Source organism: Lynx rufus, unplaced genomic scaffold (assembly GCF_022079265.1).
Source record: "Lynx rufus isolate CCGP_SWC_20201006 ecotype Redwood Valley unplaced genomic scaffold, mLynRuf1.p SCAF_1, whole genome shotgun sequence".
Taxonomy (NCBI): domain Eukaryota; kingdom Metazoa; phylum Chordata; class Mammalia; order Carnivora; family Felidae; genus Lynx; species Lynx rufus.
The window spans coordinates 88,052,028-88,122,864 of NW_025814823.1; the positions used below are offsets into that span (position 1 = coordinate 88,052,028).

At 54.1% G+C, this 70,837-nt stretch overlaps 1 protein-coding gene across 1 annotated transcript; it reads right to left on the reverse strand.

Moving 5' to 3' along the window:
• Positions 1-6,234: 6,234 nt before the first annotated feature.
• WNT3A (Wnt family member 3A) lies at positions 6,235-47,256 on the reverse strand. The gene is made up of 4 exons (XM_047090932.1): positions 47,186-47,256; positions 32,706-32,947; positions 13,244-13,509; positions 6,235-6,714 (listed from the first exon to the last, which is right to left on the reverse strand). The coding sequence occupies exons 1-4, from the start codon at positions 47,254-47,256 to the stop codon at positions 6,235-6,237; spliced, it is 1,059 nt and encodes a 352-aa protein (XP_046946888.1).
• Between the last annotated feature and the right edge of the window lie 23,581 nt (positions 47,257-70,837).

A 70,837-nucleotide genomic window follows, 5' to 3' on the forward strand; every position in this document is an offset into this window, starting at 1 on the left:
CCAGACTGGGCCCCAGGACAGGGCTGTGTCTGCCAGACCCCACAGCAGGGCTGTGTCCCCCAGACCAGACCCCAGGGCAGAGTCATGATCCCCAGACCAGAGTCATGATCCCCAGACCAGACCCAGAACAGAGCCGTGTTCCCCAGATGAGACCCCAGGGCAAGGCCACGTCCCCCAGACGAGGCCCCAGAGCAGGGCTGTGTCTCCTGGACTGGGCCCCGGGGCAGGGTTGTGTCCCCCAGACGGGACCCTGGGGCAGAATCATGATCCCCAGACTAGATCCCAGGGCAGGGCTGTGTCCCCCAGACCCCAGAATAGGGCCATGTGCCCCAGACCAGACCCTAGGGCAAGACCATGTCCTGCCAGACTGGACCCCAGGGCAGGGCCATGTCCCCCAGACTAGACCACAGGGCAGGGCAGCATCCCCCAGATGAGACCCCAGGGCAGGGCTGTGTGCCCAGACCAGACTGCAGGGCAGGGCCGTGTCCCCCAGACCAGACCCCGCGGCAGAGTCATGATCCCCAGACAGGATCCCAGGGCTGTGTCCCCCAAACCCCAGGGCAGGACTGTGTGCCCCAGACCAGACCACAGGGCAGGGGCAAAGACCTGGCCAGGGGGTCCTTGGAGCCCATTCAGCCCAGGCTGCGATGCAGGGCAGGGGGTCACACCATGCAGGGCCTGGGGACAGGGTGTGTGTGTGTAAGGGGGGTGGGCTCAGCACTCGGTGCCAGGCTGGGGGACCCAGAGCTGGCCCTGCACCTGCTGCCCTGGGGGTCCCAGCACTGGGAGGTTCTGGTTCAGCACAGGATGGGGAGGTGGCTTGAGGAAACTGGGAGTCTGGGAGTCTGGGGGAGGGAGAGCTGGTGGGGGCTCAGAGGAGGGGGCTGGCCACACCCCTTCCAGGACTTCAAAGCTGCTGGCCTGGGAGTGTGAGATTTGCAGGGGGCTGAGCCAAGGGGGGCCTGGTGGGGTGAGGCCCCACCACCTCCGGGCCTTTAATATGGTTATTCCTCTCCTGTCTCAACTACCTGCGAACAGGCCCACCCGGCCCATTTCCTGCCCTCTCCAGGGCTTCGGGAGGGGCTGTCAACTCCCTGGAGAGGGGGAGAGGCAGAAAGGCCGAGAGGCCAGGCCTGGTTGCCCGGCTCTGCCCTCCTGAGTGGGGGTCAGGGCAGGGCTGGGGGGGGCTGGGCCAGGCTTCAGACAGGGCTCTGGATGGAATATCCCACACCCGCAAAAGCCAGGAGCAGAGAGGCCCTGGGGAGACCCCTCATCCCACTTCCTCTTGCACTGGAGGGAAACTGAGGCCAGCTAGCAGAGTTGAGGGTTTTGCCTCCTCATTCACTCAGGCTCTTCTTCCCCACCCCCCTCACCCAAACACCAGGCCTGCTCTGCGGCCCCTTGGGGCAGGGTCAGCCCATCCTGGCCCCCTTCTGGTGGGGTTCTCCTCTCTCTGCCCTGAAGCCAGGGAGAGCTGAGACCATCTCCACAGTGGTCTTGCTCCCAGGCCTACAAGGGGGCCTCACACTCAGCACCCAGAGGCCAGAGCCTGCCCAGGTCCCTGATATGCTGTGTGTTCTCAGGTCAGCACCTGGCCCTCTATGGGTCCCTGGGGGACAGAGCCTGGTCTGGTCGACCCTGAGGGTGGCCCTGCCCCTGCATTCTCCCTTGTGACCTTGTGGCCATGCCCACGCATTGCCCCCCACCCCACCCGCCTCTCCAACCCTTTCATCTATGGAGCCCCCAGCACCTGGTACCCAGCAGGTGCCAATTAGGGCGGCTCCTGCCTGGGCCCTGACTCAGAGGTGCTGTGTGGCCACGCTGTCTGTGTGTGGTGGATGGAGCCCAAGGGTGGCTGGAGTAGGGCACCTGTCACCCCCTACCTCCAGGGCCTGACACTGTGCTGAGTGTCTGATCCAGCTTTATAGCCCAGGATGGCCTTTGGGCTGCGTTCAGACTCCCCTGCTCTGGACTCACCCTGTGGAGGAGGCTGGCTGCCTATGCTCCTGCCTCGGCCTGGGCCCTGTGCACTTAATCACCGGCTCCTTCATATTAGAGCATCGGCCTGCAGCCCACCTGGCCCAGGGGACCCCCCGGGGCCCCAGCTGGGGATCCCCAGTGGTCAGCTGCAGCCCTGGAGCAGGGGCAACCCAGCCTGCAGTACACCTGGTGGCAGCACAGCCAGCAAGAGGCCATGGCCTTGGGGTGGGACATGGGAGTGAGGTGTGGCGGGAGGACTACTGGGAGTTCAGGGCAGGGTCTGTGTCCTGCCCCACTGCCCCACCTGGCCCCATAGGTTCTGTCCTACAGGATAAGGCCATGACTCCCCACCCCCAGCATATCTCTAATGGCCCTCCCTCTAATCCTACAGGGCTCTGTTGGATTGCATATTCCTGCCTGCCCTGGGTCTGTGAATCCCTGTCCAGAATCCTCTTCCTGCCCTGGGTCTGCATCCCCTTGTCCGAGATCCCCTTCCTGCCCTGTGTCTGTACCTTCCTGTGTCTGTACCCCTGCCTGCCCTGGGTCAGCACCCCCTTGTCCAGGACCCCTTCCTGCCCTGGGTCTGTACCTTCCTGTCTGGGATCCCCTGCCTGCCCTGGGTCTACACCCCCTTGTCTGGGACCGCCTTCCTGCCCTTGATCTGCACCCCCACCTTGTCCAGGATCCCCTGCCTTCCCTGGGTCTGCACATCCCTGTCCAGGGCCCTTGTCCAGCCAGATGTGGCCTTTCTGCAGAGAACGGCTCTTCGCCCCTGTGCCCTCAGGGATGCCCTGGGGCCCAGACACTCCAGATACTGAGCTGGCGGGCACAGGGCTTCTCTCCGTCTGCCCTGGTGAGGCCTCCTCCAGCCTGCCCCAGCCCCCTGCCTTCCAGCAAATGGCCCCTGCAGGGTGGCTGTGCTGGGCCTGACCTCTAAGAGGGTGGGGGCTGGGTCTTCAGCTCTTAGCTTCCTATCATCTCTCTCCCATCCCTCACCCATCCCAGCCTGTGCCCCCACCCCTGACCCCTCTGCTTTTTCCCTCCCTGTGCATTGGTCTGGCACGGCACACAAATGGGGCACAGTAGGGCAGAGACAGGAAGAGGGATCCTGCACCTGGCTTGGAGAGGTGAATGTGTGGCCTTGGGAAAGCCCCGGCCCCCACTGCTGTTCAACCCTGCAGACCCCACATACCCCGAGTAGAGTGGACGTGGGTGGGCAATAGCCACGGAGAGACCAAGTGGGACTCTGTCCAAAAGGATGCTTCGCTTACCCTGGGGCTCTCCCTGCCTGGCCTGAAAGGAGGTAGGGGGCCCCAAAGGCAGGGTCACCCCATCCTCATCCCCAGGTCTTGAGCATGGTGCTGGGACGCAGCCCACCATACACTTAGAAGCTGCTGACCCCTGCCAAGCCTTGCACACTTGAGCTATGTCCTGCCACAGAGGGGAGGCCAGGCACCCAGGGTCAGCTCTGGCCCCTGGCCTGACATGGACATGAACAGGTGGGGGCCCCTGGGGGATCAGGGCCTCGTGCAGTGGCTCTCTGACAGCATGAGATGTTCCTCGTGGCCTCCAGGCTGGATTCCAGCCAGGTGAGCTGTGGTGTCTAAGTTGGCCTTGGCCAGAGGCAGGAGAGGCCAGGCCCAAGAGAGCACCCTGATTTTCAGGCTCTGTCTCAGCTGGCGAGCCTTGAATTGAGGTGGTCTTTCTTGCCTCCCAGCCAGGCCAGGCTGCTGGAAAACCCAGTGACTGGGCTATGATGGGGACCTCCAGGAATGTTCACTGAGTGAAGCGTACTGTGGATATTTGGGGACATGTGGGGCTTACAGTTGACCTGGGGGAAGACCCACGGCACCACTGATTTGTGTGAGGTCTTCCCGCTGCACTGCACATCCCCGGAGGCAGGCAGGCCTTCCCCACCCCTCTGCACCCCTTCTGTCTGTCTGCAGTCTGCCCTGCCCCAGGACTCAGGGCTGCCTCTTTTCCTTGGTGGCCATCCCTCTTCCTTGTCCTGGACTTCCATCCTGTGGAGGCCACAGCAGAGGCCCCAGGGGTCCCTGAGGCATGCTCCTCTGTCATGGCCTTCAGACATCTCCCCTCCCAGAGGACCACCGCCAATCCAGCCCCTGTGCCTCGCCAACCCATTGCCAAAAATCCAGTACAATCCAGGCTCATTTAGTTCTTCTTCTTTTTTTTTGTTTGTTTTTTACTTTCCCCATGGTTCGAAACTCACAAGCTATGACTAAAATAGTTTCTTTCATAGAAAGAAAAGGAAACCGACAACAACAACAACACATCTGTTTGTCTAGCTCCAGTGTATGGTGGATATAGCAGCATCGGAAATAAAATTAAAATCAAAAATGCACAATTCAAGGCAGAGGGAGGTTGTGTCCCTAGAGGTGTGCCGGGCACCTTGCCTGGGTGCGGGCCCTCAGGGCCAGGGGCTGGGGCACATTTCACAGTGGCAGAGGCTGGGTGGGGACAGGTCTCCTGGTGGGAGGTCCCTGTGGGCAGTGGCCAAGGGTCCATCAGCCTCTGGTTCCCAGGCAGGGCAGATGAGTCAGGGGGAGGCTCCAGAACAATGGCCAGTGGCAGCCAGGTCAGGCACACAGCAGCAGGAGCTGGGGTCAGTCCTGGCCACAGTGGTGGGGGGGGGGGCAAGGGGAGGGAAGACCACCCTTCTGGGGGCTGTGGGTCCTTTGCCTGCAGCATGGGTGTGGACCCATCCTCCTCAAAACTCCCAAACAATGCAGCCCAAATCCAAGTGAGCATCTGAGGCAGGGTATGGAGTCTGGCAGGGCAGGGCCTGGACAGCAGCAGAGATGAGTTGCTGGGGCAGTCTGGCCCCCTTCCTGCCTTCCTCTTACAAGGGCAGTGGACCAGGGAGGTGCAGGGAGGTCCAGAAGTTCAGAGGGAGACAGGGTGGGGCTGGAAGTTTCCAGTTCCAGCTTTGCTCCTCTCCGGTGGATGTGAGATGTGAGGACAGGGAGGACGGTGGGCCAGGCAGTCTGCATAGTAGAGGTCCCAGCTCATCAGGTCTGACTGCAGCCTGGGTTCCTGGGAAGATGGCCCGGGGGCGGTCTGAGGCAGGAGCACATAGCAGCCAGAGCACAGCTAGGCCTCGGGGGCCAGGCCCCTCTGCTACAGGACTCCTTGTCTTTTCCCCAGTTCTTGGGGCTCAACAGGGTGAGCGTCTTCCCGGTAGGTTGCTGGTTGCGAGCTGTGGCAGATGCCAGGGTGAGGGAGGGGTGTCACAAGACCTCCAGTCGCCTGAATTGTTGCAGAGCACCAGACTTGGAGGGTGGACTCCAGGGCCCATAGGAAGGGATGGGAGGGCCGGATGCCACCCCACGGGGTCCCCGCGGCTAGTTCTGCCCTGAGAAGCTGCTCCTCTCTCGGGCGAGGTGTAGCGGAGGTACAGGTAGGCCGGTGGGGAGGAGGGGGGCAGCACGGGAGCCCCGCCCCCAGAGATGACCCTTCCCCACCCGGTAGCTCCACCCACGGACCCCGCCCTTCCAGGGGTAGCTCCACCCCGCCCCGTCCCCATCCAGGAAGCCCGCACCTGTGTAGGAGAACCCCACTCCACTCAGGAACATCACCCTTGCCCTACCACAGGTTACCCTGATCCCATCCAGGGGAGTCCTAGTCCTGGGGCCCCGCCTCCCGAGAGAAGCCCCGCCCCATCGAAGGAAGAAACCAGAACCAGTCGAAGGACCCCGCCCCTATCCAGGGATCCCTATTTCCGCCCTAGAAGGGAGGAGCCCACCCCCATCCAGGAGCCCCACTCGGAGGCCCGCCCCCAGAGAGGAGCCCTGCCCCATTCAGGGAGAAAATCTGCACTTGTAGGGTGGCCCAGTCCCCTCCCAGGGAGCCTAATTTCCGCCCTACTAGGGACGGGGCGGGGAAGGTCCGGCACCCATCCACGAGCCCTAGTTGGGAGCCCTGCCCTATCCAGATTGGAGCCCCGCCCCCGCCCTATCAGGGAAGAAGCCCGCCTCCATTCAGAACTCTCAGTTGGGGGCCCACCCCTATCCAGGCAGGAGTCCTCCCGATTTAGGAGCCCAATCCCCACCCCCAACACCCTATCCAGGGAGGAGACCGCCCCCAGAGAGGAGCCCGCCCCCGACCTATCCGGGGAGGAGTCCTCCCCCATCCGGGACTCCCAGGTGGGAGCCCCGCCCCCAGACAGGAGCCCCGCCCCCGCCCTATCCAGGGAGCTGCCCGCCCCCTGCAGGAGCCGCACGCGGGGCGGGCGCGCTACTTGCAGGTGTGCACGTCGTAGACACGCGAGCACTCCTGGCAGCTCACATAGCAACACCAGTGGAAGACGCAGTGGCACTTCTCGCGGCGCCGCTCGGTGCGCGCGTTGTGGCCGCGGCCGCAGCACAGCAGGTCGCAGCCGTCGATGCCGTGCGAGCTCACGTTGCAGGTGCGGTCGCGGGTACCGAATGAGCCGGTCTCGGGGTTGGGTTCGCAGAAGTTGGGCGAGGCCTCGTAGTAGACTAGGTCGCGGTCCGTGGGCACCTTGAAGTAGGTGTAGCGCGGCCGCAGGGTCTCCACCCACCCGCGCGACTCGCGGTGCTTCTCCACCACCATCTCCGAGGCGCTGTCGTACTTGTCTTTGAGGAAGTCGCCAATGGCGCGGAAGTCGGGCTGCGACCACCAGCAGGTCTTCACCTCGCAGCTGCCCGACAGCCCGTGACACTTGCACTTGAGGTGCATGTGGCTGGCGATGGCCTGCAGGAGCGCGCCAATGAGGGGCATCAGGGCCCGCCCAGTGCAGCTAGTATGTGCGGGGGGAGGGGGGCTCTCCCCCCCTTCCCCGGGGCTGTGCTCTTGGCCTGTGGTCCCCCCGCCCCATGTTCTCCTGGCAAACTCAGTGCAACCTGTCTGTTCCATAAAGTCCCCTCTCCATGCGTCACCAGTGCCACCTCTTGAGCCAATGCCTCCCCTGGCCGACCCAAGATCACCGGAGGGCACCTCCGGTGCCTGACAGCTTCACCTCTCTCCTTGGCTGTGTCTTATGACTGGGGGAGGGAGGGAGGGAAGGGACGGAGAGTAATGATCAGGTTCAGGCATGCAGGAGGGAGGACATTAATTCTGACCTGGAGAACCCAAAACCGCAGCCCAGAGGACGTGTACATGGCCTGGTGGCAAAGCTGGGGGCTGAACTGAGCGCGGATAATGGGGGTGGCTTGAGCAGAGCCCCTTCAGGGCCCAGAAAACTGGATTTATGGGGCTGTAAGGGAATAGGAAGAGGAGGGAGGTAGTGCAGGGGGACAAGGCTGGGGGATCTTGGGGTCTTGAGGAATGTGTTTCTTTCCTTCTCTCTTTTTATTTTTATTAAAAAATTTTTAAGTGTATTTATTTATTTTGAGAGACAGAGAGAACGAACAGGGGAGGGGCAGAGAGAGGGAGAGAGAGATCCCAAGCTGGCTCCACATTGTCAGTGTACAGCCCCATGTGGGGCTCGAACTCACCAACCATGAGATTATGACCTGAGCCAAAACCAAGAGTCGCTTACTTAACCGACTGAGCCACCCAGGTGCCCCTGTTTCCTTCTCTCTTTGAGGGAAGGGATGGGATTGGGGGTGAAGGGGCCTGTGACTTAATCCGAACTAAGGTTGCACTGCCCACTGTGGTGGGCACCTGCCACCTGTGAGCCCTTGAGATGTGGCCAGTCCACAGTGTGGTGTGCTGTATGTACAAACCAGATGCTGGCTTGCACAGAGTCCCCAGGCTTCATGCAAGAAAAGTACATAAAATATCCCCTTCACTATTTTAATATTGATTGTGACCATTATGGCACTGATAACACGTTGGTTGATATACTGGCCTTAATAAAATTTCATGGTAAAACTAATGCCACTTGCTTCCTCTTTAAATGTGGCTACTAGAAAATGCATAAGTATGTGTGTGAGTCCCATCATACTCCTGTTGGACAGTGTAAGGTGGGCTCTGTGTCCGTACGTGAGTCCTGTTATACTCCTGTTGGACAGTGTAGGGTGGGCTCTGTGTCCATACACAAGTCCCATTATACTCCTGCTGGACAGTGTAAGGTGGGCTCTGTGTCTGTACATGAGTCCCGTTATATTCCTGTTGGGCAGTGTAAGGTGAGCTCTGTGTCCAGATGCTGCCTGCACCCCGTCCCCCTCACCTACACTTCCCTCTCATACTGGCCCTTTCTGGGGGTATCTATAATGACTGCATCCCTCCTCTCAGTTAATTTCTGTCTCATCTCCATTTTCTTCTTTTCTCCAGAGACCTCTTCAGTCTCTTTAATTTTACTTTTGTCAAAGTTATACATGCATATACTTTAAAGAGACCAAGAGTTCCTGAGACTTGCTCCCATGACCATGCACACACAGCACCTGACTGACCGGCCAAGGCAACAACTTGTGCATCTTGCATCTCTAATAGAATGTTTGCTTGCTACTCCTTGAGTTTGGGGGGTTCGGCAATGTCTCCCCTCTCACCATGGAGGGTGGGAAGTCAGCTCTTTATCATCAACCCAAACATGCCAATGCACATCTCCCCAGCCCTCTCCACCCCAAAAAACTAAAGCAGAATCCAGTTACATGGATATCGAGTGCTGATGCTATTGGAACTGTGTTCAATGTCATACCCAGCTGAGCCCTGTTATAGGGCATGATTACTTTTTCTTTCCTACAAAACTTTCTTGTTGCTGTTTTTAATGTACTTATCACGGATTCAGACTCAGACTTTCCCCAAACTGTGTAAATATTCTCTTCAAGATGTTCAAACATATCATGTATTCTAAGATTTCAGCTTCTCGGAGACATCTCTTTGAGAGACCTTCTGGTAAATTTTGTGAAATGTGCATGTCTGAAAACACAGTTTTTCTACTTGAAAAGTTGACAGGATGGTTTAGCTGGGTATAAAACTCTTGGTTTACAATATTATTTCCCTTCCGAACTCTGAAAGCAGCACTCCATTTTTATTCCAGCTTCCATTGTTGTCCTTGGAAATTCCGATGCCATTTTGATTCCCAATCCTTTGCATGAAACCCAAGGCTTGGAGGGCTTCTCTGTCATGGGCTGTGAACTTCATAACGCTAGGTCTTGGTATGGGTCTCCTCTTTCAACATTTATTTATTTATTTTTTGGGGGGGGGACAGAGAGAGACAGAGCATGAACGGGGGAGGGGCAGAGAGAGAGGGAGACACAGAATCGGAAACAGGCTCCAGGCTCCGAGCCATCAGCCCAGAGCCTGACGCAGGGCTCGAACTCACGGACCGCGAGATCGTGACCTGGCTGAAGTCGGCCGCTTAACCGACTGCGCCACCCAGGCGCCCCTGGGTCTCCTCTTTCATATGCCAGTCACTTATTTGGGCTGTTTGGTCTGAAACTTGTGATCTTCAGTCCTGGGAACCTTCCTGCCTTCTTTGCTGATTTCTTCTTCATGTTCACCATTGACTGTCTCTGACAGAACCTCCATATTCTCCATTCTTTCCTATTTTCCATCTCTTTGTTATTTTCCTCTACTTTATAGAAGGGTGTCTCAAGTATCTGCCAACCTTTCTGCTGGGAGATTTGTTTCTGCTATCCTACTTTCAATTTCTAGTGGCATTTTTTCCTTCTCTGAATATTCTTTTAATTTAACATCCTGTTCCAATTTTATGGGACAGTATTTTATATCTCTGGGTATAGTGGTTTTTTTTTAACTCTTTTCTTCCTTTTTTAAAACAGTATTTATTTATTAGGAGAAAGAGAGAGAGAGAGTGCAAGTGAGGGAGGGGCAGAGAGAGAGGGAGAGAGAGAATGCCAAGCAGGCTCCATGTTCAGTGTAGAGGCTGACTCAGGGCTCAATCCCACAACATGATCCTGAGATCATGACCTGAGCCAAAATCAAGAGTCAGACACTTAACCGACTGAGCCACCCAGGTGTCCCTAAAATTGTTTCAATTTTTTTTTAAATTTTTAAAATATAAAAACAGGGAGGGGGACAAAACATAAGAGACTCTTAAATATGGAGAATAAATAGAGGGTTACTTGAGGGGTTGTGGGGGGGGGATGGGCTAAATGGGTAAGGGGCATTAAGGAATCTACTCCTGAAATCACTGTTGCACTATATGCTAACTAACTTGGATGTAAATTAAAAAAAATAAGTTAAATAGAAAATATATAATCTTCTCACCCAACATGGAGCTCGGACTCATGACCCTGAGATCAAGAGTTGCATGCTTTACCGACTGAGCCAGCCAGGTGCCTGAAATAGTGGTAGTTTTGAAGTTTTCATCTCTCTTTACAATGTCTCTTTCCCATAAGTTTTGTTTTTGTTTGTTTTGGTCTTTAACTTTGTGGTTACAGGAGGCCTTCCTCAGATGTCCTGTGATCCTTGGATGTCTGCTCATATTTAAAAGCAGGATACCAGGGGCCCCTAGGTGGCTTAGTTGGTTAAGCACCTGATTTGGCTCAAGTCATGATCACAGCTTGTGTGTTCAAGCCCCGTGTTGGGCTCTGTGCTGACAGCTCAGAGCCTGGAGCCTGCTTTGGATTTTTTATCTCCCTCTTTCTCTGCCCTCCCCCACTCATGCTCTGTCTCTCTCTTTCTCAAAAATAAATAGACATTGAAAAATAAAATAAATAAAAGCAGGACACTAAACATCTTGTTGGAAGCTCATGTGCTTGGTGGAGACTTGTCAGCATGGGCCCTCACTACAGTGTGACCTGGCTGTGACCATGGGGGAGTCCCAGGTAGGTATCTTTAAGTCTCCTCTTGGGTTGGTCCAATTCCCAGGGGAGAATCTTCGACTCCTGTCTGGAGGGTCAAGCTTCACTGTGGCATATGGAGACTAGGAAGAGAAATGCATGTGTAGATGGGGACTACTTTCACTTGGGAAACCAGGCTGTGCTTGGTGTCCCTCAGTCCAGACACACTGTGCTTTTCCCTTTTCAGAGACTACATACCCAGACTTCTGCCATTGTAAAGGACGGGTGTTTCCTGGATGTAAGGAGATGTACAGAAAACCTGGTGGGTTCCGAATTGCTTTTAAAATAGATGATCAATCCATTTCCTGTTTTTAGACCCAGTATTTGTCTATACTTTTCAAGACATCTGTTACTAGTAGTTCCTGGGTTGGCTGTCAGAGTTCTCCTCTACTGGTTTAGGATTCTGCTTTCTCCTAAGACCCAGTTATTCATGGATCTGCTTCTCAGTTTGCAAACTCTGGCTGCCATTTTTAGGTACTGCTTTCCACGTTTTCAGGAGTTATCATGAATTTATATGTTATGGCATTCATTTGTTATCATTTTAGTGGGGTTCTGGGAGGTCGCAGAGGGAAATGCTTATGTTCACTTTGTTGTCTTTCACTGGGATTTCTCATACATCTTTCAGTTCTACAATTGCGATGTGATTGTTTCCTAAATATATTCTATGCTTTTTATAGTTTCCAGTTCTCTGCTGAAACATTCAGACTCGCATTTTGGCTTTGTAAACATAAATAAGCATGTATATTTTTTCACAATCTGTGTCTCGTAATTGTAGTATCTGGAGTCCCTGTGGACTCATTTCTGTGATTTTTGCTGATGATCACTCATTCTGTCACCAGCTCATGTGATAGGTTATCTTTGATTATGTGCTGGACACTGTGGTTGAAAAATTATTTGTAGTAACATTTTTTAAACATTGAATAAGGTTATCATCCTCCAAAGAGGATTTGTCTGCCTTTTTCCAGGTGCATGGGAAAACCAGCAATTTGGAATCACCATAATTTGTTTTCAGATCTTGGGATTTTTCTAGCCTGCACATGTGTACAAGGGCTGGGCTACTTCTGGTTTTCCTTTAGTCCTCAGGATCCCAGGCTAAACTGAGGAGTGATGTCCTAGAGATAGCACCCTTGATGAGCCCCTTTGGGGCTCAGTCGATTAAGTGTCTGAGTCTTGATCTTGGGTCAGGTCATGATCTCATGGTTTCTGGGATTGAGCCCCATGTTGGGCTCTGCGCTGACAGCATGGAGCCTGCTTGGGATTCTATCTCTCCCTCTCCTTCTGCCCCTCCCCCACACACTCTGTCTCTTTCTCTCAAAGAAAATAAACTTAAAAAAAAAAAGAAAGAAAAAAGAAATCTTTGCCTACTCCAAGATCACAGAGATGTTCTTTCATGTTTTCTTCCTAACATTTTTGTTTCATTTTGTTTTACCTTTTGCATTTGGGTTTGTAATTGGCTTTCTATATGGTGCGAAGTAGGAGTCAGGTTAATTTTTTCCACCATATCGTTATCCAATTCACTGAGCACCATTTATTGAAAAGAGACTATTTTTTTGTCTGCACTGGACTCATTGTCCTTGGGATAAGTCAGGGGACTGTATACTGGTGGGCTTCCTATGCTTTTAACAGGGCACTTTCACATCTAACGGTGTGCTTTGTGCCCAACACGAAGATGAGTCACTCATCTTGTTTTCTGTTGCTGGCAGGTGAAGCCGCTGGTTCCAAGGCCAGCACCATCTTTGTGCTGATCAATCTGCTGGAGCCCTCCAGGTCCCCACATGGATCCCCTCACATAGGTGGTCAGTCCTTTGGGCCCAGTCCTTTCGAACAGGGCTTACAGAGCCCTTCACGGCTTGGTCCCTGTTTCTCTGTCCCTCCTCTGCTTTCCGTGTTCTGTTCTTCCAGACAACCTCACTTGCAGTCCTGTCCTACACTGTAGGCTGCCTGAGGCTCTCCTGGCCTCCCCCCAACCTAGATAACTGCTGGTTACTTTGCACATCTCCTCTCAATGCTACTGCCAGCAGGAGGCTTTTTCTGAGATGCCAGCCTGGAGTGTGGCCCCTCTGCAGTGCCTGAGTCACCTTGAGAATGTGCATTTCCTTATCACAGAACTTCCCCACGCTGTGCTGTAGTGGCCTCGCTATCTTTCTCCCTGGACTTGTGGGCATTCCTGCAGGGCAGACCCTTATCCCCCCTGCCTTCCAGTGGCCTTAACTGCACCGGGCTGTTTCAGATGGCCTTGCCACCCCAGTCAGCCCTCCCACAATACTCCCAACAAACCACACCCTGCAGGGAACCAGGTCACACATCCTGCCCAGAAAGCTTCTATTTCTCTGGGGCCTCAGGAATGTGGCCAGAGGGGTTTCCCAGTGCATCCCCCAGACCCCACAGGCCCATGGTAGGATGCCTCCCCACTCTACCCCCAGGATGCACTGGGCCTGGATGGATGACCCCCTGTGCACCCCAGAGTGTGCAGGGTCATGGTCACAGCCACTACCCCATGCTCCCCCAGGACGAGCCAGGAGCTGTCAACATACCTGGCGTCCAGCCTCATTGTTGTGGCGGTTCATTGCAGAGCGGGCATCTGGCCGGTTCTCCCGTGCGTCTGCAAACTCCCGAGACACCATGCCACCGAACTCGATGTCCTCGCTGCAGCCGCCCCACTTCCAGCCCTCACCTGGGGAGCCCTGGTGGCGGCTGCTGCAGCCACAGATGGTGGCGGAGCCCTCAGCACAGGAGCGCGTCACAGCAAAGGCCACGCCGGCAGAGGCAATGGCATGCACAAAGGCGGACTCCCGGGTGGCTGTGGAGAGAGGCAACAGGGTGGGCAGGACCTGGCAGGGCTGGGGTGGTGAAGCCGAGCCCTGGGCATCGCCGCCCCTTTCAGGGCAGGGCTCTGGGCACCTGGGGTGGACATGGGTGCTGGAGGCCAGGCAGGGCTGCAGGGGAGAGGGGTGCCCTGTGCATAGGACCCAAGGAGGAGGGTGGGTATTGGGAAAAAGTACTTGGAGGGCCTACGGGCCCCAGGAGAGATGCTGGACATCACTCCCCGCGAAGAGCCACAGGGACCCCTGTAATATGAAGGTCAGATCAGAGCCAGTGCTGGAGAGGATGTGCAGAATCTGAGCCCTGTGCACTGCTGGGGAACTTGGTGCTGCATCTAGGAAAGCAGTTTGATGGCTTCTTGCAACCCTATGCGTACCAGGTGACCAGGCCACTCAGCTGGGTATTCACCCCTTGAGGAAATGAGGTGGTCACAGAGACCAGGGAGCAAACATCATGGCTACTTTATTTGTAATAGCCTCAACCTGGAAGCTTCCAAATGTCCATCAACAGGTGAATGGACAGAAAACTGTGGCACCAAATCAGTAAGTCCGGGGACATGATGCACCACACGGTGACTTGTCAGCAATACCGTGTTGTGTGCTTGAAACTTGCTAAGAGGTCTTACATGTTCCGGTCACAAGAGAAACAACTGTAACCAGGCTGTGCATGATGCGTAGTCACCAGACAATCATTTCGGTGATCGTTTTGCAGTATATACACGTGCATGTGGGGGTGGGCCCAACCTGGCCTTCCATGCCGGGCATGGGGCGTGTGCCCTGCTGTGTCCCCGCATTCATCCTGGGCAGCAGGCCTGGACGGTGCTGGGGCTCCCAATGGCTCCTGTCACGGTCACGGGGATGCTTCTGCCTCCTGACCCACATCAGTGCCCAGGGGACTTTGGTCCTGGGAGGGGGTTGGGCAGGGAGGCTTCACCCTGGGAGGGGGATGGGCAGATGGGGGGCTTTGTCCTGGGAGGGGGATGGGCAGGGGGGCTTTTGTCCCAGGAGCGGGATGGGTGGGGGGACTTTACCCTGGGAGGGGGATGGGCGGGGGGGGGGACTTTGGTCCTGGGAGGGGGATGGTGGGGGCTTCACCCTGGGGAACCAGCAGAGGCTGTAGGCTACCCCTCACTCTTCCTCAGGCTTGCCTGCCCCAAAGCCCAGGCAGGTGGAGGCAGGGGAGCAGTGAGGGTTCCAGCCAGGAGCATGCACACACTGAGACTCACTCAGCACCCAGCACACTTGTCACTGAAAATCCCACATTTATTCATCTGGCACTGCCCCCCCTTCCCTGTGAGTCCAGCTTTCAGCATCAGCCAGCTGCACCATCAGAGGCTCCTGGTTGGAACCTGCACTCCCAGCCTGCAGCTTCCCCCATCCACATGCATGTGCCACATGTGTTGCACACACACACACACACACACACACAAGCACCTGCACACGCATGCACAGCCATGCAGGCAAACACACATGCACATACGTATGCACACACGGGCTGTGCCTGGTCCCTTTGGAGTTCCTGGCCTTATGTCCTTGCTTCACCTGCACACGGGCCTCCCCCACACTCAGCCCTCGTCCTTCCCTCAGGCTATTTCCACTGCTCCTCTGGTCACGTGCACCTGCCCTGTCCCTTTTCTGCTCTTCAGGGTACGGGCCTTGCAGTCCCGGTGCGGTCGGTGCCTGGCCCAGGAAGCTCTCTCTTCAGTCCTCTCCCCAGCATGCAAGCTCCCTGGGGTGTGGGGCTGTGTTTCGTTCATTTTTGGTTTCCAATTCCTGTAGATGGTGGGTGGGGAGCAAGGGCCCGGTCTAAGCAGAGGGCTGGGCCCTGGGATGGACGGGGAGGCCCAGCAGGGCCAGAGCCTACCCTGGACAGGCCTGTGCCATGAGACTGGATCTCCACCCCTGCCCACTCAGCATCCTTCCCTGCCCCTTTTCCCGATGGCCAGCCAGCGGCCACCTCCCCCAGATGCTTGATGCCTTGGCCTCACTTTGCTTCCATAATACGGCCAGTAGTTCTCAAGCAGGCATGGAGTGGCCTTCTATGGGCCCAAGGCACGGTGAATAAATGCCAGTGTGCCCTGGTTATAGACCCCCTGCCCTTCTGTCCCTGCACTCCAGCGGAGCCACGCCTTTGTTTTGCCTTCCCTGAGGGTGGGCTTGGCTCCTTGGGTCCTCACCCCTCCAGAACCCAGGCCTGGGGCTGCTCCTGCCCTCCAGGCAGGGCATGTGGGCTGCTGGGCCAGGCAGGTGTTTCCTAGGTATTCCTGGATCTCAGTGCACACAGCCGGGTGCCTTCCGCCCTCTTGCTGCTTCCAGCTGGCTGAGGGCCCCCGGTGGCCCTTCTCCAGGCCCTGGGTACCAACTCCTGCCCAGGGGGCCAGAACTGCTCCTCCTGGAGAACATGCCTCCCCTCCTCTGAGATAAGCAGAGAGCCAGCGAGCCTGGGGCCTTGCACCTTCCTTGAACAAGGGTGTGGCCGCTTAACAGGCTCAGGCAGAGGGGCCAGGAGGGGCCAGGTCACCAGACACACTCGAGGGGAAGGGCGTGCTCAGGGCAGGGGGAGGGGTCTCCCTTGAACTTGGAGGAAGAATTCAGTCCTGCCCTGCTCTCTCACCAGCTGGCTGTGTGACCCAGCCCTGGCCTCCCTCCCCTGTGGGCCTCAATCTCCCCTACCCAGTAAGGAAGGGGCTCGTCACACATGAGGTCCTGAAGGCTGACGCTACCTTGTAACCTGCCTCCAACTTGTTCATGAGGAAAGGAAGCCTCTAAGGAGAGGCCACAAGACCCATGGCCAGAAAACCATGAGAGTTTGTTCTGGCAAAGAGAGTCTGCTTAGAAACAGAAGTCACAGCCTCCAAGCACTTTGGGACGGCCGTGCCCTGACTTTGCAGACGCCTGGCCCACCCCACCTTACCTGAGGGGTTGGGGCTGCGGGGACCACAGCAGTGGACAGGTGGCTGACGCAATGTGCCTCCTGAGAAGATGTTCCAGGGACACCATGGAGGCCTTCTCAGCAAAGAATCAGGAAACGTCAGATAGACGCAAGAGGCCTGACCTGGTTCCTCCTAGTCTTGTGGGCACGAAGGGCCAGGGCCAGGCATACCCAGGATGGGATCCCAGATGGGTGGGAGAATGGGAGAAACCTGGGAGTGTAGTTATCATGGACGGATCTTTGTGCTGATGGATGCAGCTGGCTTTGCTAGCACTGGGGATGTCTGGGAGCGGACATGGACCCTGAACATCGTTCTTGCCACATTTCTGTATGTCTACAATTCTTTCTAAAGAAAAAGTTAAAAGACATGCTGAGGTCATGAAGAAGGAAGACCCCCAGCATGTCCAGGTGACACCTCACAGTAGCAGGGACATCTGACCCAGGGGTGTGGGATTAGGCTTCACTGGGGCAGGAATCACAGGGCATTCCGGAAAGTGTGTGTGTGTGTGTGTGTGTGTGTGTGTGTGTGTGTGTGTGTGTTGGATAGAGAGCCCATTGCTTTTATCAGATTTCCACAGGTCATGAGCCTACTGGCTGGAGTAGGAGGAGGTAGGACAGGGCTCCCCTGAGGCTGTGCGTGGGGAGGACACAGTGAGAACTCCGACCAGGGTCTGGAGCCCTGGCAGCCGCCCCAGTCACAGGAAAGTTCTTAGCCACTGACAGCTGCTTTGTCAGACGTTTCTGCTTCTGTTTACACAACAGAGGCAGCTAGGGAGTGGGAGGGGAGCCATCACACCGTGGGAAGGGAATCACATCTTTGGGATGAGATTGGAGGCACCTCCATCATGTCACTGTCACTGGCAATGGGCTGCGGCAGGTCAAGAGAAGAAGAGGGGGCATAGGCCCCTGGGAGGGAAGCCAAAGGGCCAATGCTGCCAGTTTGCCAAGTCCCTGGGACAGAGCCTGCATGAGCCTTTGGAGCTGCTCAGGACTGCCCTGCTGGCCCCAGGATTCTTCTTCACACCCGTGAGATGGGCTCTGCCTCCCTGGGTCTCAGAACTTCAGGACTATACCCATCTTGCCTCCAGACTCGGATTTCACAGGCTTGTCAAACGCCAGAGATCATTTGAGGACTGAATTAGGACTGCCAAGGCTTGTTGCTTTTCCATGAGAGTATAAGATATGTGAAAAATGACTATCATAATTTTGGAGGTGAGGTCAGGGTTGGAAAAAGGAAGAAGAAAGGAAATTTAGTGGCAAAGTCATTCTGTGAGTTAAGCATCCTCCATGCGGAAAACCATCTTTGCCAGAAATTTGCCATTGTTTCATTACTAATTAGTTACGGAGTTCATGCAAAGTACCAATGATCTATTCTTCCTTCCATTCATCTACCATCTATCCATTTATCCATCCATCCATCCATCCATCCATCTGTCCATCCATCCACTATCCATGTATCCATCCACCATCCATTTATCCATCCATCCACCCATCCACCATCAATTTATCCATCAAACCATCCATCCATCCATCCATCCATTTATCCATTCTTCCACCCATCCACTATCCATGTATCCATCCACCATCCATTTATCTATCCATGTACCCATCCACCATCCATTTATCCATCCATCCCTCCATCCATCCACCATCAATTTATCCATCAAACCATCCATCCATCCATCCACCATCAATTTATCCATCAAACCATCCATCCATCCATCCATCTGACATCCATCCATCCATCCAACCATCTATTCACCCATCCAGCATCCATTTATACATACATCAAAACATCCATCCATCCATCACCATCCATTTATTCATCCATCCACCATTAATTTATTCATCAAATCATCCATCCATCCATCCATCCATCCATCTATCCACCATCCTCCCATCCATCCATCCGTCCGTCCATCCACCATCCTTCCATCCATCCATCCATCCATCCAACCAGCCAGCCAGCCAGCCATTTACCCCTCCAGGATCTGAGAGTCTATAAGAAGCTACACACTAGGCTCAGAACTAGGAATATGAGGTGAGTAAGATGTAAGGTGCCCATTCTCAAGAACCATGGTAAGAAATCTGTAAGATAGTGATTGCTGCTCTCTCTGATGAGATTTCTAACAGCCCAGGCTTTTTAAAGTTCAAGGAATTACCCATCTAATCATTAATTAAGTAGAAGCTGGATGACCCACTATCAAGTGGAAGGAATCCCTGCATTGGCAAGGTGGAGGGTGAACCAGGGGAATCCTGCCTTTAGTGAGAGACTCTACTGTTGTGGATCAGGTTCTTTGCTTTGGGCTGTGCTAAGTCACCTGCCTTTGGGATCTTACAGTTTATGAGGAATAGAATAGAGGAAACAATGACACACAGTGGCAGTGTGAACTCTGGGGCAGGCTTGGGATGGATGGATGGGTAGATTAACTGGTGAGTGAGTGGCTGGCTGCCTGGCTGGATGAATGGGGTGGGTGGGTAGATAGGTAGTAGAAGGATGGATGGATGGATAGATGGGTAGATGAGTGGATGGATGGATGGATGGATGGATGATGGATGGTGGACAGATGAATATTAGAAGGATGGATGGGTGAATGGGTGGGTGGGTGGATGGGTGGATGGATGGATGGAGGGTGGTGGGTAATGAGTGTGTAGATGGTTGGATGGATGGGTGGATGGATGGATGGATGGGCATGTGGATGGATGAGTGAGTGGGGATATATATTGGATGGATGATGTATGGGTGGATGGATGGATGGATGGATGGGTGGATGGAAGGATGGTGGATGGATGGATGTATGGATGGATGGATTTATGGATGGGTGGATGGATATAGACAGATGGATGGTTAATGTCTGGGGCAGCTGAGGGAGTCCCATGTGGTGAGAGGTGGGTGTCTAGCAGAGGGCAGGGAGAGATGTCCAACTGGCTCCATCACAGCTAGGTCAGTGGGGCACTAGGTGTCACCTGTGAGATCGGCTTCGGCAGTTACTTTGCTTCCCTGGGTTTCAGAACTTTAGAACTAGGCACCTTAACAAATTCTTGCTTCCAGATTTGGGTTCCATGGGCTTGTCAAGTATCAGAGATCATTTGAGGACTGAATCAGGATTGCCAAGTGTTGTTACTTTTACTATTTCATGAGAGGATAAGATAAGCTTAACTATCATAATTTCAGGAAAGAACATTTAACAGAAAAAAGGGGGTGTTTTTTCAGAGTACTTTATATTGAAGAAAGTTCATCTTGCACATTTGACCATGTAGCTAGCAGTTAGCAACCGTTAATTGAGCATTGACTGTGTTTTAAGTGGACAAGAAGGCTGCAGCCTCTGTTCTGGAGCTGACCTTCCTGTGGGGAGGTCCCCTTGGGGGGCTGTTTCACCAGGGACCAACAGGCCACCCTGCCTTGACTCTGGCAAATCCTTTTATTGGGGCTGAGAGAACCGGCTCAGGCAGGAGGAGGGGCACTCCTCTTTGCCCGCTGCTATCACAGGTTCTGCAGGCCCTTTCAGCCCAAGCATGCAGAGGCTCAGAGTGGGTCAGCCACAGACCCTGGGCTGCACAGTAGTGAGTGCTGAGCCCAGACAGGGTGGAGGGAGAGGCTCCTGCACCCCCAGTAAGGCTCCTGCACCAGGCCGTTTCGGTGGCTGCAGCCTCGAGGTGGCTGGGCCCACCTGTTCTCTCCTGGGGGAAGGCTGTGGGAGCTTACACTGGATGAGAGGATATGGACACTCATATATGCTCTTGTGATGAGACTGTTAGCCCGAGGGGGCACTGGGAGGGCTTTTCTAAGAAACAAATGTGACCTCTGGCAGCAGAAGGTCCCGGAAGGGGGCTGTGGCTCAGATGTGACCACTGATGGATGAGGTGAAGCTTCTGGAACATTCTGTGTCTGCCTGGGTGGACCCCTCAGGAAGCACTGCAGAGAGGACGGCCTGGGGGCTGCCCCAGCACCAGTCACTCCAGTCAGTGTATCAGTGCAGACACCTGTGGGCCCCGGGCCATAGTTCTTGGAAGGACACCTATTTCTCTAAAGGGTCCCCAGGTGATTCTGATGAAACCTGGGCTGAGCCCACAGGCTCTATTATACCCTAGGGCTCCATGACTCGCAAATTCACCCCTCCTCAAGATGGTGGCCAGACCCAGCATGTGTCCCTGTGGAGGGAGGCCCCCAAATGGCACCCAGCCAGGAGAAGGGAGGGAGCATGGGGAAGGGGGAGGGGATTTCTGATACCACCTCCTTAACAGGGATGTGCAGGGGCCTAGCATGGAGGGTTCTGATACTTGCCCATCAGAGGAACGTCGGGGGGGGGGCGCTAATAACAGGGGCTTTGACGCTTTCCCCCCATCAGAGGGACATGGGGGGCTAAAAACAGGGGCTCTGACACCTCCATCAGAGGGACTTGGGGGCTGATATGCAGGGCTCTGACACCTCCCCCATCAGAAGCACATGAGAGGGCTGATATGGGGGATCTCTGACATCCCCCATCAGAGGGACTTGAGGGGGCCAAAATGGAGGTCTATGACACCTCCCCCGTCAGAGGGGCTTGGGGGGCTGATATGGGGGACTCTGACACCTCCCTCATCAGAAGCACATGAGGGGGCTGATATGGGGGGTTTCTGACATCCCCCCTTCCTGCATGTGTGGCAGACATTCTGTCTGGCCCCCACATGAAGCCTGGCTCCTGATTGCCAGCCTTTGGGACTTAGGGGTCTGTCTCCTGTCAGATGGCTGCAGGGAGGGACCTGGGCCCAGGGCAGGGTAGGTATGAGTGCCCCTGAGAGCTACAGGGCCTATCAGAACTTTTCTTGGCTGACCAGAGGCAGAGGAAGGGCCCTCCCTCAGGTGAGCTCACTTCCCTAAGACTCTTTGGGACACCGGGCTGTGTTTCTCCCCTGGGCAGGGCTGACCTTGAGGCAAGACCCCCAAAGCACCAAGGTTAGTGCTGCTCACATGTGTGCAGAGGAGTGCAGCAGGGGTGGGGGGAGGGCTCTCCTGTCTCTATGGAGCCCCCCAGGACACTGCCTGCAACCACAGTGGCCCTGGCCAGGGCAGGGGTTCCCAGTCCTCAGCCCCAGCACTCGACCACCTTGCAAGGAGGCTCCCTGAGCACACCCCGCTGCGGCTTCCCTCCCACCAGGTGTGTGGGGTGAACCCCCATTCTACATACCAGCACTGCCCAGCCTGCACCCACCATGAGTCCTCCCGATGCTCTGGATGAGGAGAGCACATCCCTTGTGGTATCTATGGTGCCCACAGCTGATGGGCCTACCCAGAGCCTAGGATGGGGGTACCCAGCCTCCGTGAGGGCCTGGAGCATCTGGGAGAACATGGGGTGCATGTGGCACCCCCAGCATAAACAAGGCGCAGGCCTTACTGAGCTCTCTCCCTCTCTGGGGCCTCCCAGGGCCCTGCCCACCTGGCAGGTGAGGCCCGGGGGAGGGGAGGACACAGAAGGGCAGGTCAGGGTACCCTGCCCCTTTCCTGCCACGCCTGAGCGGGGGCACAGGCCAGCAGACGCTCCCGTCTCCCTCCCTCTGGCCAGCGCGGGCCCCCAAGACTCCCCCAGAGCACTGAGTGCGCTGGCGCCTCCTCCGCCCACCGAAGCTCCAGCACCAGGAGGGGACTGCGGCTCCGCGGGGCCGCCAGACGGTCGGGAGGCCTGCCAGAGCCCCGGGCCAGCAGGTGCGCCCCTCCGACGACGCCCACCGGCCTTGGCCCGCGGGAGGGGGTGTCGCGAAGGCGGCCGCACAAAGGAGGGGGCACCTGAGAGCGGAATGTGCCCGCGCCCCACCGCGGCCGCGGCCCCTGACACCGCCCGGCCGGCAGCGCGGCCGGCGTCCCGATTACCTGCTGGGGCTAATGAATCTGGCTTTGTGAGCCACTGTCACGCCGCGTTAGGCCCACAATGGCCCGCGATATTTTATATGAATTTCCCCCTCGTCGGCGATTAGGCCATAGCCAGCCAGTCATAGCAACCGGGAGGTATGCGCGGCCGAGGGGCCGGCGGCGCGAGGGGAGCGCGCTATTCACACGCTTTAACACAGCGCTCCGAGGGCGTGTGAATCGCCCGCAGCATTGCTCTCTGCCTTGTGCTTAATCTTGTCCTCGTCGTGGGGACATTGTGTTCCGAGCCGGGCGCGGCGGGGCGTCGCCGGGGTCTCTCCTGGACCCTCTACGCGCCCCCGCTGCGCAGAGTTAATGATATACAGGGGAGGCCGCGGAGACCGGCCGGCTCCCCCCCAGCCACCGCCAACCGAAACACTTTCCGATGCGGGTCAGGGGTCGCAACCTGGATTCGGGACGCGTCTTCCCCCCCGCCCCCCAGGGGCCTCAGTCTCTTCCCCAGGCCCCTCCTGGGCCCTGCGGCTTGTGCCGGGCCCCGTGCCTGTGCGCTGGCCTGGACACACAGTGCGCCGATGGACCACCCGCTGGAGCCTGACCGAGGAAGGGGGGAGGGGCTGCTCCGGTTGGGGACGGGGCAGACACATCCCCAGACCCTCAAAGAGACAACAGGAAGGTGGGCATCAGCGGAGGGAGGGCACTGCCCTTGCAGAAAACGTGATGGACACCTGTGGACCCCGCCCAGAAGCTCCTAGAGAACTGACCACTCGATCCTGTCAGGGATCAGCCCAGGCGCCCCCAGCTCAGCTGCCTAGTGGGTGAGGTCCAGCTGCAGACCCCACAGTAGGGTCAGCCCACCTCTGCATGGGCAGTGAAATTCCCTCCCCATGTACTGTTGGGGACATCTGCTCCCTGATGCAGAGGAGCAGGCCTAGCTCGCCTGTGGCCCTGACATCCCAGGGGAGCCGGGGAGTGCGGCCCCAGGGCACCGGGGCTCTGAGTGAGTGGATGTGCATGCTGGGGCTTGGGGTCCTGGCCACACCATGCCTGTGCACTGCAGTGCTGGGGTGCTGATGGGACAGGCATCAAGGCCCCTGGGCCCCTTTCTCTGCAAAGTCACATGCTACCCGAAAGCCCACGGGCCTGGACCTGAGCCACTGTGGCCACCGAGATCCCCCAGGGGCCCGTCCTGGCTGGGCCTCTTTCAGGCTGGCAGCCAGCCTGTGTGCTGGGGCACCGAGCCCTGGGATGGCCCCCTCACCTCCTTGGGGGTCAAGAGGAGGTGTTGGCCAGCTCTCTGAGGAGAGCTGGTCCTTCAGGTGCCTGGGGGCCTGCCTGGAGGCACAGATAGCCGCCATGCACTCGACATTCTTCACATGCTTTCTGCCCCAGGACACAAGTCCCTTCTGGGGTGAGCAGAGGGCGGTTCTGCCCAGCCTGGGCTCACTTCGAGTGCCCAAGCCCAGGTTCTGTGCAGGCAGCTTTTGGGGGCCCAGCCGGCCCACCCGGCCCCCAGCCCCGCATGCACACACGTGCTCACACACACATGCACATGCTCGCACACGTCCACACAGGGCCCGGCCCCTCTCCTCAGCTGGCTGGGCGGTGTTAAGCCCTGTTCAAGAGGCCGCCTCAGCAGGGGTGGCCAGGCGCCCCGTGGACCCCGCCACAAAGCCTGGGTGACCTCTGACACGATTAGGGTCGCCCTGACCCTAATCCAATCAGATTGATTACCGCAGGCGCGGTCAGGCAGGCAGGCTGGGGCCTCCACAATGGCCTCCCAGAGCTGGCCTCTCTCTGGGGCACCTGGCAGCTCCTTCCTTGAGGGCCATTCAGCTCTGTGGCCACAATGAATTCCGCCATTTCTCAGCCCCGTGGAGGGCAAGGGGGAGAGGGGGCTTTCTATTTCCATCAAAGCCAAGTGGTGAGGGCCTGGGGGCTGAGACAATTTTCCTGCAGCAGAAATGGAGGAAGGGTGGAGGCAGAAGGGGCAGACAGGAGGGGGCAGGAGAGCAGAGGGCAGAGAAAGGAGTGTGGACATGGGCAGGAGACATGGGGGTCACGGGGGAGTGGATGTGGGCAGTGGATGGAGGTGGACACAAGGAGGGGACATGGGGAGAGGATATGGGGACGGGATATGGGAGACATAGGTATAAGTGGACATTTTATAGGAGAGGGGCCAGGACACAGGCTCTCAAGAAAGCAAGGGGGTACAGGTGAGGATGGGGCTCCCTGGGGCTAAAGCCCAGAAGCCGGGGGCTTGTGTGGTTCTTGGGTCCCTGCTCCCTGGGCACTGGGGGGCCTGCTCTTTCCTGGAGAGAGCTCTGCTGTCATCCCAGACCCCTGGCAGGTATTCTCGGCACCCTGCAGCCCCCTCCACAGGCTAGGGTGTCCTCAGGAGTCCTGGCCTGGCTCTGCACCACTCCTCAGTGTCCTCACTTGTGACCAGAGCCGCCATTCACCAGATAAGGGTTGGATTCAAGTCCTCTCTCCATGTGTGAACACTTAGCATGCCCCTAGAAAGCACTGTAAACATGCCCCTTTTCTCCAGCTCAGGTAACACCTCCTCTGGGAAGCCCACCCAACCATTCAGCACTTCCTTCTGTAGCACCAACTGTGTGCTTGGCACTGCCCCAGTGTCTTCCCTGCTTGCGTGCTGCGTGGGCATCTGCTGTGTGTGACGCGGGACCCACGGTGTACTGAGAGCACCCCGCAGTGCCTGGTGCTTGTCCTGGGACCGTGAGGGTGGGGACGGAGTCAGGAAACGTGGAGCAGCTGTGGGGGCCTGGGCAGAGGGTGAAGGAGGAAATGGAGCTGAAGACCATGAGGACGGAGCCGAGCCGCCTTCAGACTGCAGGGAGCAGGGAGCAGTGAGGACAAGGTGCACAGGCAGGTCTCATGGGCAGGAAAGCCTGTGTGTAGCGGCAGTCCAAAGGGGTGGGGAGTGGATAAGTCCCAAGGAGAGGGCTGGGGAGGAGGTGGTGGTAATGCAGGGCAGAGCAGCGGGGAATGGGTGCAGGGGCCAAGGACCCTCAGAGGCCACCCTGCCTGAGGAGTTTGCAGGCATGTCTGAGCATAACCGGCGGGTTGTGGGTTTGCCCTGAAATGATATAACCTGATGTATGCACGTGTCTGAAAGGGATAGAGCTCGTGGCCAGGGAGAGTGATGCTGCATCCCAGAGGAATGACGGCTTACCCCAGGGATCTCCCAGGCAGGTCCATGTATCGCGGGGGGCAGTGGGGGCAGTGATGCTGTGTCCAAGCAGAATGACGGCTTACCCAAGGGGTCTACCAGGCAGGTCCATGTATCGCTGGGGGTGGGGGGGCATGGAAACGGGGCAGGATCCTTGGATCACATGGGTGCTCCCAAGGCATCCTCACTTCCTCTCTGCCTGCCCCCTTAAACCCACCATCCCCAACTTGTCCCAGGAGGGGACTCCCTCCCAGGCTTCCAGGCCCTGGAGCTCTGTGCAGATCAGGTACATCCAACTCCTTGCTCTCCACAGTGAAAGGCAGACCCAACCGAGCCATGAGCTGACAGATTTTTAAAACTTCTTGATAATAGATCACTATGTGATTTTTGTCACACATAACTCAGGAAAAATTCAGAGAATCGAGAGATGCATCATAGCAAAACTCCCCTGTGTTACCTATTCCTTTGTGTGAATGAGGAACCTCACACCTGGATCTTTAACATTTAAGAACAGGTTGCCCAGTGGTGAAAGACGGAAAGCTGCCCCTGAGATCAGGAGGAAATTGGGGTGCTCATTCTGCTCACTGCCGCCCCACATTGTTCCGGAGGCTCCAGCCAGGGCTAGGAGCAAGAAAAAGAAATAAAGCGTATCCAGATTGGGGGGAGGAAGGAAAACTGTTCCTGTTACTAAATGGTATGGAAACCCTATGGAATGCATAACACCTCTATCAGAACGGATAGACCATCAACAACATTACAGAACATGAGGTTGATGTTGGAAACCAATCATCCCTTTCCATGCACAGCCACAAATAACCCAAAGGTGAGATTAAGAAAACGTTTCCACTTACAACAGCATCAAAAAGAGTAAAATACTTTGGAATAAATGAAACAGAATAACTGTAAGGTTTGTGTGCTGAAAACTGCCCCATGTCCCTGAAAGAAACTGAAGGAGGCCTAAGTATATGGAGAGACATTCCATGTTCATGGATTGTCTTAACATCAAAATGGCAATACTCCCCAGAGCGATCTGCAGAGTCAACCCAATCCTTAAAAATTCGAGGTGTTTTCTTTTTCTTTTTTGCAGAAATTGACAAGCTGATCCTGAAATCCATACAGAATGATAAGGGGTCCTGGATAATTGAGCAGTCTTGAAAAAGCAGAGCAAAGTTGGTGGACTCACACTGCTTTCTAACCGTATGACAGAACCAGCAGAGAACAGACATGTAGACCATGGGGTAGAATAGAGGCCAGAAGTCAACCTACACTTCCTTCTCTGGCCTTCTGGTGGGGTCTGACCCAGCCTCACACTGCCTTCCTCCACCACCCAGGGGGTAGCTTCTCCGGGTAGGTCAGGCTCCTCTCTTCTTCCTGACATTCTTTCTCACCTGGGCAGCTGGAACCATCCGGGGGGTGTCTAGGGACCTGCTGGACATGCCTTCTCAGGCCACAACACCCCTGGCCACAGGACACCATAAGACCTGTGTGGGTGGCAACCACACCACACATGTGTGCTTACACATGCACACACACATACATGTACATACTCACGCACACATAGGCACACCCACCCACCACACACGCCCCCACATGGCTGATGCGCCACAGCGTCCTGTGACCCTGACTCCTCCCACACATGGCAGCAGCTGCCCCTATGGGGATGACCATGTAATTACCCCAACCAGCAGTTCTGTGAAGTCAGCTGAGTGGCAATTAGTCTCCCATTTTATAGACAGGGACGCTGACACTCCAGGAAGCCAGCTGACTCACCAGTCAAGGTCACATGGTGTGATCCCCCTCCCCTACATGGCCCCTGGGCATGGCCACAGCCACTTGAAGTCGTGGAGCCTCAGGCCCTTGAACAAATGCCATCCAGCACAACCAACCCTCCATGAATGTTGGGTTGCACTCTCAGGAAACCCTTCAGCTCTCCATGCACACCAGTGGTCCCAGGGCTCAAATGTCTCTTGTCCTGCCTTCCTCGGCATACCAGAGGCAGCTTCACTGGTGGATATTCTCCCTAGGGGACCTCAACATGCCACTGAGGTCTGTGCCCCCCTATCTTAGAACCCAGGTGGACCTTTGTAACTGTCTTGGACACCAGAATGTAGTGCTGCATGGCCTCTGAGGCCAGTTATCAAAAGGTGGTATGGAGTCACATCAGCAAAATGGCAGAGTGAGAAGCTCCCAGGGCCCAACCCTCCAGAGAAACATGGAAAAAAGTGAAGCAAAAACTGTCAGAGCCAATGTCATCAGAGTCCTGAAAAGGGGTTCAAGGTGGTTAGCAACCAGGCAAATGCTGACTCCAGGAAAAGGTATCTCTGAAAAGGTTACACAGCCTGCCACCATCAGCAAAGAGAGGTCTTAAGATGGCCAAATGCACTGATCCCACGTAGGTGGATGGTTCCAGAGGGAGGAGAGTAGATGTTCTCTGGAAGAATTTGTCTGATTTGACCTGTCTGGAGGTTCCCTGAAAAATTGATGCCCACCTCAGAACTCTCTTGGGGTGTAACAGTGGTTAAGCAAGGGGTATTCCTGGAAAACACTGAAAATGAAATGAACAAGCTGCTGCCTGTGAAGCAAAAAATTATAGTTGGGGCCAACAATAGACATACTGATTGCCTGGGGGAAAGGTGGGGGAGAGCTGCTTTGGGGAGTGAAGGGTTTGCAAATCTCCTGTGGACCAGGAGACCTAAAGCCCACGTGCAAACCAAGGGCAGAATGCATACTCAAGAGAGACCTTCAGCTTCCACCTGTGCTGATCTGCTCAGTGCATGCAGGAAGCGAAGGCTAAGGCAGAGCAGTGAGCAGACTAGCTGAGGTTGAAGGCCTGCACAACACAGCCAATCTGCAGAGACCAGAGGAGTATTCTTTCTTCACTTTGTTTCCCTTTTTATTTCCTCCAAGGCAAAGGAAATTTTTGCCAAACCACAAGCTAAAGAAGAGTCGGTAATGAAACAAGCTAGTACAACCCACAATAAGCACACTGAACTCTGTGGAGGGGAAATAATTTGATCTCCTGAGTGACCATTTATGATAATCACAAGGTACAGATTCCAACAAAAAGTTTCAAGGCATGCAAAGATACAAGGAAGTACAGGTCCTTCATAGGAAAAAGGAAGTTAACAGAGGGTATCTCAAGGAAGCACAAATATTGGATATAGTGGACAAAGACTCTGAATCAACTATCCTAAGTCTGCTCAAAAGGATAAAAGAAACCAGGAGAACACGGTCTCAACAAAGAGAGAATTTCAGTAAATAGAGAGAAATTACAAAAGCAATGAAATAGAAATTGTGGGGCTGACAAGCATGATAACTGAAACAGAATATTTGCTAGAGGTTTTCAACAGCACAGCTGAGCAGGCAAAAGAAACAATCAGTGACCCTGAAGATAATTCAATTGCAATAATGCAGTCTGAGGAACAGAATGAAATAAGAATGAAGAAAAATGAACAGACCCGTGGGACATCATCAAATGTAGCAACAAACACCACATTGTGGGAGTCCCAAGAGAGGACAGAGAGAAAGGGGCAGAAAGAATATTTGAAGAAACAATGGCCAAAATGTTTCAAATTTGATAAGGAACTTGAATCAATATATCCAGGAAGTTCAACAAATTTCAACTTGGATAAACATAGAGATCCACACTGATACATATTTTAATTAGCTATCAAAAGACAGGGATAAAGAAAATCTTTAAGCAACAAGAGAGAAGCATCTCCTTGTGTACAAAGAGTCCTCCATGAGATTAATAACCAATTTCTCATCAGAAACCAGAGTCAGAAGGCAGTGGGATGATATATTTAAGGTACTGAAGGAAAACAGTGTCAACCAAGAATTCTACATCTGGCAAGACTATTTTTCAAAAATGAAAGATTAACCTAGATGAAATGAATACATTCTTAGACACACACAAATACCAGAACTGACTCAAGAAGAAATAGAACATCTGAACAGACCTAAATAACAAGTAATAAGATCAAATCAATAATTTAAAACATCCCAAAAAAGCAAAGCTTCGCTTGTGGACTCTATCAATTAAAGAAGAATCAATCAACACCAATCCTTCTCAAGCTCTTACAAAAAATAGAAGAGGAGGGAACACTTCCTAACTCATTCTCTGAGGCCAGTGTTGCCCTAATACCAAAGCCAGACAAAGACACTACAGGGAAAGAGAACTACAGACCAATGGCCCTTGTACATATTGATGCAGAAATCCTCAACAAAATACTTGCACACCAAATCCTCCAGCATGTTAAAGGGATTATTGACCATGACCAATGGGGATTTATCCCAAGAATGCAAGGGTGCTTCAGTGTAGAAAAATCAACCAATAATAACACATCACACTAAGAGAATGAAGGAACAAAACCGCATGGGCATCTTAATTGGAGCAGAAAAAGCATTTGATATAATCCAACACCCTTTCATGATATGAAAACGCAACAGATGAGGAATGGAAGTGAATTTCCTCAACCTGATAAAAGGAAGTTATGGAAAATCCACAGCTAACCTCTTACTCGATGGTGAAAGACCTAAGTGCTTCTCCCTAAGATCAGGAATGAGACAAGCTTGCCTGCTGTCGTCACTGCTACATGACATAGTGTGGCAGTGCTGGACAGAGCAATTAGGCAAGAAGAAGAAACCAAAGGTATACAAATCGGACAGAAAAAAGTAAAACTGTCACCATTAATAAGTGATATAATCCTATATATAGAAAATCCTAGGGGTGCCTGGGTGGCTCAGTCGGTTAAGCGTCCAACCTCAGCTCAGGTCATGATCTTGTGGTCCATGGGTTTTGAGCCTTGGGTTGGGCTCTGTGCTGACAGCTCAGAGCTTGGATTCTGCTTTGGATTCTGTGTCTCACACTTTCTCTCTCCCTCTCTCTCTCTCTCTCAAAAATAAACATTAAAAAATAAAAAAAAAAGAAAATCTAAGGAACCTACAAAAAACCTCTCAGAGCTACAAGACAAATGAAGCAAAGTTGCAAGATATAGGATCAAAACACAAAAATTAGTTATATTTCTATATAGTAGCAATGAACAATCCAAAAAGGAAATTAAGAGAATAATTCCAATTACAATTACATCAAAAAAGATAAAATACTTAGGAATGCATTAATGAGAGAGGTACAAGACTTGTACACCAAAATCTACAAATTGTTGCTGGAAGAAACCAAGGAAGACCTAAATACACAGGAAGGCATCCTATGTTCATGGATCAGAAGGCTTAACATTGTTAGGATGACAATACTCTCCCAAATAATCTCCAGACTGAATGTATTGCCCATCAAAATCCCGAAAACCTTTTTCACAGACATGGAGAAGCTAATCCTAAAATTCATATGGAATTGCAAGGCACCCAATTGCCAAAACAATTTTGTAAAAGAAAAACAGACTGGATGATTTGTACTTCCTGACTTCAAAACACACCACAAAGGTAAATCCATGAAAATAGTGTGGAACTAGCAAAAGGGGAGTCGTATAGACCAAAGGAATGGAACTGAGAGTCCAGAAATAAATCCACACATCCGTGGTCAATTGATTTTTGATGGGAGGCCAAGACCATTCAATGGGGAAAAAAATAATCTGTTCAACAACTGATGGGGCTGGAGTAACTGGATTTCCACATGCAAAAGAATAAAGCTGGACCCCTACCTCACACCACACACAAACATTTGCTCATTATAGATCAAAGATTAAATATAAGAGATGAAACTATAAAACTCTTAGAAGAAAATACAGGTGTAAATGTTTGTAACCTTAGATTAGGCAATGCTTACTTTGATATGACATTTCAATAGATAAGTTGGACTTCCCCAAAATTTAAAACTATTGTGCATTACAGGACACGGTTACAACAATGAAAGGACAACCTATACAACTGGGAAAAGATTTGCAGATCATAGATCTGATAAGAATCCATTGTCTAGAATATATAAAGAGCTCTGAGAACCCAACAACAAAAAGACAAGCACTCCAATTAAAAATTGGGCAAAGAACTTGAATAGGAATTCCCCAAAGAAGACATATCGATGACCCACAAGCCCATGAAAAGATGCTCAACATCATTAGGCATTGGGGACACGCAAAGAAAAACCACAACGAGATACCACTTTGCACCCACTGGGATGGCTGAAGGGAAGACACAGAATAACAAGGGTGGTAAGGATGTGGAACTGGAACCCTCGTGCACTGCTGGTGGGAACGTGAGATGGTGCAGCCCCTGTGGAAAACAGTGTGGTGTTTCCCCCAGAACTTACACAGAACAATTCCATGCCTGAGAATACATGCAAAAGATTCAAAAACAGGTATCTAAACAGATACTTGTACAAGAATGTTCACAGCAGCGCTGTTCACAAGAGCCAAAAGGTAGAAATCACCCAAATGTGCATCAGTGACCAATGCATAATAAAATGTGGTCTATCTGCACAGAGAGCTATTACTCATCCCTAACAAGGCCTAAAGTGCTGACACACGCAGTGTGGACGAATCTTGAAAACATTATGCTGAGTGAAAGGCACCTCTCTCCCTCCCCACCTGTCTGTGGGGCCCAGCCACCATATTGCAGAGGCCACTTTTGGGTGTTGTTGCTGAGCATAGCCTCAGCTGCCAGACGTGTCCCAGACCAGGGACCAGCTGAGATGCAGCACTGTTGACCTCTGATTTGCAGGTGTCGGGACATATGGCACATGGTTATTACTGCATAAACCACTATGTTTGGTGAAAATTTGCTCTTCCCCAAAAGTTAACCAACACCCAACCCTCATCTTCTTCTCCTTCCCGGCCCCAGGACCCAGGATAACTCCCTCGGTGTGCCTCTGTGGCCCCCAACCCCTCCTCCCCTCCCTATGTTTTATTGTTTTAATACAAATTTTGTTATTTTCTCTCCAAGACCCCCCTGAAGGCCTGGCTCCTGTGGGAAGCCTGCGATGGTTAATCTCGTCCTCCTGAGACCATACAATTTGCCTTGGGGAAGGGGAAGCAGGAGGGATCTTTGCATTACCCTACTCCTTTTGGAGCTGCAGGAGCCCCCTAAGAGGCTGAGGTCTGCAGGGCACTGCCCGCCCGCCGGAGGCGCCGCTCCTATGCTGAGCACAGGGGAGACACTGAGGTGGGTCAGGGCAGAGCGGCTCCTGGCACTGAAGGGGAGCTGCAAGGACCTACCACGTCCACCTGAAGGCCAAGAGGTACGGGGGCCCGCGTACCTTTGTCCAGCACGGGGCCGAAGATGGCCAGGCTGTTGTTGACGGTGGTGCAGTTCCAGCGGCGGCCACGGAACTGGTGCTGGCACTCCTGAATGCTTATCTTGATGCCCTCCGCCACACTGGGCATGATCTCCACGTAGTTCCGGCAGAACCGCAGCTGCTTGGGCACCAGGCCCGGGATGCTGGCACACAGGATGGGCTGAGTGCCCAGGGATGAGTACTGGGGCCCGATGGCCAAGGACCTGGGGAGGAGGGGAGGAGGCCTGATCAGTGGTGCAGCCGCCCTGCCCGCGCTCCTCAGTGCGCACGCGGCCATTCTGCATGAAGGAAGAGCGTCTGCACCCTGTACCTGGATGGTACCAAACATCGTCCAGACGTGCATGAGGCGTGGTGGGAAAGCAACCAAGGAAACGGAGAGTGCAAGCCTGCCTGGTGCTCTGCACAAGTATAGGGGCTGTTCTGTCAGGGTGGGGGTAGCAGGGCAGCGGAGCTTTGGAAACGTGGGGAGCACAGTGTGCGACCGGTCAACCCCAGGGGGCTGCCCAGAGGAGGGGGTGTCGGCGGCCAGACAGGGCACAGCAGCGGCTGATCCTTGGGGTGAAAATCACCCTGCACTCACGCCCGCGTGACAGCTGCTCTTGGCTATTTACCCAACAGACAGAAGGCCATGTGCCCTCCATGCCACGTGCCCACGGACATTCACAGCGCTGTGATTAGGATGGAGCCACTTGAGTCTGCACCCACAGGGCGCAAGGGTGAACAGCTGCTGTTCACTCCCTCTAGGAAATGCAGCCCAGCGTGCTTCTGACAGGTAGCAGGTGCCAAGGGGACACCTGGCTCGGCCAGTGTGTGCCTGCACCTCCGACTGTGGCCGTGGCCATGAGCAGTCGTAGATGAGGACATAAACCAGGGCTGCGGTTCCTCCTGAATTCCTGTGGGAGTACCCCCCTGAGCAGAGGTGCAGAGGGAATGTCTCGGGGATGGTTCCCACTCACTGTGCACCTATGAAATTTAAGTTAAGTTGAACAACAAAAGAGAGAGAATTTTGACTTTCCAGTCCCACCAGCTGCACACAGCTGTGGCTACCGAGCTGGACGGTCAGATAAGGGAGATTTTGGTCCCTGTGGAAAGTTCTATCAGACAGCACCGGCCTGGGGCGATGGAAGTGCTCTGTGTTGGTTACACACGCGTTTATGTCTCGAGGCTGACTAAACCATGTCTGTTTTACTGTATGGACTTGCATCTTGATTTCAAAGAAAGAACTGTCAGGTCCTTTTGGGGGCAGAGCAGAAAGAGCTTCTACAATTGTATGGGTGACAAGTTGAAACACCTGCCCGGACCCGTGGGGGCCGCTGGATCCCACCACCTGTGGACACGTCGGCCCAGTCCTGTGGGGAACACTGGATCCCGCCACCTGTATACTCCTCGGCCCAGTGCCCCAGGTGATCCTGCTGCCTGTTCACGGTCTCCCACGTGCTCTCCACTCCCACCTCAGGAGCCCATCTCTCTGCTTCCTCTGGGCTGCTGGGTATGCTGCGTCCCACGCCTGGAATGAAGATCTAGAGCAGCCCCTGGCCTGGCAGGGAGGCCCCTGCTTATCTGGTAATTTACTCTGGTGGGCTCCCGGCAGGAAGGCCTGACTCTCCTTTGTTTGGAGGGAGAGACGCCTCAGCTGAATCCCCAGAGGCTCTTCTTGTTTGCTTCGGGGGCGGGGGGGGGGGGACCCAGCACCCAGAGAGAAGGCAGGTGGGAGGCTTCTGTATGTCTGAGCCGTCCACATCCCTGCATGATGACACCGCTGTTCCAGATGTCCTACGTGGAGTCTAACCTGGTTCCAACCAGCTGTGGTGAGAGCCATAGGAAGCAGGGACTCACTGTCAGAGAAACAATCCTCCCCCCTGGAAAGACTCTGGAAATACACAGCAGATCCTCCCGCCCGCCTCCTGCCGCCCGCCCCCCCCCCCCCCCCCCCCCGCCGCCCGTCCTTCCCTCCTTTCCCAAACCTTCAAGGCCTCCTTGCCAGTAGGCACCAGCCCAGCCCTCCAGCACCTGAGGCTGCCTCCTGGCTGCAGAGAGAAGCTTCCTCAGTGCTGTCCTGCCCGATCCAGATCTGTCTGCTCTCCCCACACAGCCTGTGGGCCTTGTGCAGTCACACTGGCCTCCCTGCCTCCAGCAGGCCCTCCACTGCCCCTGTGTGGGTCACCCTCCTGGGCTCCCTGTGCAGCACCTCTGCCTCATTTAGGAAGCCAGCTGGGGAGCAGGCCACTGGCTCTGGAAGTCCCACCTCCACTTGTGCTCCCCTGGCCAACTCCCGACAGCGTGTGCTCCCCCACATTCCTGGGTGGACCACCACATTCACCCTGTCCTCACCTCCCCCCCTCCTCCCCAAGAACATCTCCTGAGAACTAAAACCTATCTCTCTGCAGCCAGATGCCTGAGCCAAGCCTCCCTGCCACAGGCAGCGGGTCCTGTGTCCCTGATCTTCCATGCCCTCAGTGTCTTGGGTCCCTTCCACTTTCGAGCCCCAGTATCTGACGGCCCTCCCTTGGCGTGCTCCCCACCGGTCCTGTCTGTCCTCACCCTAGTGCCTTGATGAGAAAACCGGCCAGGACCCCGTGTCAGACACCGCAGGCCACACCATTCTCGAGTATGTCTGTGTCCCTGGCCTGGCCTGGGATGGTGGGGCCGGGCCATTGCTTGTGGGGAATGGGGCAGCAGGGCTGGCTCATTCCCTCGCTCATTCCTTCATTACACACAGACCCTACTGAGTGCCAGTTGCCCGGCCATCTTTCTTCCACACCCACCCCACAGTCCTGAGAACCTCAAAGTTTCCAGAAAGCCCAACCATCTGCCTCACCCCTGTGTGGTCTTTCTTCCCCAGAAAGTGTCCTGTGATCTGGGCCTGGCTCCCCAGCACCCTGGCCTGCACGGACATCTGGGAAGGGAGACCAGAGGCAGGGGCCACTCCCATGGGGACCCCTGCGCCGACCTGGGCCATGAGCATCCCAGGGGGCTGGCAGAGCAGGTGGGCGGTGGGATGGGAGGAGAGCTCGGCTCGTGGGCTGACCGGTGGCATGCAGGCCAACGTCAGTGTTCTCTGCCCTCGGGGAAGGACCCTCAGCCTGTGGGTGCAAGCAAGGCCTCTAGGCTGACAAGATGGGCCTGGCCAGGCTGGAGCACAGGAAGCGGGCAGAGAGGCCAGGGGGCGCAGGGGGACGGTGTGGGGAGAGACAGGTGGCATCTGTCCTGTGTTCCCTCCACTACTCAAGCTTGCACAGAGAATCTGTAAATACAGGGCGAACTCCCCCAGCCTGTGCTCCTTCAGAACATTGCCACCAGCACTGCATGTCCAGGCCACTCCTGCCGGGTCCTATGCCTCCCACCCACCCACCATGCTGCCTCTGTCCTAGCCCCAGGGACCCCAGCCTGGGTCAGTGCGTGTGCCGCGCGAGGGTGGCTCTGCCCACACCTGCCTAATGTCAGGTGTCTGCCTCCACTGTGAGGTATGTCTTGAAGTGAACCCTCCTCGTGTTCCCACCGTCCACACGCATGCAGCATGCTCCAGGAGAGGTCACATGCCCTTCCCCCTCTGCACCACCGGATGTCAGCAGGAACTGTTGAGGTGACACCCTCCCTAATGAGTGGAGGGACCCAGGGGGAGGGTTCTGGAGAAGCAAGTAGCCAGGCCTTGTGAGGACACAGCTGGAAATAACACAGGGCAGGACCTGAGTGGGGGTGGTGGGGTACTCTTTCAGGATCCTTCTTCAGCCTCTACGGCCCTCCCATACAGGAGTCCACCTCTGCCTCCCTCTGGGGGAGGCCTGGCTGGTCACCCACGAGGCTCCTCTCTGCCTCCGACCGAGATAGGACTGCTGTGGCTGGTCCTGGAGGCCACACCGGGCCAGGGAGGTGACCGTGGGAGCCAAGCTGATGATTTTCTATCCATGCACCTTGGAGCATCCAGGAGCCCAGGAGAGGTGCTTTGGGGGCCAGTTGGTGGGCGAGGCTGGGGACCAACTGTCCCAGTTTCCCCAGGACTGTAAGCTCAGCTGGTCACCCTCAGTGAGGTTGCCCTTGCCCCTGGACTCCATGAACCAGGATGCCTCACTGATGCAGGACCACACAGGCCGTGATTTCACACAGATGTGGACCTCTCGCTACTGATGAGCCGGCCCGCGTGCTCGCGGTCAAAATGAAAATGTGAGATGAACAGATGGGTGCGTGGAGGCAGTGGTCAGCAGCGGGACAGCCAGGCAGAATAGCCCGGGGCTGTGGGCACACAGATGTTCCCGCAACCATTCCAACTGTGGGCCGTTCTCCACAGGCAACACTTGGAAGGTCTGACGTCACGGTCTGGTGCGGGGCTTTCCGATGGGGGCTGGCTTCCTCCAGCTTGTCCTCTGTGGTCACAGCCTTGCTTCAGTGAGGAGGGGTGGGGAGGGTCTGCCAGGAGGAAACTCACTCACTCCATTTCTCTCTTCTTTACTTGGAGACTTGGGACGCGTGGAAAAGAAAGGCATCCCTTAGTTCAGACACACTCCGTCAGGCCTGTGGTGCTGGCCTCCTGGCCAGATGCCAGAGCCAGGACTCATGCCGGGCGGAGGCTGGGAGGGGGACAGAGAGCCCAGAGCCTGCCCCCCCCCAGGACCCCTCAGCTCCCAGGGCAGAGCCTGCCTTCCATCAGGCTTCCCTTATGCCCCCCAGGCCATGCCTTGGGGAGAGCAGAGCCGGGACTTCCCAGCTCACAGCTTCTGGCAGCAGCCTGGTTCCGGGGTGCTGAGTCAGCTCCTGCCCCCCCACCCCCCTTCCAGGGCAGGCCCCAGCTCGCCACATCCTGGAGCCAGGCATCAAGGCCAGGGTGCCAGCCCAGATGCCGCTCCAGCTGTTCCAGCCCTCTGCCCCACCCCCACCCCCAAGCCCTGTCTGGGTTCTTCTCACACCCACGCCAGACCCCATGCCCGATGCCCCTTGGACTGCTTCCGGAAAGTTTCCTCTGCCCCAGAGGTGGCCAGGGGAGGGTGGAGAGCTGGGAGCTGCCGGTCCCACACAGAAGGGGGCTGGCATTGTGGGTGAGAAGTGGTCAGGGGGGCTTGGCAGGACACCAGATTGTGGCTTGGCCTCGAAGGCAAAACCCAGTCATTAAAAAAAATCACATTAAAAATTTAGCTGGTGTTCACGAACCTTAGTGTGGTGATCATTTCATAATATATACATGTATCACATCATCATGTTGTACACCTTAACCTCACACAGTGTTATCTGTCAGTTATGTCTCCATAAAGGTAGGGAGAACATCCACAGTGGATGTGCACTATCCCCCCATACTCCCGGATCCAAATTCCTCATATACAGGGAAGGTAGATGTCCTCCATCCATCAACACTTGGGAAACCGCAATCTCTAAGTCCCTCCTCCCACACCCTCCTGGGAGGAAGCGGGGCGCTTGGGGTGAGGCCAGGAGCAGAACAGGAGGGCAGGGAGAGGCTCCGAGCCATGCAGTGGCTGCCTCCAGGGGATGGTGATGTACTGGCCTGTCCGAGGGCCTTGCCAGGGGCTGGAGGCAGCACTGAGAGGTAGAGGGCACCACCATCCCCGTGCCCTTTGTTCCCCCAAGTTCTCTGAGCACAATAAAATGCAAGGGCACTGAATGCACTCTGAACTCCTGAGTCATATCCCGGAGGAAAGGACATCCTGGAAAGGTGGTGATGTCAGCCTGCGCTGGCTGATGGTAAGGCACTGGTGGTCACTCCACCCTGTGATGAGAGCGATGTGAGCATGAAGGGATGGGTAGGGGCAGGCTCTCGGTGGTGCTGTCAGTGCCGGGGTGGGTAGGGGTGGGACAGACGGATGAAGATCTCCATGGTGCTGTCAGTGCAGGGGTGAGTTCAGGTGGACTCTCCGTGGTTCTGTTGACCAAGCAGAGGAGCCAGAAACGGGACTGAGTCGCAGCACAGGGTAAGCGAGCGAGCCCACCCGGTGGTTGATCAATGCCTGACTGTCATATCTGCTTTCTCCTGGTGACATTGGCTCCCAGGCCCATCACTGCTGCCCTTCGTCAGAGGCAAGTCTGGTTGCTGTTCACGGTGGGTGCAAATACCAATATCATTTCCCCGTCCCGGGGGTCCCACACCCCGAGCTTCTAGGAGGGGCTGCGTGGCTGTGCACCCTGGGAAGGAGGCACTCCCTCCAGGCCCAGACACTGAGGGGCCCCCAGAGGCCCCACCCCGCTGCCGTGCCATCGGGACCGTGACCATAGCCAGGATGCCAGGCCACACTTACAGACGTAAATCAGGATCACCTATCTCACACGTGCTTTCAAAGCACAGCCTCTGTCCAGGAGGAGAGGTCAGAGATGTTGGGGCATCCAGAGCAGCCACTGGCTCTGTGCCAGGAGCCCATGTCCCTGGACCAGAGAGGCACCCCCGCCCCAGGAGCTAGAACGATCTGGCTGGCAGTCGCCAGCACGTGGGGACTGGGTCCCCCGAGCCCAAGGACCCACACGTGACAGTGGGCGAGGTCAGGAGCTCACTCTCCCCCAGACGAGCTAGCACTGTGAGTGAGGCTCCAGAGACCACAGTGGGGACCACAGATGAGCCACCCAGATGTGCCACCTGCTGAGTGCCACTGTGTGCCGTTTGAAGCTGTGGAGTCTGGCCACTTGTAAGCGGCAAAGGGGGCCTACTGTCTGCTACCTGTCCCCACAAGCTGCTCACACCCAGGGGACAGAACTTCCCCAAGCAGTCGAAGGGCCTCATCACCTGGGCACCTTGGCCTTTGTGAGTCTCTCCTGCCCCTTCCTATCCCCCCATAGGCCCCACTGGCACCATCATGTCACCTGTGTGGCCTTGCACTTGGCTGGCCCAGTGCGTGACTCCCTGTGACCCTCGCAACCTTGTGGATGGCACCCTGGGACCTCCTGGACCGGGAATCTCGGCCCAGATGAAGACACCTGTCTGGCATCCATGTGTTAATATGACTGGATGGCTCCTAAGGGCCCCTTTCTCCCCATACTCCGATGCCCTTAAAATGCATTGAACTCCAGGCTTGCTGAATAGCATTTAGGGACCAGAGTCTCAGGCAGTGTAGGCTGCCCCAATGAACACCATGGACCAGGGGGCTTACACAAAACACATGTATCCCTCACAGGTCTGAGGCTGGACCTCCAACATCCAGGTGCTAGCACATTCGGGGTCTGTGGGGACCCCCTTCCTGGGCTCCTTGAGATCCTCACGTGGTGGGGACAGAGAGAGCCCTGGGCTCTTGTTCTCCTTATGAGGACATGAAGCCCGTCACGGGTCCCCCTTCCTAACACTGTCACCTGGGCTCATGCATGAATCTGGGGGGTGGGTGTGAACATGGGTCTGTGACAAGTCAGATATATGTCGCAACACACAGCCAGCACTAAAGACCCTCAGCACCACTAGTCTCTGGGGCCCCACTCAGCCCCGTGTCCCTGCAGGATGGTCACAGAAGGGTGACGTGACTGGCAGCCTGTGCCTGCCCCCAGCCAGCTGCGTTAGGACCCACTGTGCCTCAGTTTCCCCTGCTGACACGCAGGTATGCAGCTGTCTCTCCTGATGTCGGCACAGGGGCCACCCAGCTCCAGGTCCCAAGGAGGTGAACCCGGGGTCTCTGCCCCGCACTGTGAGGGGGCCCAGGACCTAGCCTCACAACCCTCAGGCACCACGCTGAGCTGTCACTGGGTGTCGGGGCTTTGGGTTAAACCCTCATCTTGCCCTCAGCCTCACAGCTGTTACAGGTGTGTAAATGGCTCCAGACAGGGACGGGAGGGGTGGGGGTGCAGCCAGCCGCCCCTCACTTACACCTCTGTCCCTCTGTCTGGGTCACAGTGAGGCCCCGACCCTACTACTTCCTTCACCCTGCACCTGGTGCCGTGATTCAGCCTGTGAGGAATGAGAGCACTTCTCCACAGTGCAGGGAGCCGTCCCAGAAGGTGCCCACACCCGGCTGCATGGCCGGTTGTCACGCCCGATACCCTGAAGGCCCCTCAAACCCAGAGTCCCCTGACCCTGAGACACAGTCCTCCTCCTCTGAGCCTCTCCCCGGAGTCCCAGCCCTGAGAGACTTTCTGCAGGGCCGTCCACACGGCTGAGGGGCCAACGTCCAGGAGCAGGTGGCGGTGGCCCCGCCTTGGACCTGGGACAGGGTCCCTGAGCTGCAGACCACATGTGGCGGAGAGGCCGGCTCAGGCAGAGCAGACACGGCGCCCCCACAATCCTGGGAGATGTGTGAGGCACTCAAATGGAAGGTGGCCCACTAGGGAGTGTTCCAGGGTCCGGGGAACACACGGTTGCTTAACAGTTTAGCGATAGCTTGTTTCTCAGGAACCGGGGGATGTCACCTTCAACCCAGAGCGCACATGCGCGCGGCCTGGAAAGCGGCCCCTGGACTCCAGTCCCAGCCTGTGGCTGGGGCCACGTGAGCCGCGCCTGCCGCCCGCCAGCGTTAATGGTTTTCTCCCTCCCGGGAGGGCAGCGCTGTGGAAGTCTGGGCGCCTTGCCAGGCCATCCTGCTCAGGGTGGAGCGGAGGCGCTGGCTGTAACACGCAGGGGAGGGATGGGCTGATGGCCGTCACCCGCGGGCTTATATCGCGATGGTGCAGCGGGGGTGGAGGGCACAGAAGCGGCTCTGGGCAGAGGAGCCCCACTCGCCCCACAGACGCAGGAGGCACCTGTGCACTGTCCCTGCAGGTCTTGTGGGGCGGCAGCCTCTTACGTGTCTGTGAACCTGGCTGGGTTTCCTCCTGCAGTAAATCTCAGCAGGCACAGGGTGCCTGTGGGCTGTGGGCTCCGCTCCATCCTCGCCTGTGGCCCTGTGTGCTCCGGGGTGAGCAGAGACTTTGTGAAGTTCCCAAGGACTGTGGGACCACATCTACCTGAGGCTCCAGAAGGGGCTCTGAGCAGTGGGATGGCATGTCCATCTGCACCTTCTTGAGGAAGCGCTCTGTGGCCCCCGCCCTGCTGGCCCCCTTCTCCAGGCCCCGCGGAAGCTGGCAACGTCTTCTCTTGTCCTTCGAGGACACAGAGCTGCACATGGGCCCCGGGGGAGCAAGGAGGTCGGGGGCCCACACTCTCCCTGTGGGTCTCTGCCCAGGAGGGCTGGTCCCATGGCTCTCTGTCTTGGGGACAAGGTGTGAGGTCTCGCCGAGCCCTGAGGGCTCCCTAGAAGACGAAAGGGGTCTGTCCTGTCTGTATGGAGCCATCTGGGAGCCACAGGGGCCACGGACTCCTCCAAGGGCATTCTCTCTGCACCCTCCATGCACTGGGGACCACTGGGAGACCCCTACTTGCCTCCACGCTCCTGCCCTCTTCTGCCTAGAAGACCCCTGTGGGAGTTTGTGCAACTTGGGCACTGGGAGGGCCCGTGGGGGGTTGCTGCAGGACCCTGGTCCGTGCTGGGTCCCCTCCCTGCCTGCAGCCCCCCCCCCCCAGCCCCGCCGGCTGAGCCGGGATTACTGACACATACTTTGAACAAGTCCTGGCAGGCGGGCAGAGACTCCTGTGCCCACGGCCATGCATTTGCCCGCTTCCCTGGTCGGCTGCAGCACGTTTTGTTGGGGAAGGAATGCAGAGGCACCAAAGCGTGAGACACCTCCAGGGTGTCACCTGGGGAGGCTGTGAGGGAGACCGAGGCAGCACTGCCCAGCGTGCTGTGGGGATCTGGCCCCAGAGCTGGGAAGTCAGCCAGGAGGTGTCCCGGGAGGAGCCCAGCCAAGGGGCTTCTGTTTTTCACGGGAAAGATCCATCATTCACTCTGGAGGGGGGGTGTCAGGTCTCCGGGGACGGCGGGCTCTGCCTTCCTGGGCCTCCACTCCTGCTCCCCATGAAGTGCAGCTCACCACCTCCCAGCACCGTGTGGGCACGACTGTCACCTTCAGCAAGCCCATCTGGAGCCACTCCGCCTCTGGAGACTTCTGAGCCCTTCACCTGGGCTTGGAAGGAGCAGATGCAAACTCTCGCATGTGGACAGTGCTGGGTGGCTGACTGTGGAGGGACGCTGGTCCACAGGCAGGATCCCCCACCCAAGCCTGCCGGGCAACGTAGAAGGTGTTCCCTGACCTTACAACTTGGGTTTGGGGTTTTTCAAGTGTCCAACCCACTATTACAAAGTGCTGCATGAGAACAGTACATAATACAAAACCCAACAGGTCACAACAGCCAGGACATCACCAAGCGTCCCCTGTCTTCCATTTCTGTTCTTATTTCTTCACGGACAACTGTCCCAGGACGGGCCCCGGGGGCCACTTGCAGCATGACTGCTCCTTTCATTGAGGCTCCTGTCCTGGGCCACGCCCGCCGGCCCCTGGGGGCTGGAGATCTGTACCCGGGAGCTGGGAGGGAAGCACAGCTTTACAGCTTTTCTCTAACTAAGACCATTTCCTCCATCTCCTCCCCCATTGTATTGCCTGCCACAAAGGATTCTAGCAGGTTTATGCAAATAAAACAGAAAATCGTCTTCTAAAACAGCGAGCCCAGTGAGACACAGGGGACACCCTGGCTGGGAGAGACAGTCTTGAGTGTGTGGGCGGTCAAGTCGGGGGAGCCCCAGGTGGGGGTGCAGATGTGGACCTGGTGGTTCTGACCATGCGTGTTTCACCTGTGGCCTTTTCTCACGTGGCCCCTTGATATAAGGATGGCCACTGGTGGGCTCCCCGCACCCTGAGATCCTACAACACCAGAGGAGTGACACCATCTGGTGTCTGGATTCCTCTGATCTTATGACCTCACTACTGTCCTCACCAGCCTCAGGGCTAAAGAGAGAGGCAGAGAAAGAGGGAGAGAGACAGAGACAGGGAGAGACAGAGACAGGGAGAGATAGAGAGACACAGACAGAGACAACAAGAGACAGAGAGAGATAGAAACTAGGAGAGACAGAGACAGCGAGAGACAGAGAGATAGAGATAGGGAGAGATAGGGAGAGACAGAGACAGGGAGAGACAGAGAGACAGAGAGAGACAGAGACAGATACATAGCGGCAGGCAGACTGGAGAAGTGAGCGGCAGGGGTGCCCTGGGGAGGGGCGCAGGGGTGCAGAGTCACCAGAGGCAAGGCAGCTCCGGGAAGGCTTGTGTGTGGGCCCTGCTGTCTGAGCAGGTGAGCCCTCAGGTCCCAAGTCATCTGACACAGGCCACCCCTCACCCTGGTGGCTCACCCCTGGGGCCATAGTGGCGCCTCCAGAATGCTCCTGGCTGGCTACCCTCTCTGACCTCAAGTGCACCTGCACCCCACAAACACAGAGGAGACCCATGTGGGGGCCCGAGGGGTGGCACGGGACAGGGGCATGCAGAAGAAGCTCTGGGAGGTGGGCAGGCTTGTTGCTTAGTTGGCCTTCCAGGTGGCAAGCAAGGCATAGGGGCCAGATACTCGCTTTTAGCTGGGAGTCCCCTGTCAGGAAATCTGTGTGGGGGCAGTGGTTAGGGACGGTGAGACGACTCTGGTGGGGGGGGGGGAGAACCAGGGAGCACTGCAGTGGGAGCACGTCCCAGGCCACAGATCTGCCCCGGGTGGCTTCACAGGGGAATGTCCTGGGTCAGCCCGGGTGGCATCTGCTCCCAGCACAGAGGCTGTGGAACGCAGGGTCTGACTCAGACGGGTGAGGCTTTTTGTGCTGATGAAGACAAGGCAGCTAGCTGCTGGCCACTGGGGCTGTCACTGCAGGGCAGTGAGGGAGTGAGGTGGACGGCAGAGGGCAGGCTGGCCAGAACAGGCAGGACACGGTGGGAATGGGGCAGAACAGCCTGGTGGGGGCAGTGGGGGGCCTGGCCTCTGCTAGGGGCCCAGGTTAGGCCCAGGGGGCTTACAAGATGCCTGCAGCCCAGACTCAGGGACACAGGAGGAAGGGGCTCAGAGCACGGCACAGAGCTCTGGTGCCTACAGAGTACTGTTCTCCGTGATCCGCGCATCCTGTGTTTGCTTAGTTCTAATTCCGTGACACTCCTGTCTGCTCAGAGGAGTGGTGCAGCCCTGTCACCTCTCTGGTTCCTTCCCTGGGAGCCCCCCCCCCCATCTGTCACAGGATCGCATAAGGAGCCCACAAGGCACGCTCTCAATGTTCAGGTCGTGGGACTGTGACCCGGTCTGGGCTCCGCAGGGACCTGCCCCTGGCACCGAGGGTGAGGACCGGGTGAGGGGCGCTTCCGCCCCGCACTGGGGAGCGGTGGCTTTGGGATTCCCTACAGGGCGGCGGCCAGCTCCTCCACCCTCCCACCAGGAGCCACACCAACTTCAAAAGCCTAATTACTCCCGATTTGGGCTGTTTCCTCAGCGTCCCCGCAGGTGAGAAAGCCCCCGTTACTTTCACTTTTATATGCAAGGTGTGGGGAGAAGGGGGGTTGCCGTAGCTTCGCTGGGGGAGGGAGGGAGAAACGGAACAACCAATTAGGGGAGGCTGAGCGTGAAGGTGAGAAGTTATAAAGAGAGGGTCCCTCAGCCGCACTGGGGGGAGGGAGGGCTGGGGAGAGGAGGGGCCACGGGGGGAAGGTCCTCCAGGTAGGGCGTGCAGACAGGAAAGCTTTCCCCAGCTAGAAAACCCTGAGTCTCTCCCTGGGAGCCGTCCTTCCGGTCTACTTGGCCTGGGAGCCTGTGGGGGTACAGCTCCTTCCCCTGCGGCTGGCCGGGGCAGAGAGGACGCAGGAGGATAAATCCGCTGTCCCCAGGGAACCCTGAGACTGTGTCCACCACAGACGCTTCTCCTCAAGAAGCAGAATCCCCAAGAGTGAGAATCCCACCAGGAACAGAGTTGGGGTTCGGGGGCACCCTTCTCTCTGGGGCCAAGGGCTGCTCCAGAATCTTGCTGGGGTGGATTGCCCGGAGGAAGGGCCTCTCCCGCTGACCTGGGAAGCGCAGGGTGCCGAGCAAGTGCGGGTGCGCTCACATGGAACACATGTGGTCGGGGTGGAAAGGGGGGCATACCTGTGTTTGGGGGGGGTGGTAAGGCCAGGGAGCCTCAGGGCCAACAGGACAAAGATCCCGAGGTGTGGGGTGGCCAGGAGGCTGGTGACAGGGCCCTTCCTTTCGGGAGGAGCGCGGGGGCGAAGGGCCCTTCCTCCTGTGCCCAGGAATGCGGCGGCGGGTTCTAATTAGAAGCTTGCTCTGGAGCGGGCGGCCTCGGGGCTCTCTCGGACGTGCCCCCCAGCTCCCCGCGGCCGGCGAGGCGGGCGTCAGGGTCCCCGAGGCCGCAGCCCACGCTCCAAGGCCACAGGGCGCTGCAGGTGCGGCGCGCGCCGGTGAGGGACGCCCCGGGTCCCCGAAGAGCGGCCCAGCAGCCTCTCCCAGGTCCCTGGACTGGCCCGGGCCTCCCCTCCCACCCCGCCCCGCCCCGCCTGGCTGCGCCTGGACCCGCGTCCCCAGCCAGGCGCCCCTGCTCCTGAACCATCTCGAAGAGAAAAATTATTATCGGATTAGATGTACTTCGGCTCGCTTGGTTCCCCCCACCCCTTCCCCTCGGCGTAATTATTATAATTCCAAGCAAGCCGTCGGAGAAGGTTCCTGTGTGTGTGTGTGTGTGTGTGTGTGTGTGTGTGTGTGCGCGCGCGCGCGCGCGCCCGCCCGCCCGCAAGCATGGGTGTGGGGAACCTTCTCTGGAACCCCGGGTCTTCTGGTCTCATGCCCCCACTTGTGACCCTCAAATCTTGGGCTTCTCAGAGCGCAACGCCGCATACTGCCTTCCCCCTTTCCCTACCGCCGGCGACCCTCCCGGTGGGGGCTCTGCCAAATCAGATCCGGAAGGGATGGTAACAGTGATCCCCCCCCCCCCACACACACCATATCTGTGCAGTAGACACTCGGGACCTTTCCTTTGGTTCGTCTACATTTCCATCGTCAGATTGAGGAAGGTCTAACTGAAATGTGCCTCCGACGGGAGGACCATGCAGAGAGAGCCCCAGAGGCCCCTCTTTCCTTCCCGGTTCAGACAGGGGCTCACGAAGAAACCCCTCGGATCGCGCCCCCCGCACCCCTCCCCCCCGAGCCTGAGAGGCCAAGGCTGGTGCTGGCCCCAGGGTCCTGGCCCGCCACTCCGGGCAGGTCCCGCTGTCTTAACTGCGCTGCTGCCCCAAGCTGTTGGGTTTCGTCTCACCGACTTTGTTTGAAGGTGTGCGTGCGCGTAAGACCGGGTCCGTAAGGAACGTGTCCTTGTCCCCCGCGCTGCGCCCAGCTCGCCCGCCCAGCTGCTTCGGCTTCGCGCTGCCTGGCTGTTAGTGCCATCTGCGCAGACAGTGTTCCCGCCTCTCCCCAGCCACTGCGCCCTTTCCGACGCCGGGGGCCCCTCTAGGCCCGGGACACCACTGTCCCCGGAAGCTCCGACACCCGCGTCCCAGCCCTGGCCCGAACAGGTCGAAAGTGGCCGCCAAGGAAAACAACCCGCCAGTGCCCCGTGGAGCCGCAGGGGCAGGGCGCGGGCTCCGGGCCACCGCGGGGCCCTGCCCGAGGGGACGGCGGCGGCTTGGGGCCGCTCACTCACCACCAGATCGGGTAACTGCCCAGCGCCTGCTTCAGGCCGTAGAGGAATAAGAAGTATACGAGCAGGGCCATCGCCGGGCGGGAGAGCGCGGAGGGCCGGGAGTCCGCCCCGAGAGCACGGGCGCCGGGGCGGGCCGGGCCCTGGGAGCTGGCGGGCGGCGGTGCTGGGCCCTCCTGCGGCCGCGAGGTGCGCGGGGTGCGCGGGTGTGCGCCGGTGCGCGGGCTCCGAGGGCGGCGCTGCGCCAGGTGGGCCGGCGGCCGGGCGGCGGGCCGGGGCCCGGGGCGGCGCGGGCCGGCGGGGGCGGGGCAGCGCCGCGGGGGGCGCCCGCCGGGGCCCGGGCCAGGGCCGGGGCGGGGCGGGCAGGGGGCGGGCGGGCGGGGCCCTGGAGCTGGGGCGGCGGCGGCCCCTCCCGTGGCCGCGGGGCGCGCAAGGCGCGCGGGGCGCGCCAGCTCCCAGGGCCGCGCTGTGCCAGATGGGCCGCTGGTCGGGCGGCCGGCGGGGGCTCAGGATGGTGGTCCACAGGCGCCCCTCCCAGCCCCAGGGCTGTGCCTGCCCGGGACTCCAGGGCCGCTCTGCGGTGTGGAGCCCTGCGCGCCCTGCGCTCTCCGTGTGACGCACGGTCCGGCTCTCGCTCCTGCTCCTGCTCTGTAGTGCGCTCTGTCTCTGCTCTCCAAGTGGCGGGTCTGCTCTTCCTTTCTTCCATCTCCTCGCCAGGGGGGTCTCTTCATCCGAGGCCAGTCCCTGGAGCCGCTCCCTGCTGGTCCACTGGGAACCGAGCTGACCGCGCAGCTCGGCTGCGGAGACCCGCGGTGATGAAGGCGGTCTGCCCTGGGGACAGTGGCTGGGTGGGCGGCCAGGGCACGGGCCCCTGTCTGAAGGTCAGCACTGGTACACGGGCTGTCTGGAGCCTAGGTGTTGACGCCTCCACTTTGTTCTCCGCACCCCACCAGGAAAGAAGACGTCCAGTCCCGGGCGCTTCCTAGCGAGGGCAGGCAGTGCAGCCGGGCATCTCTCGCCCTGGGACCTCCAACCTCTGGGGCAGCCCAGAGCTCCTAGTCTTCCCCAGAAGGGATTTCTGACGACCTAGGTAAGCTTTATGATTTAGCTGATGGGGAAAGGGCAGACCAGAGAGTAAAGAGACCTATCCGAAGTCTCCAGGGGCAGCTAGCCAGTACCCACCGGATAGTCCACTGCAAAGCCCTCCTTGCATATTCTGGGGTATGCCAGAAAGACATCAGGGAACTTTTATTTGGGAGGGGAAGACCCGGTTCCATGTCTCCCCAGCTTCCCCTGGGGAAGCTGGTAACAGGTGAGAGGGCCTGTGCCTGCCAAGCGCCCTGTGGGAGACCTGTAAGTCCCTATGATAGGAATTCATGTCACTGCTGTGGAGGTTAGGGGAGCAACCTGCGGGTAGTAATCCCAACTCTGGGCTCTTTGATGTCTCTTTTCTTGTGGGTCACCTGCTTCTCCCATGAGTCCTCTCCAGCCATGCCTCACCACCTGGCCTGCAGTGTGGGGGCCCCATGGAGAGACCGTGGGGTGTGCATGTGGCCTTTTCTCTGGGCAGAGGTGCCTTAGCGTCCCTCCAGATGCCCCAGTGGGCCCCAGTGCCCACACCCACTGCTTGCTGCCCCCACCCACCTTGGTTTCCACATCTGGGAAAAGAGTCAGCCCCAGGAGTGGGTCACCTGGGTGATGCGTCAGGAGTCTTTTCCCATGTATGGAGCGAGAGCCCTTCTCTTTCAAGGAAACTTTCCTGCACACTGCCTTTGGGATCCAGTTAAGTCTATGCATGCCCGGACCCTCTACCGCACCCCTCCCCTCACCTCCAGTCACCGCAAGCCCCCCACCTGTGGAGGCAAGGAGGAAGATTCTGGAATGAAGTAGGGTGGGTGGGAGGGGAGCTGGCTCACCCGCCTCTGGACTTCCCCTCTGTCTCAGTGAAAATCCCACCCAATTATCGCATTACCGGGGGCCTGGGCTGTGGGAGTGGGGTGGGGGCCCCGCCGAGGCAGCTCCTGCTCCCCCTCGCAGCTGTGGGGCCAGGGGATTAGAGTACTAATGGGGAGCCCCCAGAGGCTACTGGCTCTGCACACACAGAGGGGATGGACCTGGTGGACACAGTCTTCTCATCTGCCAGGCCCCTCTGGGCTCCCTTGGCCACTGGTTTCTCCCTCCTTTGCCTCTTCCCTCTGCTGTGCAGGTGAGTGCAGGGGAGAGTGAACTGGGCAGCGCTTTCTGATGCAGGGGGAGAGAGTGGGGGAGTTCCTCCGAGGATGTGCATCTTGGCAAGCCTCTGGGCAGGCTGCAGCCTGGCTGAGCAGCTTGATGGTGGCCCTGGGCTGGGGGCTTCGAGAGCCCTTCCTTACCCACCTGTGGTCTTTGCATGCAGAGACTTTGGAGGGAAGGCTTGCCTGGCTTGGCCTCCTGGGTCTGGATGGCAGGGGGCCACCAGCCCTCCAGGGATCCTGGGAGACACCACAGAGGGGGAGTGGGCATCCTCCATGCTCCGGAGTCTGTTTCCTGAGACCCCAGAAGCATGGGGGTGGGGTGGCGTTCTTTCCCACTCCCTGACTTTCAGCGGGAAATTCTGCATCTTGGCATGAGGGTAGAGTCCAGCCTGACAGGTCTTTGCTCTGTGCTGGGGGGTTCTGTGGCGCCTGCCAGGGGCCCGCTGGCTCCAGGCCTCCAGGAGCCCTCTGTGGCTGAGGACAGTTTCCTGGCAGCGCCCCCTGCTGTCATGCAGAGGGAACTTCCTTGGCAGACCCCCGCCACAGGGCTGTCGAAGTATTCCCCACTCAGGGATGACCCAGTAGGAAGGATCCCATGGTGGGCTCCCAGAAGCCCCAGGGTAAGCCCCCAGGGGAAGAAGGCACTGTCCCAGGAGGTCTGGGAGGCCAGCTGAGAGGGCAGTTTGCTTAGTGAGGTAGTGAGCTCCCTGTCAGTGGTGGTATTTGAACCCCCTGTGTCAGGTGTTAGTCCTTCCTGTCCTCGGAGGGGAGGACCAGGCTGAAGACCTGCTTACTTGCTTCCTGGAGCCCTGGAGCCTGTGGTTGTGAGATCAGGAGGACCTGGGATCCTGCCCCATGCACGGGTCACCCAGGGACAGCTGCTTGTCAGGTGGAGACTTTCTGTCCCTCATCACCATTTACAGAACCCAGGCCAAGAGAACAACCTGATGGTGTGGCTTAGCAAGCGACTTGGTCCAGATAACAAACGTAGTAATCAGTAGGTCTTTGAAAAAAGTACGGTTTGTAAGTCATTCTCCCATGACTGCAGTTATGTGGGGAGGAGGCGAGGCCCCTCATGTCACCAGCACCTCCTCTTTATCACAGTAGCAGCCAGGAACCCAGCGGAGGCAGCACGTGTCTCTCCCACAGATGAGGCTACTGCTGTGTGTCTGTGAGCATGGAAAACACCCCCCCCCAACACCCTCGGGGATTTGCTGGCACACCCCTGGGTGCCTTGGCACACAGTTTGGGAACAGGGCTCTACTGACAGCAGCGGGGGCAGGGGGAGGGGGAGGGGGAGGTCCGCTGTCACCACTGGCCCACAGTTTCCCTCTTATGTTGTGTTCTAAGAGCCTTTCCTCCCCAGCCCAGATCCGAGTCAAATGTTCACTCCCTCTTGGTTTCCAGAAGGTCCCTGTAAAGGTAAGCTGTCACATCCGATGACTTGTCTGAGACTGAGTACAGTGATGATGCCACATGCTCTGGGGCCCTGATCCCCCACTGTCCCTGGAAGGGACCCCAAGGAGGCTCAGGGCGGTGTACCACCAACTTCCCCTATGCTCCAGAAGGACTCCAGGCAGGTCAGGGCTCTCTGTGGATTACATATGCCACAAAAGTAAGGCCCTCCAGATCTGAATGCCAGTGGTGGGACTCAGGGCCTCGAGGCGGGGAGAGAAGCCAGGATGGGGTGGAGAGGGGGTGGTGGGGCGTGTTCTTGCAGGGAGCACCCATGGTCCCTGGGGCTCGTCTCTGTGCCTGGGCTCCTGGGAGATGGGGCAGAACTTCTGAGAACCCACCCATCTGTCTCAAGTTACCCTCCACAGTAGGCACTCCACCCCAGCCGACACTGGAGCCCTGGGTCAGCCCCTTCTTGCACAGAGGAACCGGGCTCAGGGCAGTGACAGGGGACCCAGGGGTGTCTGGACCCCTCCTCCAGACACCTCCAATGCCTTTCTGCTGGGGGATCACCAGCCTGCACCTCTGGGGCGTTCCATGGAAGGCCGCCATCAGGCTCAGAGAATGGGTGTCCCCCACAGCCCAGACCCCCCTGTGCATTCTGGGGTGTGTAGCCCTAGCTCATGCATCTTACTCCATGGTCACCCCAGACTCCTGCCTCTGCTCCACTTAGGACATGGCCACCTAGCAGGCGTGGCTGACACTGTGCTTGCCAAAGCTTGCGTTATTCTTGAGTCCACTGTCCCCGGTGACTCTGACAGACAGAAGTGGCCTCATGATGTTGGAATTTGGAGGACAGGGGTGGGGGGAAGGGTGGAATCCTGGAGTCATAGAAGCGGGGCCCCAAGTTCTAGGTCCCCAAGTAGCCACGCTGTGAATTCTCCGTGAAGGAGTACATTTGCTCCTGATGTGCTGGCGTCTCCCAGCCACAAAGTCATGGGGCCCAGAGCAGCTGGAAATAGAGCCATTGAATCCTGGCATCATATGATTCCCAAAGCAGGGAGCCACAGCTGGAGAGTCTTAGACCCATAAAAAAACAGAATGTGGGGGTACAAATAAGCATGGCAGTGCTGTCATCACCACTGTGCGCGCTGTAAGTCAGCTGCCCTGGGGTCTGGACCTCTCTGGGGTCTCACTCACCTGCCAGATGCCGAATTTAGCTCAGCCTTCCTGTCCAGGGTGCTACCGGTTTGCACAGCGCGCTTCTGGGCCGACAGCGCCACCATGTGGAAACGCTAAGCGAGGTAGTGTGGTCCGGAAACCAGGGGTCGCTTTCGGATCCCCCGCCTGCAGGCCTCTGGGCTCAGCTGCGGGTGGGGCAGGCCCAGCCCCTCCTCAGTCCTCAGCATTCCTGCCTCCCCCACCCCCCTCGAGTGCAGATCACTCTCCTCCTGGTAACCAGTGCCCACAGCCCTGGCTAGTCTGCATTGGGTGCAGCGGGAAAACTGCTTGATTCCCAGACAACTCGAGATGTGGTGTCACTAACCCTCAGGGCATGAGTCACAGCTCAGGCCCCAGGGGTCAAGATTGAAGCTCTTGGGGTGGGCGTTCAGAGTGTCAGGGCCTCGTTAGTGGCACCCTTCCTGTGCTGCCCATGACCTGCCCATGGTCTGTGATTCCCTTGACACCAAGACCCTCACTCCTTCTGTGCACCCTCAGTGCCACCTCCGGTTCTATCAGCAAAAGCAGGGGGAAGCATGCACCCCTCCACGCCCCTCCCTGGTCTGAAGAGGCCGGATGCACCTCCCCACACCTCTCTAGTGGGCACTGTGGGTCAGAAGGGGTGAGCAGGGCAGGACAGGGTCTCCACTGGCCACTCCTTCCATTTTGCTGCATTGGTATGTGGTGCCGTGTATCCTGCAAAGCTCCATCCCTGCCTTCCTGCTCTGCAGCCCACCCGCCCCACCCCCCCACCTCCCCAGCTTCCCCATCAAGTAGCTTCTCTCCTGCTCTAGGGGACAGCATTTCCACCAGTCCAGCTGGCCCAGGAGAGTCAGCAAAGCCTGTGTTCCCATGTCCTGACCCCACAACCATCTCCTGTCTCTGAATCTTCCACCTGCCCTACAGCCCAGCTCCTTTCTCTTAGGCTACAGGCTAGATGCTACCTCAAGTGGAACTATGTTTTCGCATTTCCACTTCCATTCCTTGTGGCTACTATGTAGAAATAATACTGATTTTACTACATTGAACTTCCACCCTTCCTAAACTCACTTGCTAGTTCTAGTAGTTTCCCCCCCACCTCCATAGATTCTGTAGGGTTTTCTAGACAGACATGCTGTCATCTGTCAATAGAGACCCTTTTACATCTCACTTTCAACTCTGGATATATTTCATTTCTTTTTCTTGCCTTATTACATTGGCTAGAAATGCCATAACAGTGCTGAATTAAAGTGGTGAGGGTCAATACCTAGTTTTGTTCTTGATTTTGGGGCACAAGCGTGCAGTGTTTCATTTAAGTATGATGTCAATGGTAGTATATATATATATATATATATATATATATATATATATAGATGCCCTTTATCAGGTTGAGGAAGTTCCCTTGTCTTCTTAGTGGGCTGAGTTTTTATCCAAATGTCAGAATTTGTCAGTTGATTTTCTGCATCTGTTGAGACAATTGATACTTTGTATTATTTTGGTCTGTTAAAATGCCAAATTGCATTAATTGATATTTAAATATCAAACCAACCTTGCATTCCTTGAATAAATTCCATTTGCTCGTGATGTACTGTCCTCTTTATATATTGTTCAATCAAACCTTAGTTAAGGTTTTTTGAATCTGTGTTCATGAGGGATATTGGTGTGGTATTTTCTTTTCTTATAATATATGAATTTGGAATCAGGATAATTCTGGCCACATGGACTATTCATGAATATTACAAACTTATTAGTGTTCTAGAAGAGTTTGTGGAGAATTGTTAGTATTTTCCTTGAATATTTGGTAAAACATGCTGATCAGCACTCAGGGATGATTTGAGGGAGCACTCTGCAGATCATGGGAGTGGTGTCCACACAGTTCTGTCATCTCTGCTGCTCTGTCTTGTGAACTCCAGCCAATCTGTATTCCTCCACTCCCAATTGTGTCCCCTTAGCTCCACGAAGTCTGAGGACTCCTGCTGGGTCATCCTCCCTCTGGCAGTGGGGACTCTCCCCAGTTGGCCTGGCACTTGTAGGGCTCAGCTTGTTGTTTCCCCTCTTTTAGGGATAACTGCTCAGCATGTTTTGACCCTCACTCTCTGTAGTTTCACATATTTTTCTCATCACTTTTCTGTTCTTTGTTGTGGTTGTTTTATATAGGAAGGCAAGTCCATTCCCTATTCCTCTGTGTCAGAAGCAAAAGTCTTCGTGTCAGTCATCTTGACTCATTTGGTTTTCATCTGGATTTTTTCTAGACATTTATGTACCTTCTTACTTTGAGGTATCTGGGTGTTTTACACATGGTCTCATTGATATTTTTGCCTTCTTTTTTGTTTGTAGAAGTCCTTTATACATCATGGATGCAAGTCCTGTGTGTGTGTGTGTGTGTGTGTGTGGTTTCATGAAATTTTCCCACAGTGTAGAACTACCACTATAATCTTATGAAACTACTCTACCACCTCAAAAAACTCCCTATATGATTCCTTTTGTCCATAACCCCTGGAGACCACTGATGTATTCTCCATTCTCAATAACGTTGTCCTTCTGAGAATGTCCTATAAATGGAATCATATGGCATGTGACTCTTTGAGACTGTTTTCTTTCACATGGCATAATGTTTTTGAGCTTCATTCACATTGTTGAATTTATCAATAGTTCATTCCTTTCTGCTACTAGGGAGTATTCCAACATAAGGAGGCACCATGTTTGTTGACCCATTTACCCATTCTCTTGTTAAAGGACATCTGGGTTTTTACCAGTGTTTGGCAATCATGAGTAGGGATGCTATTAACTTTAGTCTGCATGTTTTTTTGTGTGAACAAAAGTTTTGTTTCTCCCAGGAATAAATATCTAGGAGTTTTACAGACTGGCTGCGCCATTTTGCATATAATGACACATATATGTCTCACCAGTAACATAGAAATTCCAGATACTCCACATTCTTGTTAACACTTTGCATTTTATTGGCAGGGACTTTTTTTTAAATCTTAGCTGACTTAATAGTTAATGGGTATGTAATGATTGTCTACTGTGGTCTTCATGTTCATTTTCCAATGGCTGATGTTGGTGAGCATCTTTTCATGGATCACTTTACCTTTTGTGCATCCTCTTTGGTGATGTATGTTCTCAAATCTCTTACCCATTAAAAAATACTTTGTATTTAAAAATAACTAGATCCACACACACAAAAATGCATAAAGTTTCCATGTACCTTCATTTGCTTTCCCTCCTTGGTATATGTTACATAATTACAGTACAATGTCAAAAGCATGGAATTGGCATTGGTATGATGTGTGTTTATGGCTTTTCTCCTCTACATGTCATTTACTGCCACCACAACCAAGCTATGGACCTCTTCCACCACCATAGAGCTCTCCCTCAGGTTACCTGTTTAGAGAGTCATCCACCCCTGCCCTCAAATTCCTACCCTGGCACCATGCATCTATTTTTCATCTCTATAATTTTGTCATTTCACAAAGGTTGTACACATAAAATCATACAGAATGTGACCTGTTCAGATTGGCTTTTTCACTCAGCATAATGTCCTTGAGATCCATCTTAGTTGTTGTGTGGACCAAATGTTATTTTATTTTTGTATTGGTAGGTACTACATTTAATGGGTGTGCTAGAGATTGATTAGGCATTCACCTAGATATTTTGGTTGTTATTTTAGCTATTACAAATAAAGTAAGCCATTTATATTTAATGTAATTGTTGATATGTTGTGGCTTATATCTGACATTTTATTTTTCATTTCCTGTTTGTTCCCTCTGTGTCTGTTTTCTTTTACATACATTCCTGTGGGCTACTTGAACACATTTTAGAATTCCACTTTAGTTTATCTACAGTGCTTTTGTGTTTTTTTGTGTGTTTTTGAAATAATTTAGAATTTTAATACAGTTATTTCACATATGAGTAAAATGAGTCTTGCTAATAAAACCAAATACAAATGAGTTTTAAAAATCATATTCTCTACTGTGCTTTTGAGTAGAGCTTTACTTATGACTTTGTAAAGCTTTTTTACTGGTTGGTCTACGTATTATATTTTATGTATGTAACACACAGTCTACTGGAGTTTGAGTACAAGGTAGAAAACTTCCATCTCTTTGCCAGATATTTTACCAGTTCAAGAACATCCTTTCGTCATCTTTCATTTATAACATCATCATCTTAAACATTTCCTTCTACAGACTGTGAGAATCGCACAAAACAGTGTTCTAATTTTTGCTTAAACCATCAAACACAATTTAAAAAACTTAAGAGGGGGAGGGAATCCTATTGTATTTACCTACCTTTTTAGTCTTTCTTCTTCCATAATGTTCCTTGATTCCTTCTTTTATCATTTCCTTTCTGTTCCATGAACTTCTTTTTTTAAAAATTTTTAATCTTTATTTATTTTTGAGAGAGAGAGAGAGAGAGAGAGCATGAGCAGGGGAGGGACAGAGAGAGAGGGAGACACAGAATCTGAGGCAGGCTCCAGGCTCTGAGCTGTCAACACAGAGTCTGACACTGGGCTTGAACTCACCCACTGCAAGATCACGACCTGAGCCGAAGTCAGATGACTGAGCCACCCAGGTGCCCCTCCATGAACTTCTTTTAACTATCCTTTCAGAGCAGGTGTAATGGGGACACATTCTCTTCATTTTCCTCCCCCTGGATTGACTTTAGTCTCTCTTCATTACAGGAGAATTCTTTGGCTGACCATAGAATTCGAGGTTGACAATTCTTTTCTTTCTTTTGAAAAATATGCCACTTCCTTTGGTTTCCATGGTTTCTGATGATAAATACACCACAATTCGAATGGTTTTCCCTGGTCAGTAAGGTGTCGCTTTCCTCTTGATCTTTTCAAGATTTTTTCTTTGTCTTCAGTTTTTTCAAGTTTGACTGTGACGGGTCCTGCTGTGCATTCTTCCCATTAATCTTGCTCAGCTTCTTGAATCTGTAGGTTTAAGTCTTTAAAAAAAGTTTTTTTTAATGTTTGAGAGAGGGAGGGAGGGAGGGAGGGAGAGAGAGAGACAGAGAGAGAGAGAGAGAGAGAGAGAGAGAGAGAGAGAGAGAATGAGTTGGGGAGAGGCAGAGAGAGAGGGAGACACAGAATCCGAAGCAGGATCCAGGCTCTGAGTTGTCAGTGCAGAGCCCAATGCGGGTATCTAACCCATGAGCTGTGAGATCATGACCTGAGCCAAAGTCTGCCACCCAACCAACTGAGCCACCCAGGCGCCCCTGTAGGTTTAAGTCTTTTACCAACTTTGGGAAATCTTTCCCACCCTGGCCATCTTTCTCCTGTCCTTCCAGGATTCCAGTGACACAGGAGACCTTCTGCCATCCACGGGTCCTTTGGCTCTGCTCTTTTCTTTTCTTTCTGATGTTCAGATTGGGTGGTTTCCATTGTGCTGTCTTCGCATTCCCTGAGTCTTTTAACTTTCCTCTCCATTCAGCTGTGAAGCCCACACTTTGATATTTTTATTTAGTTGCATTTTTCAGTTCTAAAATTTCTATTTGGTTCTTGTTTATATCTCCTATGTTTTGTCTGACAATTTCTTTTCCCCCCATTTATTTTGAGTGTATTTGTAATTGCTTGTGAACCATTTTTCTGATGGCTTCATTAAATTCCTTGTCAGATAAGTTCAATGCCTGTGTCATTTTGGTGTCCATTGATTATCATTCAGGTGGAGGATTTCCTGGTTCTTGGCAGCATGAGTGTAGGGTGTCACATTGAAGTCTGTTGTGCAGGTCTGCTGTGACACCAGCCAGTGGGGAAGGGGAGGCACCACCTCACTGATCCCAGGGGACAGATGTAGCACCTCACCATGCTCCCCCTGCACCTCAGGGATGAGGTGGGGGCTCATAACTCCCCGGGCACTGATCTTCCATATCATCTTCTTACACAGCGTGTCCTGCTACTTCTGCTTCAGTTGGTGATGGTGTCTGGTGGCTTTTGTTGTGAGATGTCTGGCATTTCAGGTCTGTGCTCCTTTGGGGGTGCAAGCTCCCTGTTGAGTCAGATGAACTGGGGAGGCCAGAACCAGCTCTGGTCTGGGTCGATCCATGAGTCTAAGAAGATGGCATAGATTGAGCCCCAGAGCACTAGGCCCAGGGCCCACAAAACTCTGTGAGCCACTGTTCCTGCTGTCACTCCATACTCTGGTGTGGCAGGAATTGACACTCAGGGAAACGCAAGACCAGGGGCCCCTGCTGAGGTCCCTGGGCCAACCCACCATGTTTGTGTCTTCCCCACCAGAGCTTTCAGGTGGCCCTGAGATTAGTTATATAGAGACACGAGAACCAGGGTCAGGATCCACAACTGGTGTCTGTGTCTAAGGGGTAGGTTGAGAAATGGGCGGAACCAAGATCAGACATAAGAAGTGATCCTCCTACTGAGGATAAAACCCAATATATAAGACCACCACAGGCACCCTTATATAGCAAGACATCCTTGAGTGCATTGGCTTACCTATGCAGAGCACAGGAGGAAGCAGGGGCACCTGGTACTGTGCTGGGTGATTCTGAGAGCATCTGTGAGAAAGAGCAGCTCTGGGTCATGAGCCATCAGTAACTGGGGCCCTGGAAGTCTTCGTGGGGGTGGGGCAGGGTGGGGGCTGGAGGGAGGGAGTGGTCCTCAAGTGCTGGTCTCTTGGAGGTGGGCAGTGCAGCCTGGGGATAAACCTTCTTCCCAAGGCCTCTGTCTGTGGGAACCCTAAGTGAAAATCATCATGGAAAGTCAAGTTGTGAAGGAACCCCTTGACCGAAGCTTGGCTCAGGTGTGTGAATTTTCTGTTGGCATGTAACAAATCAGCACAAGGCCAGCCAATCACCAGGCTAACGTATCACATCAGTCTGTAGATGGAGTCTGGGCACAGTGTGGCTATGTCCTCTGCTCTGCATCTCACCAGGCAAAACCAAGGACGTGGGCAGCCTATGTCTTCATCTGGGGGCTGGACTGGGGAAGGAGCTGCCCTGAATCCCCCTGCATCATTGGCAGAACTGTGTCTTTGTGGTTCTAGGGCTGAGGTCCCTGTTGTCTCACTGCTGTTGGCCGGGGACTGCTCTCAGGAGCTAAGAACCATCCTTGTGTCCTTGTGTCCTTGTGCTCCTGGCCTCTGACACTCCTCCAATATCTGTGACCTCCAGGAGGAGTGGTCCCAGGTACAGGGTCACCTCATTGAGCCAGGCCCACCTGGATATTCAGCATTTTCATTTTTTTTAAATTTTTTTTAACGTTTATTTATTTTTGAGACAGAGAGAGACAGAGAATGAACAGGGGAGGGGCAGAGAGAGAGGGAGACACAGAATCCGAAACAGGCTCCAGGCTCTGAGCGGTCAGCACAGAGCCTGATGCGGGGCTTGAACTCACGAACCGTGAGATCATGACCTGAGCCGAAGTCGGACGCTTAACCGACCAAGCCACCCAGGCGCCTCTATTCAGCCTTTTCAAAGTCAGCTGGTCAGTAACCTGACCCCATTACACTCACAGGTTCACCCTGACTGAAGGGTTGGGGTTTCTGCAAAGGGTGCATATCCAGACTTGGGAATCTCGGAGACACCCTGGAACACTGCCTACAACTCTGGGTTTGGAAACCAATGCTGCTTGCCTGGGTCAGAGCGATGCATGGGGCTTCAGTCTCTTAGGCAAGAGAGAGTGGTGGTTTCAGACTGTGAGGTCCCAGTTTCTATGAGTTTGGGGGGCAAGGCTTCTCAGAGCAGGTCCCCCTGTGCATGGACATGCAGATCCACAGGCTCACGGTGGCCTCTCCCTTAGTGCTGCTGCGTCCATGTGTGCCTATCCTGGTGGGGTTCTGTGGCTGCTGTGCAGTGCGTTGTCTGTCTGTTACTGGTGTCCTTGGTGTCTGGAATCCAGGGCTGACTTTGCAAGATGGGGGTTGCAGCCCATTCTAATCTGCCATGCCAGCGACTGTTTTCTGTCAGTTCTATCCTTGATGCCAGTGACCAGCGTGACACCTCACGCATCACATTGCTGGTGCTCCCATCTGAGCCAAGCAAGGGCAGCCCAGCCCTGGGGCCACCGGGCTCTCTGCGTCCCTGCAGGGCTGGCTGGAGCCTCCCCAGTTCCTTCTTCCCTGCTTGCACTGCAGTCCGATCTTAGTGTGACAGCCTGAACGACCCCACATTAGGCCCCTGAAGTGCATGCCTGCTCTGCCTTCTTGGTGTCTGACTTGCTCCTTGCCCCAGCCTCACTCACCTCCCCGCTGACCTCCAGCGTGCTGTGTGCCCTACCCCAAGGCTGCTCAGAGCTCAGCCCTCACCATCTTCTGGGCTGGAGCACATGCCACTGTCCCATTGAAGCTGTCTCTAACCTGGCTCCCCCGGACCCCTGATGACTTTTCCCTGATTTAAGTGTCCTGTGCCATTGCCACTTGGGCTCTCCCCCTCCCTGTCATTCGTGTACCTGCCCGTTAGTCTGTATGCTCATCTATGGATCTGTCTGCCTATCACCTATCTTCTATTATCTATCATCTGTCTATGTATCTATCTATCCATCCATCATCTATCTATCTATCTATCCATCCATCATCTATCTATGTATCTAATCATCTATGTATCTATCTAATCAATCATCTATCTAATCTATCATCTATCATTCTATATTATCTATCCATCCATCCATCCACCCATCCATAATCTATCATCTATGTATCTATTTAATCTATCAACTATGTGTTTAATCTATCAATCTATCTTATCTATCTATTCTATCTAATGTATGTATATTATCTACGTATATATCTATCTAATCTATCATCTATCCTTCTATATTATCTATCTATCCATCCATCATGTATTATCTGTCTGTCTATCTAATCTATCATCTATCAATCTATATTATCTATCTATCTATCTATCTATATCATCTATCTATCTAATCTATCACCTATCAATCTATCTATATTATCTATATCTATGTATCTATATATCTATTATATTTCTATCATCCATCATCTATCTATTATCTATTTTCTATGTATCTATATATCTATATATTTCTACCTATCATCTATGTATCTATGTATTTATTATCTATCTAATCTATCCATATTATCTATCTCTCTAACATATCTATATTGTCTATCATCTGTCTCTCTCTCTATCATTTGTCAACCTATCTACCTGTCATTTATCTATCACCTATTGATCTATCATCTGTCACTTAACTACCTACCTCCTGTCTGTCTGTCCACCTATCTGATTTATTATCTGTCTTCCTGTAGTAGAATGTAAGTTTCAAAAGGGCAAAATTTTGCCTGCCTGTTCCCAGCTCTATCGCCGGTACCTGGCAGAGCTCGCAGCCCTTAGTGTGTGATAAATCTTGGTCAATGAAGTGAACGAATGCATCTGAAGCAGCACTGACCAGAGGGAGGCCCTGATGGGCATGCTCTGTGCATGTGCTGCCCACTGCAGGAGCTGTTGGCTGCATCAGCTTCCTCGCACCTGAGATGCGGCCAGGGCAGCTGAGGACCTCAGCACTTCATGGTAGCTAATTTTAATTAATTTTGGCTTGCATTTAGGTAGCCACCTGCCAGCTTGAAGGTGTTTGGTGGAGACGTGGTGGGTAAGCAGCACCTACTGAAGGCCCAGTGTCACCACGAAGGTCATGCCAGCACTGTCCCACCACAAAGCACATGCCAGCACTTTTTTGCCATTACCCCTTGGGATTCAGCTCTGCTGGTAGCCCACACATGGACTGCCTGGACTCCTTCCCAGCCCTGCAAGAGGGCACTTCATCTCCTGTGTTGTCACATGCATACCTGGTGGAAACCCCCAGCTTTGTGGGCACCGTGGGTACACCTGTCAGGCTTCTGGGGCCCATGTATGGCTTGTGACAGGTGCACAGGACACTGCCAAGTGTGGGATTGCTGAGCCTCAGCTGAGCGAGGTGTCCAGAGATCTCTGTCCCTGAGGTCTGAGGTCCTGGGTCCAAGCACAGGCACCCTCAGCTGGCTTTGGTGAGATAAGAAAGCCACAGCATGGAGATGCTTGGCAGGGCTGTGGCTTCCAGGACTTTCCATCAGAGCGCAGGCTCAGAGAAGAGCGGTCGCCACACATTCCCGATGCTGGCGGGCAGACAACCCGTCTGCGTCTTATCCTCCTGGCATGCCGTGTAATAGAGAACCTCAGAACGTCAGCTCAGACGCCCAGGCTTCACGCTTTGCAGGTGGGCAGGTGAGGCCTCCAGGCCTACGGACAGATGCAGCAGAGTGTGTGGCCTGGGCTGTGCCCCCTCCACCTTCCTCTCTTGGATCAGGGCCCCTCAGTGGCCTCAGTTTACCCAAATCACCTCTTTACAGGCTGTCTCCAAACATGGTCATACTCTGAGGTCCTGGGAGTTGAGGCGCCCACATATGGATATTGGGGCAACGATCCAGCCCACGGCTGCCTCTGTGGACTCCAGCTGTGTTCTCAGCTGGGGGGTCTGCTGGACGCCACCCTGACTACTCTCTAGAACCCCGGACTCCCTCATCTGTTTTCTTTCTTCCAGAAGTCTGCTGTAATCTCTGCCCGGCTTCTCCTGAAGACTGTTCCTTGGGCCTTATATGTTCTCATTCATTTATGATCATTTTAGTGAGGTCTGGGGGAGGAACACATCGATGTGTGAGCTCCAAGGCTATTTTTTTTGTTTTGTTTGTTTTGTTTTGTTTTGTTTTTAACGAGAAGTTTCCTTATCTCTCTAAACAGTTAAAATTTCCTGGAAACATTGTCTGAACACAGATCTCCTCTGGGGGACATTTATAATGCTTGTAATTTTGTACCATTGCGAGTACTGCTTCAGCCACCATATCCGTCCAGAGTGTGCATGTCTGTTATTTTTCTAGCATAAATGCCTAGAACCTGGGCCAATGCTTTGACGAGGCTGAGACTTCGGAGGTCTATTGCCAGATGCCCTACAGACACGTGCAACATTTTGCTCTGGGACCACTGACGTTTCCTTCTTATGCTTAAGAAGGGCTTTCTCACCCTGAAATCAACAGAAAGGTGTGTATTTCACTCTCACTGGGTTATATTTTCTTATACCTTCTGAGCATTGTTTATGGGGATGTGACTTTCTCTTTTTCAAGTAGTTAATTCCTTCCTTTTATTTATTTACTTATTTACTTCAATTCCAGGATCTTCAAGTTTTTTTTTTTTTTTAAGTTTTTATTTTTTATTGTGAGAGAGAGAAAGAGCATGTGCACACATGAGCAGGTGAGGGGCAGAAAAAGAGAGAATCCCAAGCAGGCTCCATGCTGTCAGTGCAAAGCCCCATGCAGGGCTCAAACTTATGAACTGTGAGATCACAGGTCCAATGCTTAACTGCCTGAGCTACCCAGGCACCTCATTCATTCCCTGTAAATTGGGTTTCGTTCAGCACTGCCCCCTGCTGGACGCTTATGGGTCCTCCCTCCTCCAGCTGGCTGAATGCAGGACCACAGACAGCCCTGGGGTTGGACCGGCTGGACAGCCGGGTGGACCGGCTGTTGGGTAAGGCTTACAGGGACGACCGTCATGTCAGGACAGTCCTGCTGTTGTGACAACAGTGACACGACCAACAGCCTCCCTCATGGGCTCTGGGACAGCCACACCAGTCCTCACTGAAGGACATCTTTCTCATCAAAATGTAGACATCATAGTTTAAAAAATTTTTTTAATTTTTTAAATTTATATCCAAATTAGTTAGCATATAGTGCAACAATGATTTCAAGAGTAGATTCCTTAATGCCCCTTACCCATTTAGTCCATCCCCCCTCCCACACCCCCTCCAGTAACCCTCAGTTTGTTCTCCATATTTATGAGTCTCTTCTGTTTTGTCCCCCTCCCTGTTTTTATGTTATTTTTTCTTCCCTTCCTTTATGTTCATCTGTTTTGTCTCTTAAAGTCCTCATATGAGTGAAGTCATATGATATTTGTCTTTCTCTGACTGACTAATTTCACTTAGCATAATACCCTCCAGTTCCATCCACGTAGTTGGAAATGGCAAGATTTCATTCTTTCTGATTGCTGAGTAATACTCCATTGTATATATATACCACTTCTTCTTTATCCATTCATCCATCGATGGACATTTGGGCTCTTTCTATACTTTGGCTATTGTTGATAGTGCTGCTATAAACATGGGGGTGCATGTGTCCCTTCAAAACAGCTCACCTGTATCCCTTAGATAAATGCCTAGTGCAGTTGCTGGGTTAGGGAAGTTCTATTTTTAGTTTTTTGAGGAACCTCCATACTGTTTTCCAGAGTGGCTGCACCTAGACATCATAGTTTGAGCAGAGACAAATGACTCAGAGATGCACTCACGTTTGTGACTGAGATTTGGCCCCACACAATTTTTGGAGTTGGTTACCCAGCTCTGTGCAGCTGCTTGTTTGGAAGCCCAGGGAGGCAGAGGGAACGGGGCAGTGGAGGTGTCCCTGCAGGACGCGCTGTTGACTGTGGCATGATGGTCAGCACACATGGTGGGAGCAGGGGGCCTTGCTGACTAGGCTGCACGTTCTCCTCCATGCACCTGTCCTGAATCACACGCAGAGCAGTCCTGGGGGTCCAGGCCCCTGAACTTGCTGGAGGAAGTTGCAGGAAATGCAAGTTCAGTGACTTTGGAGTCAGGGCTCCACAATGGAGGGCCTGCTCAGTGCCCCTCGGCTGCTGGCATCTGCCCCCCACTGCTGAGCTCAACAGCCATCCCCTCCCCAGCCTCAGAGGAGCCTGCAAAGCCTCGGAGCCTGGTGGGTTCTGGTTCAGGGGTCTGGCCCTGGGGAAGGACTCAGCATGGCCTGTTTGTCCGCATCCTCCCTTGTGGGGGGATCAGCCACAGGTATCAGGGGGACCTGATGAAACACGGAAGCCTTGGGGTCAGAGCTCTCTGGGGTCAGTGCGGCAGAGGGGGTGTAGAGTGAACAGCCTGGATGAAGGATCCACGTACCCCCAGGCCCTCCAGGGAGCCTGCAGCTAGGGTGGGAGTCCCAGTCATGGGGTGGGGACTTCTGGGATGGGGCACTGGCCCCTACATGCAAATAGCTCCCCTTCTGCTGAGTCCTGATCCACAGTGCGGGTGTGAATGTCTTCTCAGTCCCAGTGCCTGCCCAGCTTTCTCTGCTGGTCTGGGGGTGAAGGTCAGTCCACGCCTACCAACCCAGGACCATATCCTGAGTGGCACCATCCCTGCCAGCAGTAGTAACAATATGATAGAAATGAAATGCTTTCTCAAATCAGGTTTTGCCATCAAGTCAGGGCATGGACTATTTCTGCTTTAGTTACAAATGTGGACATGTATGTTCTGATTTCCCTTGAGACTTGGACCCATGGATTATTCACAAGTATGCATCTTAGTTTCCAAGCATTTGGACAATTCCCTGATGTCTTTGTGGTATTTATTTCCAGTTTGACTTCACTGTGGCCAGAGAAGACACCCTGTATGATTTCAGCTCTTTCAAATTTGGTGAGGTTATGTCACGCCCCGCGGTACGGTCTATCTTGGCAGATGTCCCATGATATTTGCAAGGAGTAAATGGTCTGCTGCTGTTGGGTGGTGTTAATCAGACTGTTTTGTCAATGGGCTTGCTGATTTTCTATCTAGTAGCTTGATCACCTGCTCACAGAGGCTGAGGTCCACAGCTACAAGGTGAGTTTGTTTACATCTCCTTTCAGCTCTAACAATTTTTACCTTGTGGATTTTGAAGCTCTGTTGTTTGGTGTGTACACATTCAGGAGGGAAAAGGAAAATAGAACATATCAGAACGTGTGGGGTGCAGCGAAAGCAGTGCTGAGAGGGAAATTTATAGCACTGAGTGCTCACATCAGAAAATAGGGCAGGTTTCAAGGCAATATTGTCAGTTCCTGCTTCAAGGAACTGGAAAAGGGGGAGCAAAGTAAAACCAAAGCAAGAAGAATGAAGGAAATAATAAAGTTAAGAGCAGAAATGGGTGAAATTGGAAACAGGAAAATAGAGAAATCAATGAAACAAAAGCTGGCTCTTCAAAAAACTCCATCATGTTTATTTATAAACCCCTGGCAAGACTAAAGAAGTTAAAATGGGGGAAGACACAAGCCACCAAGATCAGGACATCAGGACAAGGGGCATCACTACAGACCCCAGGACATCACAAGGATCATGAGGCAATGCTACAAACAACGTTATGCTAAAAAAGTCAACAAGTTAGAAGAAACAAGACCAATTCCTCTCAAACTATAGATTACTGAAACTCAACCAAGATGAAAGAAATCACCTGGATAGTCCTATAATTTTTTTTAATGGTGTAAATAAAAAGCTCCTAAAAAAAAAAGAAGTCTCCATTACCCAGTGGTTTCATTGAAACTTTTATCAAACATTTAAGGAAAAAACATCAATTTTATACAATTTCTTTTTTTAACGTTTATTTATGAGACAGAGAGAGACAGAGCATGAATAGGGGAGGGTCAGGGAGAGAGGAAGACACAGAATCCAAAGCAGGCTCCAGGCTCTGAGCTGTCAGCACAGAGCCTGACGCGGGGCTCGAACTCACAGACCGCGAGATCATGACCTGAGCTGAAGTCAGACGCTTAACCGACTGAGCCACCCAGGCGCCCCTACAATTTCTTCTAGGAATATAAAAGAGATGGAAATAGACCCCAACTCATGTTAGGAAGCCAGTATTATCCTGTCTGATGCCCAAACCTGGCAAAGGTACAAAAAAGGAGAAAACGACAGACTAATAACCCTTAAGAACTTAGAAGCAAAATTCTCAGTAAACTATTAGCAAACCAAATGTAGCAATGTTCAAAAAGAATTATATACTATGGAAAATGGGATTCACTTCAGATGTGCAAGTCTTGGTCCACATTTGAAAATGAACGTCTGCAATCAATCACACCCACAGTCTAAAGGAGAGAAATCATATGATTGTATTGATTGATGAAGAAAAAGCATCTGAAAAAAATCCAATAGTCATCCAAGACAAAAACTCTTAGCAAACTAGGAATTGAAGATAACTTTTTCTACTGATAAAGACCATTAAAAAAATAAAACCCAGGGTTGCCTGGATGGCTCGGTCAGTTGAGTTTCAAGCTTGTGATTTCTGCTCAGGTCATGATCTCATGGTTCATGAGTTCAAGCCCCACGTCAGACTCTGCACTGTCAGCGCAGAGGCTGCTTGGGATTCTCTCTCCTTCTCTCTCTGCCCCTTCATGCTCATTCTCTCTTTCTCTCTCTCTCTCAAAATAAATCAATAATCATTAAAAAAAAAAAACTCCTGCAAGTAACATACTTAATGGTGAAAAATGAAAGCTTTCTCCCTAAGATGGAGTACATGACAAGGATGTCTACTGTTTTATTCAACATAGAATTGGAAGTTGTAGCCAGTGTGATAAGACAGGAAAAAGCATATTGGCAGATCATGTGATTATCTCATGCCAATCCCAATCCCAATGAATCTTACAAAAAAAAAGACAACTCACAAAACCTTCTGGAACTAAGTTCTGTAAGTTTGCAGCATACAAAATCAACACATAGAATCAACTTCATGTCTGTATACTTACAACAACTTGTGGAAACTGAAATATGATTTTAATCCGTCCAAGGAAAGGAAATACTCATTGATTAACTTAACAAAACACATACAGGACCTGTGTGCTGAAGTTACAAAACAATGATCAAAGAATTCAAAGAAAACCCAAATAGAGACATGTTCATGTTCATAGATTGGAAAACTCAAACATAGCAAAGATGCCAGTTGTCCCCAAGTTGATCTATAGACTTCATGTAATCCCTAGAAAAATCTCAGCAAGGTGTTTTTTCATAGGCACAGACAAGCATGTTCTAAAATGTATACGAAAAGGCACAGATCCTAAACTACCCAAAAAAGCTTGAAAAAGAAGAATTAATTGGAAGAAACAGTCTTCTCAATGTTCATGCCTGTTGTACAGCCACAGAAATGAGGGTACTGTGGTGTCTGTGGAGGCACACTGCAGACCCTGGGACATCACATTTGCAAACCAGCCATCTGGCAAAGAATTATACCTACAATATATTAACAACTTCCAAAACTCAACATTAAAAAAATCAGTACAGGGGCGCCTGGGTGGCGCAGTCGGTTAGGCGTCCGACTTCAGCCAGGTCACGATCTCGCGGTCCGTGAGTTCGAGCCCCGTGTCGGGCTCTGGGCTGATGGCTCGGAGCCTGGAGCCTGTTTCCGATTCTGTGTCTCCCTCTCTCTCTGCCCCTCGCCCGTTCATGCTCTGTCTCTCTCTGTCCCAAAAATAAATAAACGTTGAAAAAAAAATTAAAAAAAAAATCAGTACAATTAGAGAATGAGCAGAAGATGAACACATTATTCACCAAAGAGGAGATACAGATGGCAAATAAAAATCACTAATGTTCAACATCATCAGCCATTAGGGAAATGCAAATTAAAACCACAATGAGACACCACTGCATGCCTATAAAAACGTCTAAAAAAACAGTGACACGCCCAAAATGTTGGCAGAGATGTGGAGAAACTGGATCTTTTGTACGCTGCTGGTGGGATTGTACAATTGTGCAGCCACTCTGGAGAACAGTTTGACAGTTTCTCACAAAACTGAACATGCAACTACCATATGACCCAGCATGGGTCTCCTGGGCATGCATCCCAGAGAAATAAAACGTATGTTCACACAAAACCTTTACATGAATGTTTACAGCAGTTTTTACTCATAATAGCCAGAAACTGGATGGAGCCCAGATGTCCTTCAATGGGTGAGTGCTTAACAGACTGTGGTCCATCCATACAGTGGAGTCCTCTGCAGAATAAAAAAGAAAAAACTTACACTTGGCAATCTGGGTGGGTTTCCAGGGAATTAGGCTCAGTGCAAAAGCCAGTCCCCAAAGGTCACATACTGTATGATTCCATACATGTAGCATTCCTGAACCGACAAAATGATGGATGGAGGTCAGGTTAGTGGGCTCCAGAGGTGGGAGCTGGGATGGGTGTGGCTATAAAAGGGAAGCAGGTGTTACCCTGTGGTGATGGAGGTGCTGTGTACTGGCCCGTGGCAGTGGACACATGAACCCCCATGTGTGATGACATTGCGTGGAACTGAACACATGGACACACAGAGTGTATGCACCAAGGTCAACTGATTGTGTCAATGTCAGTTCCCTGGATGCCATATTGTCCTAGAGTTTTGCAACAGTTTTTTTCTACCAAGGGTAGCCAGATGAAGGCTACAAGGGCTGCCTTTATTATTTCTTGCAATTATATGTGGATCTACATTTATCTCAAAACAACAAATTTTAAAAACTTTGAAACACGTTAAGAAATGTTTATTATGCACCCAAGTTTCCCAGCACACATCTCACAGAAGGCAAGGTGGTGTGAACACATGGTGTCCCACCATTAGGAAAAAGCTCCATGTCCACTGGCATCTGTCCCAGGACAGGTCCTGTGCTGGGTACTGTCCAGAGGGTGTATGCACTGGCTGGGACGCTGGACCAGGATTCTGGTTGGGATGCTGGACCATAATACTGCCTGGGATGTTGTACCAGGATGCTGCCTGGGATGCTGAACTGAGTGCTGACTAGGACCCTGGACCTGGATACTGGCTGGGATGTTGGACCAGGATGCTGTCGAGGACAGTGGACCAGGATGCTGGCTGGGATGCTGGACCATGATGTTAGCTGGGATCTAAAGTGGGTGCTGGCTAGGAGGCTGGACCAGGATGATGGCTGGGATGCTCTCTGGGATGCTGGACCAGGATGCTGCCTGGATGCTGAACTGGGTGCTGACTAGGATGCTGGACCTGGATACTGGCTGGGATGTTGGACCAGGATGCTGGATGGGACGCTGGCTGGGATCTAAAGTGGGTGCTGGCTAGGAGGCTGAACCAGGATGCTGGCTAGGAGGCAAGACCAGGATGCTTCCTGGGATGCTGAACAGGATGCTGACTAGGATGCTGGACCCAGATGCTTGGTCCAGCCGGCTGGATACTGAGCCCTGTCTGGGATGCTGGGCCCTTAACTCGCTGACCTGCAGGGGGCAGCCTGGCCACACAGGGATGGGCCCTGGCAGAGGCTCTGCTGGGCTCAGCTTCCCAGTCCCAGCTGTGAGAGGACCAGCCTTCTCTTCCTTCCTCTCTCTCTCATGAGAGTGCACACACACACATGCTCACGATCTCACACACACATACGCGCCCCATAGCCCATGAGCTCATTCTGCCCACGGCTGGCAGGCTGGGTGGGATCATTTCTCCTTGAGCTCTTTGTCCAGCTCAGTTTCAAATGACTCATGAGTGGCTTTCACCATCTCCCCCAGGGAGACCCCCTGCTTGGCCCCATAAACCTTCCCAATTAGGCAATGTTTCCTGATAAGCGGCTGCTTGCCCGCTCCTTTCCAGACCACCCGGAGAACTGCACCCCCTCTCCATCCTGGCAGTAGCTGGCAATACCTCCCCAGCCTGGCCCTCCCAGAGTCTCCTGGAGCTCCACACTCATTGCTGTTGACTGGGCAACTGAGGCCCAGAGAAGGGGTAAGGACTGGGTGGGTGACAGGCTTCCTCCTGTCCTCTGTCCCCTCCATCTCTCTCTGTCTCTCATTCTCTCTCTGTCTCTCTCCTCAATGCTCTGTCTCTGTCCCCTCCATTTCTTTGTCTCTCTCTCTCTCTCTCTGTCTCTCTCCCCAACGCTCTCTGTTCCCTCCATCTCGCTGTCTCTCTCATTGTCTCTCTGTCTCTCCCCCAGGCTCTGTCTCTGTCCCCTCCATCTGTCTCTGTCTCTCTCATTGTCTCTCTGTCTCTCCTCCTAATGCTCTGTCTCTGTCCCCTCCATCTCTCTGTCTCTCTCATTCTCTCTCTGTCTCTCCCCCCAAAACTCTGTCTCTGTCCCCTCCAT

What these genes read in the sequence shown, in the direction of transcription:
- WNT3A (XM_047090932.1), bottom strand. Translation starts at nt 47,256, where the DNA reads ATGGCCCTGCTCGTATACTTCTTATTCCTCTACGGCCTGAAGCAGGCG. An exon ending in CGGCCCCGTGCTGGACAAAG is followed by an intron (nt 13,510 to 32,705) that starts GTACGCGGGCCC and finishes CTCTCTCCACAG; the next exon opens with CCACCCGGGAGTCCGCCTTT. An exon ending in ACAATGAGGCTGGACGCCAG is followed by an intron (nt 6,715 to 13,243) that starts GTATGTTGACAG and finishes GCGCTCCTGCAG; the next exon opens with GCCATCGCCAGCCACATGCA.